The following is a 53820-nucleotide window of genomic DNA, read 5'->3' on the forward strand; positions in this document are numbered from 1 at the left end:
CCGATGTCTATCAGCACATGAATGAATTAACAAAATGTGGTATATCCATACAACGAAATATTATTCAGCCATGCAAAGGAACGAAGTTCTGATCCATGCTACAATGTGGATGAAACTTAAAAACATTATACCAACTAAAATAAGCTCAACACAAAAAGACAAATATTGTGTGGTTCCATTTATATGAAATACCTATAATAGGAAAGTTTATAGACACAGAAAGTGTAATATAGATTATCAGGGGCTGGGGAAAGGGGAGAATGGGGAGTTATTGCTTAATGCTTACAGAGTTTCTGTTTTGGGTAGTGAAAAACTTTTAGAAATAGTGTTGATAGTTGTACAACATTGTGAATGTACTTAGTAGCACTTAATTGTATGCTTTGGTTAAAATGGAAATTTTTATTGTATATATGCATTTTACTACAATAAAAAAATTCCAAAAGAGAAAATAAAAGGAGAGTTGACAGATACGAGGAAGAGATGACTGCAAGGTGCAACATGGTTATGGTACTCTTTGGAATGGGATACTTATTCAGAAAGTGAATGGTAATGACAAGCCTTTTATTCAGAGGATGTTTTGTGTTAGACATCAAAATATATGTAAATACACAAAAATCAAAGGTGGGAGAGATTCGCTCCAGTGAATACAGGAGTCGCAAGATTCACCCGTGGAATGAGGAAGCTAACCCCGAGGCTCTCTGGGCCACCTCAAGATGCCGAGCTAATGCTCTCCAATGTCACTTTCTATGCCAAAGTTTTAAAATCCTGGTGGCACTTACTTTGCCATGTTGAAGTCTTATATCAAATATGGGAATATAAAGAATGATCTCAGCTGACAAATGTCTGAAGCTTGCTTGGCTAGAAAATTGTCAATCTTCCAGCCTCTCTTCTGCAGAAAAAAAAGGCGGGTAGGGGGAAGACATTATGCCTTGCATAGATAGCCCTTTTAATTTACTTTTCTGGATAAAATATGTCTGTTTCCTAGTTTGTGGCATTATGAATTATGTTATCTTAAGAGAAGGCTCCAGACAGTCATGTTATCTGCACACAGAGATTCAACCTAAAACTCTCCTCCTGGAATGTTCAGGCATTTATAGCTGTACCAGAATCCTGCAGCCTTTGCACCCCCAGGGCACTGGCTCCAGAGTGCTACAGGATTTAGGACCCAGAATGGCATGAGCATTGAGATCCTATGCCTCTTAGTGCTTGGCACATAGTAGATATTCAAACTATGCTTGTTGAACTATAGAAAATCTCACTTCTCTATGAGATGGATAAAGGAGCATAAGCAGGTAACTTAAGGAGGAAAAAAATCACATCCATGGAATACTAATGAAGCTTAAGTTGAAGCTTTAGACAGGTGCATGTTTAAAAGAGACAGCATATGGTCCTTATTTATTTCCAGCCTCTTCAAGTACCTCTGCAACTTTGTTGTTCTTTTTCTTATATTTATTTAGAGAGGGTCTCACTCTGTCGTCCTGGCTGGAGTGCAGTGGCACGATCATGGCTCACTGCAACCTCAGCCTTCCGAGCTTAAGCGATCCTGCCCCTGTGAGCTTCCTGAATAGCTGGGACTACAGGCACGCACCATCACGCCCAGCTGATCCTTTTTATTTTATTTTATTTTATTTATTTATTTTTTGAGACGGAGTCTTGCTCTGTCGCCCAGGCTGGAGTGCAGTGGCGCGATCTCGGCTCACTGCAAGTTCCGCCTCCTGAGCTCACGCCATTCTTCTGCCTCAGCCTCCCGAGTAGCTAGGACTACAGGCGCCCACCACCATGCCTGGCTAATTTTTTTGTATTTTTAGTAGAGATGGGGCTTCACCATATTCAGCAGGATGGTCTCGAACTCCTGACCTTGTGATCTGCCCTCCTCAGCCTCCCAAAGTGCTGAGATTACAGGTGTAAGCCACCGCGCCCGGCCCCCTTTCTATTTTTAGTAGAGATGAGGTCTCACTATGTTGGCCCGGCTGGTCTCAAACTCCTGGGCTCAAGTGATCCTCCCACCTTTGCCTCCCAAAGTGTTGGGATTAGAGGCAAGAGCCACGGTGCCCAGCCTGCAATTTCATTTGGGTGATGTTAAACCTTCAGTTTGATCAGGAATTGATTTTCAGGGATATCCACTATTAAACTGAAGGGTGAGCTGCCTCCAAATCAAATGTGTCCTCAAATCCTTTAGCGTCCTACATGAAATGGGCCTCCTGAGAAGCACAAACCAAAAGGCATAACTAATACATCATACTGGTTAAAATGTGAAAGAAGACCTTAAAATAGATATGTACTGGATGGATTTGATATAACAGCTAGTTTGCTTGGTTTTACTCTGGTTGCTTTATTCTGTTTAAATTGTGTTAATCAAACATACCACAGAGCTGGCCCTAAATACTAATTTTTTAGAGACAGCCCTTGCAGAGAAGTGGGTTCAATTAGCATCACATCTGTAATTACACAGTATATTATATACTTCACATGTATAATTACTTATTTTATGGCTTCATGCCATCTTATAGATAAACAAAGACTTGAGAAAATTTACAAGCTTTTCTGGGAGTGTCCCCATAAGGGTGTAATTTTCATTCTAACCAATAACTAAGATGGGGATAATTCTACAAGTAGATTGCCAACCTGTTGGCATACAATAAGTTCAGAAATTCCCTTCATGAATTTTTTTCTTTTATGTAAAATTGCAGAAACATTCATTATAGCCACACATAAAAGGGATAGTCATAGTGTTGGAAATACAAATATAAAGAATATGGAGATTTTGTATTGAAGGAACTCACAGTGTAGTAAGGGAGACTGATATGTAAAAATGAAAATAGAGTCTAAAACAGGCACAAAAAAAAAATGAGTAGGGGTTTGAGGGTGGAAGACCTCCCCCAGGAAGACTTCATGGAGAAAGCTAAAGTCTAAGGTAGATATTGAAGAATGAATAGACATTTTCAAGGCATACAAAAGTTGGGAAGACATTCGAAGAAGAGTGAACAGCATGTGCAAAGGTACAGCATGGTGGATTTGGGACAACGCCTTATATATCTATATCACTGTGACTGGAGAGTAAGTTAGTAGGAAGTGACACTGAAAATGTAGGAGCTGAACATGGAATAAGGCATGAAATCTCTATATTTATCTTCCTCAGTAAATAATAAAGGAACCAGGAACAGTGGCTCACACCTGTAATCCCAGTGCTTTGGAAGGCTGATATGGGGGGATGGCTTGAGGCTAGGAGTCCGAGACCAGCCTGGACAACATAGCAAGACTCTGTATCTAAAAAATAAAAAATAGCCAAACGTGCTGGCACACACCTGTAGTCCCAGCTACTCAGGAGGCTGAGACAGGAGGATTACTTGAGCCTAGGATGTCGCAGTTGCAGTGAGCTATGATCATGATCCTGCATTCTAGCCTGGGTGACAGAGCAAGACCCTGTCTCTCAAAAAAATTTAATGTTAATAAAGGAAACCATTGCACAGTTCATTAATCTTCACCTTAAAATGCACAACCTAAATTGCGTTATCGAATTATAAAATAGGACTGAGATAGAAGGAGAAGGAGTGGTCCTAGGAACACCAAACCAATAATATTTTTTTTTTTTTTTTTGAGACAGAGTCTCACTCTGTCACCCAGGCTGGAGTGTAGTGGTGCCATCTCAGCTCACTGCAACCTCAACCTTCTGGGCTCAAACTATTCTTCCTCCTCAGCCTCCCAAGTAGCTGGGACTACAGGTGTGCAGCCCAGTTAATTTTTTGGTAATTTTGGTAGAGATAGGGTTTCACCATGTTGCCCAGGCTGGTCTTGAACTCCTGACCTCAAGTGATTCTCCCCATCTCGGCCTCCCAAAGTGCTGGGATTACAGGCATGAGCCACCAGGCCCATCCCTGAACCAAGACTCTTAAAGTTCAACTCTAGACTCCAGAAAATCAGTAGCCCGAGAGTCTCCTTTGCCACCAGCCATCCTCAAATTTTTTTTTTTGAGATGAAGTCTCACTCTATTGCCCAGGCTGGAGTGCAATGGCACGATCTCGGCTCACTGCAACCTCCACCTCCTGGGTTCAAGTGCTTCTCCTGCCTCAGCCTCCTGAGTACCTGGGATTATAGGTGTGTACCACCACACCCAGCTAATTTTGCATTTTTTAAGTAGAGACGGGATTTCAACATGTGGGCAAGGCTAGTCTTGAACTCCTGACCTCGTGATCCGCCTGCCTCGGCCTCCCAAACTGCTGAGATTACAGGAATAAGCCACTGTGCCAGGTTCTCATTTTTTAAAAAATTGTCATTTTGCCAGACACGGTGGCTCGCGCCTGTAATCCCAGCACTTTGGGAGACCAAGGCGACTGGATCACCTGAGGTCAGGAGTCTGAGACCAGCCTGTCCAACATGGTGAAACCCTGTCTCTACTAAAAATACAAAAATTAGATGGGCATGGTAGTGGGCGCTGTAGTCCCAGCTACTCTGGAGGCTGAGGCAGGAGAATCGCTTGAACCCAGGAATGAACCAGGTCGCAGTGAGCCAAGATCACACCACTGCATTCCAGCCTGGGTGACAGAGCAAGACTCTGTCTCAAAGGAAAAAAAAAAAGTAGATACTATAGGGACCATTCCCTGATGGGCTTTGGGTGTCACCAGGGCCTTGCTGTTGGTGTCCTGGGTCCAGACTGAAAAGCGCAGAGGCAGAGGAAGGGCTACAGCGGTTGGATATGATGCACAAGGAAGAAGTTGTCTGGAGAGCTGACAGTTTTTGAGGCCATAGAGTCAAGCCCCCTGCAGAGGGGAGAGTTCGCCTCTTCTCTAAGGATGGCTGCTGCCGGCAATTCTCATTCCACACCTGTGGCCCATGGATCGTTCTCTTCTAACGTCTTCCAGCATCGTGTTTCTGCTACTCAAGCCCTCAAGTGACGATTCCACACAAAGCTGCCTGGTGTTTATCATGGGCCGCATGGGGAGCTCAGCCTCTCATTTCTTACTCCCCCTTCCCACCTCCCCCAAAAAGATTAGAAACTCCCTTGGATCAAAACATGACAAAGTTCATTTGCACATTTGACAAATTATGTCTTTGTGTAAAGTAAATGCAATTTTAGTACGTAGTCTAAATTGTATTTAGCATCTAATTGCTAATTAGATGTATTGTAATTAGATGTATTAGCATCTAATTGAGGAAGGAGACGAGGAGGAAAGATAATATTGACAAACTCACCGAGTGCTAGACTCTGGGGTGAGTGCTCTGAATATATCATCTCACCTCATTCCCTCAACAGGCCTGTGACGTAGGTACTGTTAACCCATTTTACAGATGCGGATATCATCACCAAGTCCATGGCACTGAGATCTCCAGCAGACATCCTTGCCCTGCCCAATTTGAGCACAATCGTCTGGGCAAACATGTAGCACTGCAGGTATTTGATAAATGATGAATGGGGTTGGCTGGATCCTTGTCCTAATCAATTTGATAATGGTTTACCTAGTTTTTTCTGACCTCCCGCCCTCAGCCAGTTATTCCTTTTTAGCACTCAAAACATATTTTATGGAGAACAGGAAGTTCCGTGCACAACATTAGGCTCTTGAAAGGGAAAGTCAAGCCTTAAAAGTTTTTATTTACACCCCACTTTCTCCTGCAAGGGATTTGGAGTGATTTATCACAAAGACACCTATAACATGACTAGGCTCCGCGTAGTGGCTCACGCCTGTAATACCTGCACTTTGGGAGGCTGACACAAGTGGATCACTTGAGGTCAAGAGTCCAAGACCAGCCTGGCCAACGTGGTGAAACCCTGTCTCTACTAAAAGTAAAAACGAATACAAAAATTAGCTGGGCATGGTGGCGTGTGCCTGTAGTCCCAGCTATACAGGAGGCTGAGGCAAAAGAAGTGCTTGAACTCAGGAGGTGGAGGTTGCAGTGAGCAAAGGTAGCACCACTGCACTCCAGCCTGGGCAACAAAGTGAGACTCCATTAAAAAAAAAGAAAAAAAAAAGATTAAATATAAAAAAGAATAAAACAGGCCAGGTGCGGTGGCTCACGCCTGTAATCCCAGCACTTTGGGAGGCCAAGGCAGGCGGATCACCTGAGGTCAGGAGTTCGAAACCAGCCTGGTCCAACATGGTGAAACCCCATCTCTATTAAAAATACAAAAATGAGCCAGGTGTGGTGGTGTGTGCCTGTAATTCCAAGACAGAAGAATCGCTTGAACCCAGGAGCCAGAGGTTGCAGTGAGCCAAGATCATACCTCTGCACTCCAGCCTGGGCAACAGAGTGAGACTCTGTCTCAAAAAAAAAGAGAATAATAGCACCATGGATGCCATAAACATAAGCAGTTAAAGTAAAATAAAAGCTAATAATAGAAGAGGGGAAAAATACAATAAACGTGTAAGCTATAAGAATTTATATAGGCCAGGCACAGTGGCTTATCCCTGTAGTCTCAGTGCTTTGGGAGGCTGAGGCAGGCAGATCACTTGAGATCAGGAGTTCAAGACCAGCCTGGTCAACATGGTAAAACCCCACCTCTACTAAAAATACAAAAATTAGTCAAGCATGGTGGCACATGCCTGTAGTCCCAACTACTCGGGAGGCTGAGGCAGGAGAATCGCTTGAACCTGGGAGGCAGAGGTTGCAGTGAGCTGAGCTCATGCCATTGCACTTGTCATGCCATTGTCAGCCCAGGCGACAGAGTCAGACTTGGTCTCCAAAAATAAAAATAAAAGATAGAAATCCCCCCAGGTAATTCTTATGTACTGCCAAATTAAGAAGCGTTGCTGTAGTGTATAATCTTAAGCCACAACTCAGTGAAGGCAATTCTTCCCAGATGAGGTAAAGTTAAAAAGGACTCTAAGAAATACGAGACCCAAATTCACCGAAATAGTCTCGAAAAAGAACAAAGTTGAAGGACTCATACTTCCTGATTTCAAAATTTACTACAGTTATTACAGTAAGCAAGACAGTGTGGTACAGCATAAGGAAGATACAAAGATCAATGGAACAGAACTGAAGTTCCAGAAATAAGCCCTTACGTTTATAGTCAATTGATTTTCACAAGAGTGCCAAGATCATTCAGTGGGGAAAGAATAGGCTTTTCAACAAATGGGATAACTGGGTATCCGTATGCAAAGGAATGATTTTAGACCGCTTCTTTACATAATATACAAAAGATAACTCAAAATCAATCATAGATCTAAATGTAAGAGCTATTATAAAGCTATATAACTCTGAGAAAAAAGCATAGGATTATGCACCATGACTGAGTGGGACTCACGCCAGGAATGCAAGATTGGTTTAACAGTTAATATTTGATTAATGTAATTATACTCTATAGTTACCATAAAAGACAAAAACCACGTGGTCATCTCAATAGCTGCTGAAAAACCATTTCTCGAAATCCCATTTACATTCAGGATATAATCTCTCAATAAACTAGGAATAAAAGAAAAGTTCCTCAATTTGATGAAAGACATTTACGAAAACCCCACAGCTAACATTATACTTAAAAGAATAAATATATAATGAAATATCATTCAGCCTTAAGAAGAAAGAAAATTCCAAGACGTGCTACAACATGAATGAACCTTGAAGACACTGTGCTAAGTGAAACCAGACAGACACAAAAGGATAAATATTGTCATTCCACTAATATGAGGTACCTGGGATAATGGAATCCATAGAGACAGAAAGTAGAATGGTGTTTGCGGGGAGCTGGGGGAATGGGGAGTTCGTGTTTAATAGGTACGGAGTTTCAGTTTGGGGAGATGAAAAAGTTCTAGAAATGGATGCTGATGATGATTACACAATGTAAATGGGCACAATGCCGAGAACTGTACACTTCAAAATAGTTGAAAGAGTACATTTTGTTATGTATATTTTACTACAATTTTTTAAATAATAAGATAGCAAAAGATCAAATGGTTTTCCTCTAAGATTAGGAACGAGGCAAGGGAATCTGCTCTCAGCCCTTTTATTCAACATTGTACGGTAAGTCCTCATGTAATGCCAACAGGTTTTTGAAAACTGTGACTTTAAGCAAAATGACTTACAAGGTAACCATTTTTTTTTCTCGTCAATGTTATAAATAAATTACATTGAGGCCGGGCACAGTGGCTCATGCCTGTAATCCAGGCACTTTGAGAAGTAGTGGGCGGGAGGATCACTTGAGCCTAGAAGTTCAAGACCAGACTGGGCAACACAGCAAGACCCTGTCACTACAAAAAATAAAAATAGCCAGTCATGGTGGCATGCACATATAGTCCCAGCTACAAAAAAAAAAAAAAAAAGACTTTGATTGAACAAAATGTCTTTTTGCTTAAAGTCACAGTTTCTAAGAACCTATCAATGGTCTTAAGGGAGGACTTATTGTTCTTAGGGCTCTGGCCAATGAAATAATGCAAGAAAAACAAATAAAATATATATAGATTGGGAAGGAGGTATAAAGGTTGGTGTATTTATTCAAAGGCAACATGATTCTGTATGTAGACAACCCCAAGGAATCTACAAAAATAAAATTACTGGCATTAATCAATGAGATCAGCAAGGTCACAGGACTCAAGCTCAGTACACGCAAATTAATTGTATTTCAATATAGTAAGATGAAATTAAAAAATAATTTTATTCACAACAGTATCAAAGAGAATAAATACTTGAGAATAAATTTAGCAAAGAAAGTACAATAGTTATACACTAAAAAACACAAAACATTGCTAAGATATTTATCTGAAGAGCTGAGTAAATGGAGAGACATACCATGTACATTGATCAGAAGACTCAATATTATAGAGGGCAATTTTTCCTAAATTGATCTATAGCTTCTATGTATCCCTATCAAATCTCATCAGGCTTTAAAAATAGAATTTGAGTTATATAGAAATGCAAAAAAACTTAAGTCAAACAATTTTGAAAAATAATGTTGGCCTTAAACTACCTGATTTTAAAACTTACTATATGAGTAAAGCTACTGTAATCAAGACAATTTTGTATTGGCCTAAGCATAGACTTATGGACCAGTGGAATAGAATAGAACATCCAGAAATAAGCCCTTCCACTGATGATCAATCGATACTCAACAAAGACACCATGCCAAAAAAAAAAAAAAGTGTGGTCCTTACCTTACACTTTACACAAAAGGGTATGTACAATAATGCTAAAAATCTTTTTTTTTTAATCCTGAATAATTAGCTCTTTGCTTTAACTCCTAAAAGTGGGTCAAATACCTTGAATGACCTTGTCTGCTCTTTTGGACAACTTTACCAATGTTTTTCTCACTGTGACCGGATTTGTCAAGCTCTGAGTCGCTTGGAAGAAACTCCACTATATTACCCTGATAGACACCTGCAGTCGGACTTTTTTTTTTTTTGAGTTGAAGTCATGCTCTGTTGCCCACGCTGGAGTGTAGTGGCACGATCTCAGCTCACCGCAACCTGCATCTCCCGGGTTCAAGCAATTCTCCTGCCTCAGCCTCCCTAGAAACTGGGATTACAGGCACGCACCACTGCGTCTGGCTAATTTTTTGTATTTTTCAGCAGAGACAGGGTTTGCCATAGCTGGTCAAGGCCTATTGGCCAGGCTGGTCTTGAACTCCTGGCCTCAGGTGATCTGCCCGCCTTGTCCCCCAAAGTGCTGGGATTACAGGCATGAGCCACCGCGCCTGGCCTGCCCTGGGATTTTTAAATTGACTCCAAAAGGTACTGAAAAATCTCAGATGGGCTCTCAACTCAGATTTTATTTTATAAAAGAAAAATGTGTCTCCCGCCCTGCCTCGTGGGAGGTTGAGGGAGCGGAACGGATGGGCAGCGGCCTTGTCCTCTAGAGTGGGGAATTCCATCCGATGGAAGCTTAATCGCTAAGGAGAACTGTTATGACCCACACAAAACCCCTGCCTCCCCAGTTGTCCACATCAGGGGCCTAATTGGCGGGTGTAGTGGAAGCTGACCTTGTGGAGGCCTTGCAGGAATTTGGACCCATCAGCTATGTGATGGTAATGCCTAAAAAGAGACAAGCACTGGTGGAATTTGAAGATGTGCTAGGGGCTTGCAACACAGGGAACTACACAGCCGACAACCAAATATACATTGCCGGTCACCCAGCTTTTGTCAACTACTCTACCCGCCAGAAGATCTCCCCCCGCCCCGAACTCGGTAACTCCCGGAGCGTGAACCGTGTGCTTCTTTCTCTTTACCATCCTGAACCCCAGATCACCACGGATGTTCTTTACACTATCTCTAATCCTTGTGGCCCTGTCCAGAGAAATGTCATTTTCCGGAAGAATGGAGTTCAGGCCATGGTGGAATCTGACTGTGTTCAAAGTGCCCGGTGGGCCAAGGCCTCGCTCCATGTGGCTGAAATCTATTCTGACAGCTGCACTCTGAAGATCGAATACGCGAAGCCTACACGCTTGAATGTGTTCAAGAATGATCAGGATACTTGGGACTACACAAACCGCAATCTCAGTGGCATGGTGACCCTGGCAGCAACTCAAACAAACGCCAGAGGCAGCCCCCTCTCCTGGGAGATCACCCCACAGAATATGGAGGTCCCTACGGTGAGTATCACAGTCATTACCATGATGAGGGCTACGGCCCCCCAGCCCCCCACCTCACTAAGAAGGGAGAGGGATGGGTCCACCAGTGGGGGGAGTCACCGTCGGGGCCCAAGTCGCTACGGCCCCCAGTATGGGCACCCCCACCCTTCCCCCACCACCCGAGCATGGCCCTCACGCCGACAGCCCTGTGCTCATGGCCTATGGCTTGGATCAATCTAAGATGAACTGTGACCAAGTGTTCAGTGTTTTCTGCTTGTATAGCAATGCGGAGAAGCTGAAATTCATGAAAAGCAAGCCCGGGGCCGCCGTCGTGGAGATGGCTACGCTGTGGACCGGGCCACTACCTACCTCAACAACAATTTCATGTTTGGACAGAAGCTGAATGTCTGTCTCCAAGCAGCCAGGCATCATGCCCGGTCAGTCATGCGGGTTGGAAGTCAGGTCTTGCAGTTACAGAGACTTCAGTGAATCCCGAACAATCGGTTCCCCACCCCGGAGCGGGCACAAGAACCGCATCCAGCACCCCAGCAACGTGCTGCAGTTCTTCAACGCCCCGCGGGAGGTGGCTGAGATGTGCGATGTGCTGGGCGTGAAGCGGCCATCCTCTGGGAAAGTATTCTCAGGCGAAAGTGAGCGCAGCGGCTCTGGGCTGCCGGAACGGGAATCCCAGAGCGATGCCCTGGCGACTCCGGGCACCACTGCCAGATGAAAAACCCAGATGGTCCATACCCTCACACTCTGAAGCTGTGTTTCTCCACCGCTCAGCATGCCTCCTAATTAGGTGCCTAGGAAGAGTCCCATCTGAGCGGAAAGACATTTCTCTTTCCTTTATGCCTTTTTTTTTTTTTTTTTTTTTTTTGGGAATGCTAGGTTTGTAGAGGCTTAACCTTAATGGAAACACTGGAACACTGGAAGTCTGCAAGGGGAGCCAGAGGGGACCTGATATCTCCCAAGATTAACCTTCACTTCTTCACTTTTAAAAAATTATTGTGCAAGGCCAGGAGCGGTGGCTCACGCCTGTAAGCCCAGCATTTTGGGAGGCCAAGGTGGGCGGATCACCTGAGGCCAGGAGTTCGAGACCAGCCATGGCGAAACCCCGTCTCTACTAAAAGTACAAAAATTAGCCGGACGTGGTGGCGGGCGCCTGTAATCCCAGCTACTTGGGAGGCTGAGACAGGAGAATCACTTGAACCCGGGAGACAGAGGTTGCAGTGAGCCGAGATCGTGCCACTGCACTCCAGCCTGGGCGACAGAGCAAGACTCTGTCCCAAAAAAAAAAAAAAAAAATTATTGTATATGTGATTCTTTTTTTCCTGTTCATACATTTGTGCTGCCCATGTACTCTTGGCACATTTCAATAAAATTGTATGGAAAATAAACACAGCAAAAAGAAAGAAAGAAAGAAAGAAAAATGTGTTTCTATTTGGAGGATTTAATTGACGGCTGTGCCAATAATTTCTCAAATTTAGCTGTGCTCATTCTCCCTAATTTATTTGAAAGACATGACAAGGAAAACAAGACCTTCCTTGGGCTTTTCACTGCTGGGGCTCTCTGGCCCTAAAGAGGGGAGAGGGTCTACAAAATCCTGGGTCAGCAGCTGTGGTTTTGGGATTTCACACACAGAGCGCCTAAGTGTGCGTCTGTCCTGACAGCCTAGAACATTGCTGATCAGGACACAGCCTGCCCAGGTGAAATGCCTCCGAGGCAGGCAAACCCTCAATTAATCTTCTCAAGGCTTCAGTAGACCTAAGAAATGAGTGGACACGCCTTTCTATCAAGGAAGAAGCTGTGGGTTTGCTCATGTTTTCTGGATTCCTTCCAGCTTCTAGGTAAGTTTCCTTTCTCACAATTCAGGAATGGGTGTGGAAAGCTGCAAGCTTGTCTTCCCTACCAGCGGCAGCAGATTCCCTGACCTGCCTGCACTAGCAGCAACTTGCAGGACGGACACTTTACTCTTTTGTCTAGAGATTTAATACAAGGGAAAGCAGGCCCCCTTCCCATGAGGTTAATAAAAGGGAATCGTATTGAAAACGAGAATACATTCCCAAAACACATTTCCATCTATCTCCCTTCCCGCAAATACTCATTATAATTGAATTTAAGAATAGTCAGCCATATCTTTTAGAGATTACTTCCCTCCTACCAAACAAATTAAACTTTAAAAACTCTTTTTCAGTTAGTAATGAGTCTTTATTTTAGAATATATCACTCTCTTATCAGAGGCATCAAATCATTTTCTTTTCATCAATAAAAATGTCACAATTAAGAATTGTAACTTGGCTGGGCACAGTGGCTCAGGCCTGTAATCCCGGCACTTTGGGAGGCCAAGGCTGGCGAATCACCTGAGGTCGGGAGTTCGAGACCAGCCTGGCCAACATGGTGAAACACTGTCTCTATTAAAAATACAAAATTAGCTGGGCAGAGTGGCGGGTGCCTGTAGTCCCAGCAACTTGGGAGGCTGAGGCAGGAGACTCGCTTGAACCTGGGAGGTGGAGGTTCCAGTGAGCTGAGGTCGCATCACTGCACTTCAGCCAACCTGGGCAAAAAGAGTGAAACTTTGTCTCAAAAAAGAAAAAAGAAGAAGAATTATAACTTAATTTTTTGGAGCTCCAACAGCCATAACTCAATATTCATTTGTTCTCATAGTGCACTTTCTACCTCATAATTTCAAGACTTTCAAGATAAAATTAATATCACATGATCAGAAAAATGTAGATAATAACTGTACAAACCTGGACAAGTCATCTTCCTCTTCTAGAGGCAATGTGTGCAGGGCTGACACACAATCACACCATTTCTTTCAGATCGATTATTTCTAGATTTTATATATTAACAAATACATTAAAGAAAATGCCTAGGACCACCCCTAGTTTGTGACAAGGTTAATCATGGCATGTGGTTTTTAGGTCTTCAGGGTCATTTCTGAATATTGCTCCTACCAATGCAATCTTCTACATTTTTTGTTTTTGATGAAGAGATGTTATCATTCAGTATCTTTTTTTGTTTCTTTGTTTTCATTTTGGTCACTGCACTGGAACACAAACCTGCCTCTCTCTCTCTTTCTCTCTTTTTCAGTCGTCTGTTGCCCAGGCTGGAGTGCAATGACTCAAACACAGCTCCCTATAACCTCAAACTCCTGGGCTCAAGTGATCTTCCCACCTCAGCCTCCCGAGTAGCTGGGACCACGGGTGCATGCCACCATGCCCAGCTACTTTTTTTTGCATTTTGTAGAGACAAGATCTTGCTATGTTGCCCAGGCTGGTCTGTAACTCCTAGGCTCAGGCACTCCTCCTGCCTTGTCCTCCCAAAGTTCTGGGATTACAGGCATGAGCCACCACTCCCGGTATTGTGCCCCTTTTTGATATTTTCTTTTGCATTCGAAAAATAGCATCTTTTCTCAGATTATAAAATTAATATTATTCATCACAAATATTTAAAATATGAAAAGTTATGAGGAAAGTGAAATCACTCCTAATCACTCCACCAAAAGGTAATCACTGTTAACACTTATGGTTTATTTCCTTCTAGTATTTTCTTTTTTTTTTTTTGTTTTGAGACAGAGTCTCGCTCTGTCACCAGGCTGATGGCGCAGTGGCATGATCTCGGCGCTCTGCACCCTCTGCCTACTGGGTTCAAGTGATTCTCCTCCCTCAGCGACCAGAGTAGCTGGGACTACAGGAGCGCGCCATCACGCCCAGCTAATTTTTGTATTTTAAGTACAGACTGGCTTTCACCATGTTGGCCAGAATGGTCTCCATCTCTTGACCTCATTATCTGACCGCCTTGGCCTCCCAAAGTGCTGGGATTACAGGCATCCACGCCCGGCCCTTTTAGTATTTTCATGTAGAATCACTTTTTTCTCCAAAAGGTATACAACAAATAAACCAAAAGCTGTTTTCCCATTTGTAATCCATATCCATCTGGCATAAGACCATGTAAACTTGATCTCGAGCTTGTCCCAACAGCCCTACCAGCCCGAGTTTCCCATCCCTGCCTCGTGGTCTATTTCTCCATCCACCCTGATCCAAATCCCACTCTCACGGAACTCTAGATTTGAGTTCACCTTCATTTCCGTTTGACCCCTCAGACCTTGGGAATGTGAATTGTAGAGGCAAAACTTCATGAGATTCGTTTTTCTCTGAACCCAATATAACAAAACACAAGTGAGATTTTATTAAAATCTACATTCCTTACTGTTTTTTATGCTTTGGAAATCAATCCAGTTTTACTCTGCCTTTTTCAATGCAGGTATTTCAAAGGATATGAGATACTCAAGAGTAGGCACCTATTTATATATGTAACTCCAGCACATGGCCCATAGTAAGTGCTCAATAATTCCTGTTCACCGGTCACTTAAATAACACTTAGAGAACTCTTGCTTCCTGTCTGGGTGAATATAATCAATGCTTAAGATTAATAAGGGCAACAGAAATGAATGCGCTGGGTGGTTCAGGATCCTTTACCAGCCAGAAGCACTCGTCTTTAACCCCTAAACATTTCTGTTCCCCTCACTGGGAACCTTTTTAACTACTAGCATTCTCCTCCTGCAGCCATGGACTCAGTCTGTCTTTCCATTGACCCACCCCTGGTTGGCTTCGACACTTCTCTACCATCAAGGATGGCTTTGGCCTCCTCATTTCATTGACTTGAAGTCTTTTCTCTACCTCCCATGGCTGCACCTACTGCAGTTGGCCCACTCCCACCCTCATCTCTCTGCCGAAACTATCCTTGCCAAACTCTGTGGCCACTTCTCAATCCTTATCTCGCCGAACCTCTCCAAGGCATTTGACACACTTGACCTTACCCTCTTCTTTGGAGATCTTTAGAGTGCATGATTTCTTGCTCTGAGTCTTCCTCGTACCTCTAACTGCCCCTTCCCAGCCTCTTTTACAGAGTCCTCTTCCTCTGCCTGAACCTTAAATGTTGGAATTCCCTGAGTTTCTGTCCACAGATCTCTTCTCACCCTGCAAACTCGCTTACCCGATCGCATCCACTCGCATGATTTCTGCACTGTGTAGGTCCCACACACCAATAACTCTATTCCATCTCCAGGTGGAATATATATGCAAGCGCCTACTGAATAGCTCCACTTGAATGTCCCTCAAAATCAACAAGTCCAAAATAAAATTTAGATTTTCCTTCCCAACCTCCCTTCCTCTTGTTTTATGGTACCCAAGTCAGGCACCTGGGAGTCTTCGTGCCCTTCTGTAACCCCAAATCTAGCTAATGGTTCACCAAGTCCTTTCTAGTCTGTTTTGTTACTATTGATCCAGACTGTGATCTTCTCAAGATGCCCATCTGATCCTTTCTCTTATATGACCCCATGCCTCTTATAAGGTCCAGCCTCCTTCATGTCATTTAGAGGCCCTTTCGGGATCAGGTCCCTGCTTCCCTCATTAGCCTCATACCTTCCTAATCCCTGTGGTCGTCATACTGAGATTATTTTCATTCCTTCAGATGCTCTGATGTCTCTCATCTCTGGAAAGCTGCCTCTACTATTCCAACTACCTAGAACCCCCGCTATCTCTCCTTCACCCAGCCATCTCCTGCTCCTCCTTCAGGTCTTAGCTGAGACATCATTTTAGGGAAGGGTTTTAGAAAGTCTTTCTGATGCTACAAATCTCTTGGAATACGCTCCTGGTATATATGCTCCAAAAATACTCTGTATCCTGTTAGCTCATACATACTGTCATTGCCTTCACACTTGCCCGGTGCTCTGGTTTTGATGTTTGTCCCCACCAAAGCTTATGTTGAAATTTAATTGCCATTACAACAGTATTAACAGGTGAAACCTTTAAGAGATGTTTAGGGCTGGATGAGGTGGCTCACACCTGTAACCTTATCCCAGCACTTTGGGAAGCTAAAGTGGGAAGATCACTTTAGCCCAGGAGTTTCAGACCAGCCTGGGTAATACAGAGAGACCCCGTCTCTACAAAAAATAAAAAAAATTAGACAGGTGTGGCGGCATACACCTGTAGTCCCTGCTACTCAGGAGGCTGAGATAGAGGGTCACTTGACCCCAGAAGGCTGAGGCTGCACTGATCTGTATTTGTATTACTGAACTCCAGCCCGGACAACAGAGTGAGACCTTGTCTATGTTGCGAGTGATCTGCTCTCATGAATGGATTAATGCCATTATTGAGACAGTGGGTTCACTTATTCCTGTTCTCTTTCTCTCTCTCTTTGCCCTGCCACTGTTCACTATGGGATGACACAGCTAGAAGATCCCTGGCCGGGCACAATGGTTCACACCTGTACTCCTAGCACTTTGGGAGGTGGAGGCGGGTGGATCGCTTGAGCCCAGGAGTTTAAGACCAACTTTAGCAACCTGGTGAAACTTCATCTCTACCAAAAATACAAAAATTAGCCAGTCTCATAACTCAGTCTCTAAATAGATAGATAGATAGCTGATTGATAGATAGATAGATATTTTTTATTTTTTTTAATTTTATTTCATTTTATTTGAGATGGAGTCTCCCTCTATTGCCCAGGCTGGAGTGCAGTGGCATGATCTTGGCTCACTGCAACCTCTGCCTCCTAGATTCAAGTGATTCTTCTGCCTCAGCCTCCTGAGTAGCTGGGATTAGAGGCATGTGCCACCAAGCCTGGCTAATTTTTTTTTTTTTTTTTTTTTCAGTACAGATGGGGTTTTGCCATGTTGGCCAGGCTGGTATCGAATTCCTGACCTCAGGTGATCTGCCCGCCTCGGCCTCCCAAAGTGCTAGGATTACAGGTATAGGTCACCACACCTGGCCTAAGAGATAGATTTTTTTTTTTTTTTAAAGAAGAAGATCTTGAAAGATGCCAGCCCCTCAATCTTGGACTTCCAAGCCTCCAGAACTCTGAGGAGAGAAATTTCTGTTCCATATAAATTACCCAGTCTGTGGTATTTTGTTATAGTGGCACAGAACAGACTAAGAAAACCAGAACTGCCAAGTAAGTGTCTGCCCTGGGAAGGCAGGGACCTTGTTTCTCTTTTTTACCTTTATATTCCTAGCACCCAGCACAGCACAATGCTAGCACATAGCAGATGCTCAGGCAAAAACATGAAGCAAATGTCAAATAAGTGAATGAATAAAGGAATGAGCAAATGCATGTTCTCCCTTTTGCCCTTTTTGTCTCTTGCCAGGATAAAACAGATTCCTAACAGACCTCCCCATTCCCCTGTCCAATTTATTTTCCACATTTGGGTTAGAATGATCATTCTGAGAAAAAAAAAAAATGTAATCATGACATGCCCTGGTATAAAACCGATGTCTGTGCATTTCTAACAAGATAAATTACAGACTTGGCATAGGTTCAAGGCCCTCCATGAATGAGCTCCTGTCCACCTCTTCTCTTATCCTCCCACCCCACTCTAACACTCAACTCCAGCACTACTGAGTGATTCTTGGTTCTTCCCACAAATTGGCTCCCTCGGCACTGAGACGTTGCACATGCTCCTCCTCCCTTTCTCCTCCGCCGGGCCCACTCACTGATCTTCAGGACTCAGTTTAGGAGTCATGTCTCGCGAGGAGCCACCTCTGAGCTCTCAGTTCCCTGGCGAACAGAAGTAGGTCCCTCTCTATGGCTCCTATTGCCCCACATGCCTTCAATGGGCCTCCAGTCGTAGCACTCATCAGCCTGTAGATGCCCAGCCTGAGATTCAGTTCCATTGCTTTTGAGAATTCAAAGGCAAAGTCTTTCTTCTTCTTCTTCTTTTTTTTTTTTTTTTACATTTTCTTTTGCTTTTGCTTCTTTATTTCTTTTCACATTCGAAAAAGCTGGGTAGCCCTCGCAATACCTTCAGTCTCTCTCACTTCCCCTAACCCTACTGGGAAAGTTTCTCAGGCCTTCAGGCAGGCAGGAACTGCAGCATTTATCTGGTTATCTTTTACTGACTAATAATCTTTGTTTATTTTCCTGGTGAATTTTGTTCATTTATGGACATACCTGTATACATTTCTACCATTGTATTTTGCCCCACCTTTCAGGGGTTTTTTTGTTTGTTTGTTTTTTGTTTTTTTTGAGACGGAGTCTCCCTCTGTCACCCACACGGAATGCAGTGGCACCATCTCAGCTCACTGCAACCTCTGCCTCCCAGGTTCAAGCGATTCTCCTGTCTCAGCCTCCTGAGTAGCTGGGACTACAGGCATGCACCACCATACCCGGCTGATTTTTGTATTTTTAGTAGAGACGGGGTTTCACTATGTTGGCCAGGCTGTTCTCAAACTCCTGACCTCAGGTGATCCAGCTGCCTTGGCCTCCCAAAGTGCTGGGATTACAGGCGTGAGCCATGGCACGTGGCCTTTTGATTGTTTTTCCTCTTTTGAACTGGGGTTTTTTCCCCACCCCACTCTCCCGTTGCAATTCTGGAAATTCTTGGTTACCAGATACTGCCAGGGCAGGTATCAGCTCCTATAGATGCTTATTCCAACGCAGTCCCATTTTCACGTGGCTTCCAGAGCAAAAAATACTACCTTAACTTTCCCATAAGCCATGAAGAGCAAAGTCTTTCAATCCCAGCACAGTGGCTTGAGTGAGAAGAGTAACAGAAGAAGTGACATTGTTAACAAAGAGCTATTTTCCAAGGGTTTTGAGGGCAATTGGGATCGCGGATAGCAGTCCTGTGTTAATATCTCAGCAGCCACATTACACTGAACGTCTGTGGTGAGAGAGAACCGGACAGGCACCGGCAACAGGGAGGAGGGGTGGCGCCCTGCTAGACTCAAGATGAGGCTAACCATGAATGAAGAATAATAATTAACTTCACTTTCTGCACCTTAACCTTCATCCTACCTTTAAAGTGTAACTAGGAAATTATACACATTTTACTATATTGTTTATTCTAGCAGTCAAAATTTGGGGCCTAGATTGTTTTTCATAGAATAATTCTATTTTTAAACATTGGTATTTAAAAGAACCCAGACATGGCCAGGTGTGGTGGCTCACACCTGTAATCCCAGGACTTTGGGAAGCTGGGGCGGGTGGATCACTTGAGGCCAGGAGTTTGAGACCAGCCTGGGTAACATGGCAAAACCCTATCCCTGCCAAAAATACAAAAGTAAACTGGCTGTGATGGAACGCACCCTGGGCCCAGCTACTCGGGAGGCTGAGGCACGAGAATTGCTTGAACCCAGGAGGCAGAGGATGCAGTGAGTCGAGCTTGTGCCATTGCACCTCAGCCTGGGCAACACAGCAAGACGCTGCCTCAAAAAAAAAGAAACAAAGAACCCAGACACTTCTCAATAACATTCATTAGGATGGCTACTAGCAAGATCCAAAACAAAGCAAACAGAAAATAACAAGTTTTGATGAGGATATGAAAAAATTGGAACTAAAACAGTATAGTGATTCCTCAAAAAATTAAAGATAGAATTATCACAAGGTCAGGAGATTGAGACCATCCTGGCCAACATGGTGAAATCCCATCCCTACTAAAACACAAAAAATTAGCCAGGTGTGGTGGTGCATGCCTGTAGTCCCAGCTACTTGGGAAGCTGAACCAGGAGAATCACTTGAATCCAGGAGGCGGAGGTTGCAGTGAGCCGAGATTACACCACTGCACTCCAGCCTGGCAACATAGCGAGACTCCGTCTCAAAAAAAAAAAAAAAAAAAAAGAATTATCAGGCCAGGCATGGTGGCTCATGCCTGTAACCCTGACACTTTGGGAGGTCAAGGCAGGAGGATCAGTTGAGACCAGGAGTTCAAGATCAGCCTGGACAATGTAGCAAGATCCTATTTCTTTAAAACAAAAACAAAAACAAAAGATAGCTGGGTATGGTGGCATGCACCTGTAGTCACAGCCACTTGGGAGGCTGAGACAGAAGGACCCCTTGAGCACAGGTCAAGGCTGCAAGGAGCCAGGATGGTGTTATTGCACAATCGAGCCTGTGTATGAAAGTGTGAGACCCTATCTTAAAAAAAAAATTACTTTTGATTTAGCAATTTCATTTCTGGGTATAAACCCCACACAATTGAAAGCAGGGACTGGAACACACACTTGCAGGGACTGGAACACACACTTGCTATACACCATGTTCATGCAGCATTTTTCATGGTAGCTAAAATGTGGAAGTAACCCAAGGGTCTACCAACAGAAAAATGGATAAACAAAACATGGTACACATGTATCATGGAATATAAAGTCACTGGCCTTACAAAGGAAGGTAATTCTGACACATTATTACATGTATGAACCTTGAGGATATATGATAAGTGAAACAAGCCAACTGCAAAGTACCATAGGATTCCACTTATAGGAGGTATCCTGAGTAGGCAAATTCACAGAAACAGAAAGTAAAAGGGTGGTTACCAAGGGCCGTGGGGAGGGGAATGCAGTTTCAGTTTGGGAAGATGAAGTTATGGAGATGGATGGTGGTGACGGTTGTACCACAAGGTACATGTACTTTGTATTACTGTACTGTACACCTAAAAATGGCTAAGATGGTAAATTTTATGTTATGTGTATATTCTGCAAAAGAACAAGAACCCAGAATTGGTTCCCCTTGTGAAGCAAGTGACGGATGGAAACTCAGGGGATTCCAACATTTAAGGTTCAGGCGGAGGAAGCAGACTCTGTAAAAGAGGCTGGGAAGGGGCAGTTAGAGGTACGAGGAAGACTCAGAGCAAGAAATCATGCACTCTAAAGATCTCCAAAGAAGAGGGCAAGGTCAAGTGTGTCAAATGCCTTGGAGAGGTTCGGCGAGATGAGGATTGAGAAGTGGCCACAGAGTTTGGCAAGGATAGTTTCAGCAGACAGATGAGGGGGGCAGTGGGCTGACTGCAGTAGGAGTGGGTGGAGCCGTGGGAGGTGGGGAAGAGACTTCAAGTCAATGAAGTGAGGAGGCCAAAGCCATCCTTGATGGTAGAGAAGTGTCGAAGCCAGCCAGGGGTGGGTCGATGGAAAGACAGACTGAGTCCATGGCTGCAGGAGGAGAATGCTAGTAGTTAAAAAGGTGAGACCCAGCTAGGGGAACAGAAATGTTTAGGGGTTAAAGACGAGTGCTTCTGGCTGGTAAAGGATCCTGAACCACCAAGCGCATTCATTTCTGTTGCCCTTATTAATCTTAAGCATTGATTATATTCACCCAGACAGGAAGCAAGAGTTCTCTAAGTGTTATTTAAGTGACCGGTGAACAGGAATTATTGAGCACTTACTATGGGCCATGTGCTGGAGTTACAAATGTAAATAGGTGCCTGCTCTTGAGTATCTCATATCCTTTGAAATACCTGCATCGAAAAAGGCAGAGTAGGCCAGGTGCGGTGGATCACACCCATAATCCCAGCACTTTGGGAGGCCGAGGCGGGCAGATCACCTGAGATCGGGAGTTCAAAACCAGTCTGATCAGCATAGAGAAACCCTGTCTCTGCTAAAAATACAAAATTAGCTGGGCATGGTGGTGTATGCCTGTAATCCCAGCTACTCAGGAGGCTGAGGCAGGAGAATCACTTGACTCAGGAGACGGAGGTTATGGTGAGCCAAGATCATACCATTGCACTCCAGCCTGGGCAACAAGAGTGAAACTCCATCTCAAAAAAAAGACAGAGAAAACCTGGATTAATTTCCAAAGCATAAAAAACAGTAAGGAATGAATAATACTAATTTTATAATCTGAGAAAAGATGCTATTTTTCGAATGCAAAAGAAAATATCAAAAAGAGGCACAATACCGGGAATGGTGGCTCATGCCTGTAATCCCAGCACCTTGGGAGGACAAGGCAGGAGGACTGCTTGAGCCCAGGAGTTACAGGCCATCCTGGACAACACAGCAAGACCTTGTCTCTACAAAATATAAAAAAAAATTAGTTGGGCATGATGACATGCACCTGTGGTCCCAGCTACTCGGGAGGCTGAGGTGGGAAGATCACTTGAGCCCAGGAGTTTGAGGTTATAGTGAGCCTGTGATAGGTTTTGCTCTGGGAGCTGCACATTTGCAACCACTTCCTCAATAGTGTCATTCACAGACATTTTATTTTGTGCTTGTGTCTAAAAATTACTTTGAGAGTCATAGTCACCTCCATCGCTACGTGTTGACACATGTGTGACAGCCAATCTGCTGTTTAATAACGTCTTTCTGCAATTACCCCTCCCACAGTGCGGCTGGGGGACGTGGATACGCGGTCCCCCCTCACAGCAGAACAGGGACGTGGGAAACTCGTGCTCTTTTCAGGCATGGGTGGGAGTGCCCGGGCTCTGACTCATCCATGCACCAAGCTGCTTTATCTCGTCCTCCCTCGCCCTACGCCCTCCCCATCCCTTCCTCTGTAGAAGAGAGGAGCTGAGATAAAAGTGGGCACACTGATCCCCAGCTGCGAGGAAGCTGCGGAATTAGGAGCCCGCCTGGAACTCACAGCGCGACCCTGATAAGCTTCGCGCATGCGCCATGACGTTCATCCCAGATTTTCGGAGCCCTTTGGAAGCACTAATTTAGGAATCCTCCTGCAGGCCCTAGGAAGTGATCTGGGCTTGTCAAAGTGGAGAAAACTGTGGCGCAATGGGGCCCAAGGTCATGATGAGTATCTTGCAAGGGGATGCTCCTCCAAGAACTCAGGACTTACGTGTTATTTTTTAACCCTTCCATCCTCATCCTTCTTCCTGTTATTTTCTGGAATTCAGCTCATATTTTCAATGAGTACAGGAAACAGAGTAACAATTCAGTACAAAATATCCATAAACAGCAACCCACTCATTCCAGACAGCCCAGACAATCTATGTTCCAGCGGCTTTTAGCAAAGCTTTTCCTCCTTAACTCTGCTAGGAGTATCTGATCTCTCAGGTTTAATTTCTTACAGTGCCAGCACTCTTTTGGAAGGCCATTGACTCATGTTGTAAGACTCAGTGTTTCCCAAACTTAAATGTGCATAAAAGTCACTTGGGATCTTATTAAGCTGCAGCACCTGATCCAATAGATCTGGGTGGGGCCTGAGGTTCTGGATGTGGAAGAATCTCTCAGAGACTGCTGCTAGTCCACGGACTACAATTTGAGTGGCAAGGAGCTGGATCTAGGAATCCACCTGTAGACCATACCCCTCTTGATAAATGACATCTGGAGCCTCACAGTTCCTCCCTCACTTTCAGCTTTCTGGAAGCTTAATTATTCTGCACCTTAAATTATTCCAAGTTTAATCCTTTGACTCTTTTGAGTCTTGCAAACCACGCTAATGTTAGCATATCACAGCACTGTATAGAGGTAAGAAAATCATGTTTGTTTAAAAGCCTGTACTGGCCGGGCGCAGTGGCTCAAGCCTGTAATCCCAGCACTTTGGGAGGCCGACACGGGCGGATCACGAGGTCAGGAGATCGAGAACATCCTGGCTAACACGGTGAAACCCCATCTCTACTAAAAAATACAAAAAACTAACCGGGCGAGGTGGCGGGCGCCTGTAGTCCCAGCTACTCAGGAGGCTGAGGCAGGAGAATGGCGTAAACCCGGGAGGTGGAGCTTGCAGTGAGCTGAGATCCGGCCACTGCACTCCAGCCTGGGTGACAGAGCAAGACTCCATTTCAAAAAAAAAAAAAAAAACAAAAAGCCTGTACTAACTTGGGAAACAGTATTTAACTTGGGAAATAATATTATCTCTGATTGCACTCCACACAATTAATAGACATGCTCCTTTGAAGAGTAGCACCAGGTATAATTGTTTGCTAAGCAACATTCCAATGCAATAGACTGAAAAAAGAACAAAATTAGGAGGTAATTTGGGAGTGAAGAGAAAAATTATCTTTCAAAACAACCATCCAGTGTATCCAAGTACATAGTCCAGGTATCTAAGAGGTTTTACAATATCGTTACAGTGTCCAACATGACCTTTCACCTCCACTGTGTCGTTTATGGGCCCCGCAGTTGTCATGGCAACACTGATAACCAGCTTCTCAATGCCCAAGGAATGCCAGAGTCATCAAAGCAATCTCATTTTTTTAAGTCTTCCAGCCTGTCACTCTATAAACTAAGAGGCAGTTGAGGCTCGGAGGCACACTTTCTAAATAAGAGGGTAAATGGCAAAACAGGAGCCTCCCCGGACTAAAGACCTCAAGGCCCAGAACAGGAGACCATTACCAAAGGAGGAGCCTCGGTTGTGCCCCTCTGGCTCAGATACCACCTGTGTGGCCTCTAGGATAAGGACAGCGTTTGCATCCGGCAGCATCTTACTGCCCACCAGCACCTCCTGAGATGAGTCTACATGGGGAGGACCACGGAGACCAGGGTTATCAACTCATCCATCATGTTCCACCCCAAGGTAGGTGGAAGAGAAGGAGGAGGCTGAGGGGTGAGTAAGCAGCTCTCTTGGCTCTGGTTTCATCTGTACAGCAGATTTTCATTCTCTGCACAAACTCCTACAGCCCGATAATATAAAACTTCACTTAGTTCTTTAGTATTGGGAAATATTTCACCTGTACAGAAAAGTGCAGCTAATATTGCAAATATGTCTGTGCCAGCTTTATCAAACATGAATTTTGTTTAAAAGAAACAAACCTGTATGGGTATTGTTAATATTCTCTGGGTGTCCCTTCCAATCCTCTTTCTCTTCCTCTTTCCACAGCTAACTACTATCTTGACTTTACTATTTATCATTCCCATGCATATTTTATGCTATTGCTTCATATGTTATATGATAATAAAAACGTGTTATTGTTTTGCATGACTTTATAGAAACAGTATCACACTGTATACATCCACTTGCAAACTTGATTTTTTTCATTCAACATCATGTTAGTGAGATATATCCATGTTAATACATGTAACTAGTTCATTCTTTTTTTTTTTTTTGAGAAGGAGTCTCGCTCTGTCACCCAAGCTGGAGTGAGTGGCACAATCTCAGCTCACTGCAGCCTCTGCCTCCCTGCAACTTCTGCCTCCCGGGTTCAAGGGATTCTCCTGCCCCAGCCTCCCGAGTAGCTGGGATTACGGGCGCCCGCTACCATGCCTGGCTAACTTTTGTATTTTTAGTAGAGGTGGGGTTTCACCATATTTGCCAGGCTGATCTCGAACTCCTGACCTCAAGTGATCCACCCTCCTCAGCTTCCCAAAGTGCTGGGGTTACAGGTGTGACCCACCACGCCCCATAGAGTTCATTCATTTTTATTTGCTGAACAGTAATCCACTATATGAAGGAAAATGATTGACTTATTCATTCTCCTATTCAAGGGCATTTAAATTTCTTATTCTTTGGAGTCTAATTTGCAAACCATGCTAATGTTAGCACATCAAAGCACTGTATAGAGGGAAGAAAGTCATACTTGTTTAAAGCCTATGCAAACTAAGGAGGCAGTATTATCTCTGATTGCACTCCACATAATTAATAGGCATGCTCTAATGGATAAGTTAATGCTTAAATTTTTCACTCTTCCAAATAAAGTGTTCATGAACATACTTGTAAATGTCTCCCTGTGCTCATGTCCCCAAGTTTCTTACCTAGGAGTGGAATTGTTGGGACACAAAATAGGCATATCTTTAACTCAACTAGATGCCATCCTCCCTGGAGTTCTCAGTGTTCCTGAAACTTCTGGACCCTTTAAGGTCCAATTAATTTGCTCTTCCAACATGCACCAACTCACACTTCCGCCAGCAGTAGTGAGAGTAACTATCTCCTATCTCTCCAGATCTTCACCAACACTTAGAATAGTCAGACTTTTTGTTTTCTGGTAGTCTAGTGGAAAGCAAATGCCATCCCTACCCCTTTTATAAATTTATGTATTTTATTTTATTTTGTCTTTCTCTCTTTTTTTTCGAAGCAGGGTCTCACTCTGTTGCCCAGACTGGAGTGCAGTGAAATGAACACGGCTCACTGCAGCCTCAGCCTCCCAGGCTCAAGCAATTGTCTCAAAGTAGCTGGAACTACAGATGCACACCACCACACCCAGCTAATTTTTGTGTTTTTTATAGAGACAGGGTTTCGCCATGTTGCCCAGACTGATCTAGAACTCCTGAGCTCAAGCAATTTGCTTTCCTCAGCCTCTCCAATGTGTTGGGATTGTAAGCATGATGCACTGTGTCCAGCGTATTTATTTCTCTATTTTTAATTTTTGCAGCTTTATACTTTGTCAAGGCATACTTGACAAATAAAAATTGTCTATATTTAAGTTATACAACATGATATATATGGTAAAATGATTACCACTATCAAGCTAATTAACATATCCATCAACTCAAATGGTTATCCTTGTATGTATGGTGAGAACACTTAAGATCTATTCTCACAAATGTCAAGTGTACAATACAGTATTATTAACGATGTCAGCATGCTGTATATATGGTTTCCATCCTCCACTTTTTAAAAACAGCTTTGTTGAGATACAATTTATATACCATACAGTTTACCCATTGAAGGTGTATAATTCAGTGACTTTTAGTATATTCACAGAGTTATGCGTCCATCACCACAATTAATTGTAGAATATTTTCATTACCCCCAAAAGGAATTTCATTCCTCTTAGCTGCCACCTGCAATTCCTCTCCTCTCCTGAAGCCTCCCCTGCCTTAGGCAACCACTGATCCACTTCCTATTGCTATAGATTTGCCTGTTCTGGACTTTTTATATAAGTAGAATTATATTTTCATTTTCTTTACAAATTCCTATAACCTGAAATGTAACACATCACACATCTTTTTTTAAATATTAGGAAATATTTCAGTATTTTATTGGTACTTATATTAATTTGAATTTGCATTTCCCTAATTGCTAGCTAAGTCTAGCAATGTTTTCAAATGTTTATTGGCCATTTGGAATTCCTTTTTTCTTTTTTTTTGGAGACAAGGTCTCACTCTGTCACCCAGGCTGGAGTGCAGTGGCACAATCTTGGTTCACTGCAACCTCTGCCTCCCAGGCTAAAGTGATCCTCTCACCTCAGCCTACTGAGTTGCTGGGACTACAGGCCCACACCACTACACTGGGCTAGTTTTTGTATTTTTAGTAGAAGCGGGATTTCACTATGTTGGCCAAGCTGGTCTCGAACTCCTTACCTCAGGTGATCCACCTGCCTCAGCCTCCCAAAGTGCTGGGATTCCAGGCAGGAGCCACCGCGCCCGGCCTCCTCTTCTACAAAGTGCCAATTTACATTCTTTTATCCAATTTTTGATAGGATTGCTTACCTTCTCCTTATTTGTAGGAATTAGCTAATTAATCATATATTAATCCTTTTTGGTTATATATGTTGCAGTTCTTGTTGGAAGGCCATCCTCCCTGGAGCTCTCAGTGTTCCTGAAACTTCTGGACCTTTCTGAGAAACAGAGAGTGACATGCTAAAAAGATAAAGAATGCCTCCTTTTCTCCAGAACCATTTGCTTGCATTCCAAAGGATTACAAAACCCCAGAGACCTTCCTCTCCTTCCCCAGGATGGATTTGTGTTTGCCTTGGAGATCAAAGGCTTTCTCTCTGCCTCCAGAGTGGGTGAGAGTCCCAGACGCGCCAGCAGCATCTGGCTGTGCTCTGAGATGCATCATTTCCAAGCTCTTGCCTGTGGTATGGAGGCCTGTATGTGCAGGGTACATCTGGGTCACACTGTGCTGCCCTGTGGGAAATTGAGGGATGGGGAATTGGCAATCGGACTGCTAGTCAAGCAAGTAATTGGTTTGTTTTCTGATCCAGAAACCTTGTGTTTCCAGATGGGATAAATCAACGAATATAGATATAAAAACCAAACAGATGTCTTCTCCTAGCCCATAGCTTGTCTTTTCCCATTGTTTGTGTTGTCTTTTTAAAACTGTGGTGGCAAAATGCACACACATAAAATTTACCATCTTAACTTTTTCTTTTTTTCTTTTCTTTTTTTTCTTTTTTTTTTTTTTTTTTTTTTTGAGACTTGCTCTGTCGCCTAGGTTGGACTGTAGTGGTATCATCTTGACTCACTGCAACCTCCACCTCCCATGTTCAAGTGATTCTCGTGCCTCAACCTTCTGAGTAGCTGGGATTACAGGCCCACACCAGCACATCTGGCTAATTTTTGTTTTTTTAGTAGAGACGAGGTTTCACCATGTTGGCCAAGCTGGTCTTGAACTCCTGACTTCAGGTCCTTAGAGTAGTCAAACTCATAGAGAGAGAAAGTAAAATGATGGTTGCCAGGAGACTGGGGGGGAGGAAAGAAAGGGGAGTTAGTGTTTAATGAGGACAGTTTCTATTTGTGAAGAAGAAAAAATTCGGGAGATCCGAATCTCCCGAATTCGCCGCCTCAGCCTCCCAAAGTGCTGGGATTACAGGTGTGAGCCACCGCGCCCAGCCTTAACTATTTTTAACTGCACAGTTCAGTGGCATTATGTACATTCACAATTTTGTGCAACCAACACTACCATCCATCTCCCGAATTTTTTCTTCTTCACAAATAGAAACTGTCCCCATTAAACACTAACTCCCCTTTCTTTCCTCCCCACAGTGCCCTGGCAACCATCATTTTACTTTCTCTCTCTATGAGTTTGACTACTCTAAGGACCTGATTGAAGTGGAATGACAGTATTTGTCCTTTTGTGTCTGGCTTATTTCACTAAGCGCAGCGTCCTCAAGGTTCAACCATGTCGTGGCATGTGTCAGAATGTCCTTGCTTTTTAAAAAATTGTGGTAAAATATACATCACATAAAATTTATGTCTCAATCATTTTGAAGTGTACATTTCAGGGGCATTAAGTCCATTCACACTATGGTGCTACCATCTCCACCAGCTATCCACAGAACTCTTTTTCATGTCGCAAAACTGAAACTGTAACATTAAATGATAACTCCCCATTCTCCCTTCCCCCAGCTCATTTCTTTTTAAGGCTGAATAATTTTATTTTTATTTTTTCAGAAATAGGGTCTCTCTGTTGCCCAAGCTGGAGTGCAGTGGTGCGATCATAGCTCACTGCAGCCTTATCTTCCCCGGTTCAAGCAGTCTTCCTGCCATGTCTCCCAAGTAGCTGGGACTACAGGCATGCACCACCACACCTGGATTTTTTTTTTTTTTTTTTTTTTTTTTAGACAGCGTCTCACTCTATCGCCTGGGCTGGAGTGCAGTGACATGATCTCAGCTCACTACAACCTCTGCCTCCTGGGTTCAAGCGATTCTCTTGTCTCAGCCTCCCGAGTAACTTGGATTACAGGTGCCCGCCACCACTCCCGGCCAGTTTTTGTATTTGCAGTAGAGACGGGGTTTCACTATGTTAGCCAGGCTGGTCTCAAACTTCTCACCTCAAGTGATCCACCTGCCTTGGCCTCCCAAAGTGTTGAGATTACAGGCGTGAGCCACCGCGCCCGGCCTAATTAATTTATTTTTTATTTTTTTTGTAGAGACAGGGGTCTCCCTATATTGCCCAGGCTGGTCTCAAACTCCTGGGCTCAAGCATTCCTCCTGCTCGTCCTTCCAAAGTGCTGGGATTACAGGTGTGGGCCACTGCGCCCAGCCCCAAAGCTGAATATTGTATCTATTGTACGCATCTAGCACATTTGGTTTGTTCGTTTATCTATTAATAGACAGACATGCAGGCAGCTTCCACCTTTTGGCTATTGGGAATAATGCTGCTATAAAAATTGGCACACAGTATCTGTTTGAATTTCTGCTGTCTTGTTGGGGTGTATTGGTGTGATCACAGTTTAGTGCAACCTCTGCTTCCTGGGCTCAAGTGATCCTCCTCAGCCTTGTTTATGCTGTCTTTTGACAAATAATAATAATAATAATATAAAATAATATTAACACATTTCCTTTTTCTACCCTTTCCTTGATGGTCTGTGCTTTTTATGTCCCATAAAACATCATTTTTAAATGTACTACCCTTGCTTGGATGGCCTGCCTGGTCTCTGGTTCCCACTGCCCCATAGTCATAATGCTGAGACTATTTACCCCCAACTCAGGACCTAGACCAATGCTGGCTGAATCACAGCATTGCTCTGACAGCCATGAGCCCATTGGCAAACACAGAGCTCATTAGCCACAGAGTGGCTAGTAACACTCAAACCTCATGTCCTGGGTCCACTAATCAGCCTCTTCTGTCAGCATTCCTTGGGCACAACCCCAGTCAAGTAACTCCGATGTCAGGCCCGGTTCCTCTTAGCTGAGCCGTGTGTTCTCAGGGGTTCTTCTAATGAATGGAGTCTTGTACCTGAACTCAGTCCCAGGATTGAGTGTGGTTGTTTCCTGTGCCTGGACCCCCATAAGCCCTGTTCAGATCATAATTATCTGCATTCTACTCACCTACCAGGACTTTCTCCAACTGCTTGTGCCAGAAATCTTTCCTAATCCTACTTCCTGGGTCAGTGAGGGTTAGGTGACCAGGGTCCTGGGGTCACAGCCTCCTCCCCAGTGCTGTTTAGACTATAATTAGAGGTGCCAACATTCCTCAGGTGCACAAAATAATCATAGTCATGCCACAATTTGTATACCATGTACTATGTGCCAAGCACTGCTTGGATGCAGACAGATAACACCCACACCCTCATGGTGCTTACAGCATGGTTGATGCTAGAATAATTAATTGGGAAGTCATTAGGCTGAGGACGCTCCAGCACCCTGGGTTCCTACCTAGCAAACTGAAACCCAGCTCCCTGGAAATGGTCATATTCTAGGCATCAGAAACTGCCAACTAACCTCTGACAAGATTTTACACAGAAATGATTTCTTTGCCTTGCTTCCATGTTCACCCTGTAAAAGCCTTCCCCTAGTATCTCTTTGGGGGAAGCCCCAAATTACTTGTGGTCTTGGAACTGCCAGATTCATGAATTACTATTTGCCAAATAAACTCCCCTTTTTTTTTTTTTTTTTTTTTTGAGACAGAGTTTGGCTCTGTGCCAGGCTGGAGTGCAGTGGCACAGTCTTGGCTCACTGCAGCCTTTGCCTCCTGGGTTCAAGTGATTCTCCTGCCTCAGCCTCCCAAGCAGCTGGGATTACCAGGCGCCTGCCACTGCACCCAGCTAATTTTTGTATTTTTAGTAGAGATGGGGTTTCACCATGTTGACCAAGATGGCCTTGATCTCTTGATCTCATGATCCACCTGCCTCGGCCTCTCAAAGTGCTGGGATTATATGCATGAGCCACCATGCCCGGCCCAAATGAACTCTTTAATATTTTAGTGTGCTTCAGTTCACCTTTTAACATGGAAGATCAGGAAATAAATAAGTAAACAAGGAAATTGTTCCAATATAGGCTAAGACTCTAATGGTTCTAAACAGGGTGTTAGGCTAGAGAATAACTTAGCCATGGAGATGCTGAGTCTAAGGTGTTTGGGGAATGCCTCTTTGAGGAGAAGATATGAGATCTGAGAGCTAAAGGTGGGGAAGGAGCTGGAGGAGGAGCATGCTAGGCAGAGGCTGACAGCAACTGCAAAGGCTTTCAAAGCCAGCTGGAGAGTCAATGTGCTGCTGCCTGGGCTGAACCGCAGCTCCCAAGCCTATGCCAAGAAGCCCCAGTTCACCAGCAGCGCAGCCAGCTTTGCGATCTCCACGGCACTGCCTCCTTGTTTGAAATCCCCTCCTCTCCACCTGGCCCTCCCAAGATCTCATCTCCAAGGTGGACCTCAGCCAAGCTGCTGTGACCATTGCTGTTTCCAAGATACTAATTTGACAAGATTTTAGGAGTGAACAGAGGATCAGCCTTGAAGATGCAAATGTAAATAAGCAAAAAATTGAAAGCAGGCCCAAGGCAGTGGCTCATGCCTTAACCCTAGCACTTTGGGAGGCCAAGGCAGGAGGATCGCTTGAAACCAAGAGTTGGAAACCAGCCTCGGCAACATAGTGAGACCCCATCCCTACAAAATAAGAAAAACTAGCTGAGCGTGGCAGTGTGCCCCTGTGGTCCCAGCTACTCAGGAGGCTGAGGCGGGAGGATCACTTGAGCCCATGATCACACGACTGCACTCCAGCCTGGGCAACAGAGCAAGATGACCCTGTCTCAAAAAAGAAAAGAAAATTAAAAGGAGAGTCTTGAAGAGATATTTGTCCACTGATGTTCACAGCAGCATTCTTCACAGTAGCCAAAAGATGAAAACAAGCCAAGTGTTACACATGGATAGTTACTATATTCAAAATGTAATATTGAAATGCTTCAGACTATAAAAGGAAGGAAATTCTTTTTTTTTTTTTTTTTTTTTTGAGATGGAGTCTCGCTCTGTTGCCAGGCTGGAGTGCAGTGGCGCAATCTTGGCTCACTGCAACCTCCAACTCCCTGGTTCAAGCGATTCTCCTGCCTCAGCCTCCTACATAGCTGGGATTACAGGCACACGCCACCACACCCAGCTAATTTTTATATTTTTAGTAGAGACGGAGTTTCACCATGTTGGCCAGGATGGTCTCAATCTCCTGACTTCATGATCTGCCCACCTCGGCCTCTCAAAGTGCTGGGATTACAGGCGTGAGCCACCATGCCGGCAGGAAATTCTTACAGTCTACAACATGGATGAATCTTGGAGAACATTATGCTCAGTGAAATAAGTCAATCACAAAAGGACAAATACTGCATGATTCTACTTACATGAAGTTCCTAGAACAGTCAGATTCATAGAGGCAGAAAGTAGAATTGGTGTTTTCAGGGGCCAAGGGGAGGAGGAATGGGGAGCTATTGTTTAATGGGTACACAGTTTCACTTTTGGAAGATGAAAAAGTTCTGGTAATGGAGGGTTTTGATGGTTGTACGGCAGTGTGAACGTACTCAATGCCACTGTCTTGTGAGAACCGCAAAAACTCTCAGCCTGAAAAACTTCATCTAAACCTCTCTCAAGAGCCTTGACCAAACTCTCACATTGCTTCTAGCAGCCTACAGCCTGACCTCTGGGAAAATCCAGCCCCGCTTGAGTTCCTGTCTGGAAAAACTCAAGGCTGACAACTGATCTGACTGTTCCAGGCACCTAATGATAGACCTCTGACCTCTCTTTCTTAGTGCATTTACTTAGAAAAAAAAGAAAAGTTTACAATTGTAAATCTTTCCTCTTTCTCTCTCTCTCTCTTTTTTTTTTTTTTTTTTTTTTTGAGACAGAGTTTCTCTCTTGCCCAGGCTGGAGTGCAATGGCATGATCTCAGCTCACTGCAAACTCTTCCTCCCAGATTCAAGCAATTCTCCTGCCTCAGCCTCCCAAGTAGCTGGGATTAGAGACGCCTGCCACCACACCCAGCCAATTCTGTACTTTTTGTAGAGATGGGGTTTCACCATGTTGGTCAGGCTGATCTTGAACTCCTGACCTCAGGTTATCCACCTGCCTTGGCCTCCCAAAGTGCTGGGATTACAGGCATGAGCCACCATGCCCAGCCTGACAGTACCCTCTTTTAACATTGCCATCTGCAGATGGATGGCGTAGGTGTGAACCAGCTCAGTGGACCCGCTGCCTTTTTGCAAGGACAGAGGGCCAGTGTGACAGCTTTCTGTATCCCAAGCTCTTGTCCAGTGTACTGGAAGAATCAGGTCACACATGGACTTGAAAGATGAATGCAGGGGTTTTATTGAGTGCTGGAGGTGGCTTTCAGTGGGATGGATGGGGAGCTGGAAGGGGGATGGGGTGGGAAGATGATCTTCCCCTGGAATTTGGCCACCCAGCAGCCAGTCTCCTCTCCGACCATCCACAGCCGAACTCCTCTCAGCATTCAGATGCACCTTCTCTTCTCTCTGCCGCACCATTCTGCGTTTGTCTGCTAGTCTCCTTGTCTGCTTCTGGAGCCTGGGGTCTGGGATTATATAGGTACAGGATAGGGGGTGTGGCAGGCCAAAAGAAAGCTTTTGGACACAAAAACAGGAATGCCTGTCCTCATTTAGGGCAGCAGGTATCCAGGCTTCAGGATGGGACTTCCCACCCTGTCCCCCTTCCAGTTCCCCATCCGTCTCACTGAGAGCCACCTCCACCACTCAATAAAACCCCTGCATTCCTCCTTCAAGTCCATGTGTGACCTGATTCTTCTAGTGCACTGGACAAGAGCTTGGGATACAGAAAGCTGTCACACTGACCCTCTGTTCTTGCCAGGGAATCTCCCTCTTCTACCCAGCATGTCTCCTGTCTGTATCACTACTTCTCAATTAGGTAGCATTTCAGAGCTTTGAAATTAGGAGTGGCTGGATGCGGTGGCTCATACCTATAATCCCAGCACTTTGGGAAGCCAAGGAGGGTGGACTCCTTGAGCTCAGGAGTTGGAGACCAGCCTGGGGAACATGACGAAACCTTGTCTCTACAAAAAGTACAAAAATTAGCCAGTTGTGGTGATGCATGCCTGTAGTGCCAGCTACTCGGGAGACTGAGGTGGGAGGATTACTTGAGCCTGGGAGGTTGAGGGAGGCTACACAGTGAGCCTGTCATCCAGCCTGGGTGACAGAGTGAGACCCTGCCACCAAAAAAAAAAAAAACCAATTTTTTTTTTTTTTAGTGCAATGGTGTGATCTTGGCTCACTGCAACCTCTACCTCCTGTTTCAAGCGATTCTCTTGCCTCAGCCTGCTGCGTAGCTGGGATTACAAGCACCCGCCACCACGCCTGGCTAATTTTTGTATTTTTAGTAGAGATGGAGTTTTTCCATGTTGGCCAGGCTAGCCTCGAACTCCTGACTCCTAGTGATCAGCCTGCCTCGGCCTCCCAAAGTGCTGGGATTACAGGCATGAGCCACCAAGCCTGGCCAGCAAGAAAAGAAATTTGGGGTACTGCTATACTCCTGGCACATTTGCACCCAACCATGGGTGATGCCAGAGGCACAAGGGCTTTGGGTGATTGAGATTCATCCCAACTGTAATTTCTACAGAGATTGTGTTGTTCTATTGCTGTATAACAAATTACCCCAAAACCGAACAGTTTGAAACAACAATAAACACTTATTAGCTCACACAATTCCTGTGGATCACGAAGTTGGGAATGGCTTGTCTAAGCAGTTCTCCCTCAGGGTGGTTCGTGAGGTTGCAGTCAAGAATCAACCAGGGCTGCTGTCATCTAAAAGCTTGGCTAGGGCTGGAGGACCTACTTCTGAGATGGCTCAGTGGTATGGCTACAGGCAGGAGGCCTCAGTTCCTCACATGTTAACCTCCTCATAAGGCTGCTTGAGTGTCCTCACAACATGGCTGCTGACTTATCCCAGAGCAAGTGGTTTGAGAAAGCAAGGAAGAAGCTTCAATGCCTTTGTGACCTGGTCTGGGAAGCCACACATCCTCACTTCTGCATACTCTACTCGTTGGCAGTGAGTTACCAAGTCCAAGCCAAACACAAGGGGAATTAAGCTCCACCTATTAAAGAAAAGAGTATCAAAGAATATGCAGACACCACAGGGACCAGTTTCTTTCTCATGCTAAGAAAGAAGAGGGAGGGAAAACAGGGGAGGAGGAGGTGCTAACACTGACAGTGCTGAAGGTGGGAGGACAAATAGAGCCACCAGTGAGACTGGTATCCAAACCACCAGCCCTGCAATTATGCTTTAGTTTGGTGAGATACTTAGATGCTTGATTTCAAGATCAGGAGGGAATCAGAAAAAAATCAGTAGGTGGTAGTCTTCTTTATAGAAGAAAATTGGGAACATATCAGAAGGTCTTATAGGATAAAGCTATTCAATCAAAGACCTAATGAAATGCTCCAAAGAAGACACCCAGAGAACCAGTGTCTGGGGATCATGAACACACAATTATTAAATACTGGTTAGTATTTGAAAAATTTAAAAGCAAGGAATTTTGGTTTTTTTTTTTTTTTTTTTTGAGACAGTCTTGCTCTGTTGCCCAGGCTGGAGTGCAGTGGTGCAATCTCAGCCCATGGCTCACTGCAGCCTCCACCTCCTGGGTTCAAGCAATTCCCATGCCTTAGCCTCTTCAGTAGCTAGGATTACAGGTGTGTGTCACCACACCCAGCTAATTTTTTGTAGAGATAGAGTTTCACTATGTTGCCCAAGCTTGTCTTGAACTTCTGGGCTCAAGTGATCCACCCACAGCAGCCTCCCACAGTGCTGCAATTACAGGTGTGAGCCACTGCACCCAACCAAAATTATTTCTAAGTAAGATTCCTAGAAACCACAGAAGAAAAAAATCAATCAATCCAACCTCTTAAAAAAAAATTTTTTTTTTAAATGCTTGGAAAACTTATCTTCCCAACCCCTGTCACAGACAAAGACATATAGGGGTTCTTGAAAATTAATAAGAAACTGAACAAACTCAATAAAATAATGAGCAAAGATAAGATAGCTCATAGAAAAGGCTCTTCACATCAGAATCTCTGTCAACTTCTCTCATAACAAGAAAATGCCAAATTAATGGCCAGGCATGGTGGCTCATGCCTGTAATCCCAGCACTTTAGGAGGCCAAGGTGGGTGGATCACTTGAGCTCAGGAGTTTGAGACCAGCCTGGCCAACATTGCAAAACCCCATCTCTACAAAAACTACAAAAATTAGCTGGACATGATGGTGTGCACCTGTAGTCCCAGCTACCTGGGAGACTGAGGCAGAGAATCACTAGAATCCGGGAGGTGGAGGTTGCAGTGAGCCAAGATTGCACCACTGCAGTCCAGCCTGGGTGACAGAGTGAGACTCTGTCAAAAAAAGAAAGAAAGAAGAAAGAAAGAGAAAGAAAGAAAGAAAGAAAGAAAGAAAGAAAGAAAGAAAGAAAGAAAGAAAGAAAGAAAGAAAGAAAGAAAGAAAGAAAGAAAGAAAGAAAGAAAGAAAGAAAGAGAGAGAGAGAAAGAAAGAAAGAGAGAGAGAAAGAAGAAAGAAAGAAAGAAAGAAAGAAAGAAAGAAAGAAAGAAAGAAAGAAAGAAAGAAAGAAAGAAAGAAAGAAAGGAAGGAAGGAAGGAAGGAAGGAAGGAAGGAAGGAAGGGAAAGAAAGAGAGAGAGAGAAAGAAGAAAGAAAGAAAGAAAGAAAGAAAGAAAGAAAGAAAGAGAAAGAAAGAAAGAAAGAAAGAAAGAAAGAAAGAAAGAAAGAAAGAAAGAAAGAAAGAAAGAAAGAAAGAAAGAAGGAAGGAAGGAAGGAAGGAAAGAAGGAAGGAAGGAAGGAGAAAGAAAGAGAAAAAGAAAGAAAGGAAGGAAGGAAGGAAAAGAAAGGGAAAAGACCAAGTTAAAACCCAACTGAGACACATTTATTCATCTTAGTTTGGCAGGGTGAAAATGCTAACAACATATTGACAGTATCTAGGGACAGGCACATTCATCCATTGCTGGTGGGAGTGTAAACCCACACTTATATCTGTGAAAGGAGACTGGAAAATATCCACCAAAACTACAAGTGCACATACTTTCTAATCACAATCCCACTTCTAAGAATTTAAGCCTATATATAACCTCCGTATGAGTGAAATCATATATGAAGGACATTATTCACTGAAGTCTGAAAGGATTGGAAAGAACGAAATTTCCATCAAGACTGGGCCAGTTAAGCCGGGCATGGTGGCTCATGCCTGTAATCCCAGCACTTTGGGAGAATGAGGCAGGAGGATCACTTGAACTTGGAAGTTAGAGATCAGGCTGGGCAACAAGGAGACCCCAGTCTCTACAAATAATTTTTTAAAAATTAGCCAGGCATTGTGGCCTGTGCCAGAGGTCCCAGTCACTTGAGAGTCTGAGGTAGGAGGATGACCTGAGCCTGGGAGGCAAATGAGAGAGTTCCCTGGTCCCCCCTCACAGGGCATGTGACAGGGGTGCAGCTCTCTGTTTGACTGCCCACAGCAAGCTCAAACTCCTTGCAGGAGGGGGGAGCATGCAGATGGGCAGGTGCAGGAGCCAGAGCGAGCACTTTGGGCTCCAGCCCTGCAGTAGTGTAGTGTCTAGGGGTAGGTGCCTGCAACCCCAGTGTTGCAATGCTCTTTTAGTTCTGCCATCCACAGACAGCTTAAGTATTAACCAGTTCAGGGCCCCTCTGCCTTTCTGCAAGGGCAGAGGGCCAGTGTGACAGCTTTCTGTATCCCAGGTTCTTGTTTAGCATCCCAGGAGAATTGAGTCACACATGGACTTGAAGGATAAATGTAGGACTTTTACTGAGTGGTGGAAGTGGCTCTCAGTGGGATGGATGGGGAGCTGGAGAGGGGATGGAGTGGGAAGATGATCTTCCCCTGGAGTTTGGCAGTCTGGCAGCCAAACTCCTCTCAACATTCAGACGTTCCTTCTCTTCTCTCTTTATCTGCTGCATTGTTTTGCTGTTCATCTGCTTGTCTCCTCATTGCTTTGTCTCTCTCTGGAGCCTGGAGTTTGGGGTTTATATGGGTACAGGATAGGGAGTGTGATGAGCCAAAAGGCAACTTTTGGGGTGCAAAAACAGAAATGCCTGTTTCCCATTTAGGGCCATGGGTATCCAGTCTTGAGGGTGGGGCCTCTGCTGGGGAACTATCCTCTTCTACCCAGTATTTCCCTGTCTCCTGTCCATAGTAGGAGGTTGAGGTCACAGTGAGCCGTGATGATCACACCACTACACTCCAGCCTAGCCGACAGAGAGAGACCCTGTCTCAAAAAAAAAAAAAAAAAAAAAGAAGAAGAAGAAGAAGAAGAAAAAGAAGAAGAGTGGGTCAGTTAAACAAATGACACATGTAATCCAAAGGCATATGTTGGACAAATGGCAGAGATCTACATACACTGATATGAGCAAGGTTTCAACCAAATGTGTTAGCTAGTGAAATAAGCAAGGTACAGAATCATGTGAATGTCACTATTTATTTAAAAAAGAGCAAGGGAAGAATATTTGTGTGTGCTTATTTGCTTGTGTACACAAAATCTGTGAAAGTCACACAAGAAACTGGTAATATTGCTTACTTTTTGAGTAGCTTGGGAATGACGAGGATGGGAGAAAGAATTTTCACTTTATATCCTTTTGTATCTCTTGAATTTTGAATCAAGTGACTGTAATACTATTTCTAGGAAGAAAAAAAAAATTAAATACAAACAAAATGAGTAGGGCCAAAGTTGAAAAGTATAGTCACACAAACACAAAATTTTTTTAAAGTTGAGATAGTAGTCACATACCATAAAATTCACCCTTTTAAAGTGTACAGTTCAGTGGCTTTTAGTGTACAGACACAGGTGTATACAACCATCATCACTGTGTAATTTGAGAACATTTCCATCACCCCAAAGGGAAACCCTAAACCCCTTAGCGGTCACTTGCCATTCCCTCTTCCCTCTAGTCCCTGCCAACCACCAGTTTGTCCTCTGTATCTATGGATTTGCCCATTCTGGACATTTCATAAAACGAGAATCATACAATATGTCATCTTTCGTGGCTGACTTCTTTCACTCAGCATAATGTTTTCAAGATTCAGCTATGTTGTTGCATGTTGCAAAAGAACTTACTCATTTTTAAGGCTGAATAATCATCTGTTGTTTGAATACTCACATCCATTTATTAGCTGATGGACATCGGAGTTGTTTCTACTTTTCAGCTATCAAGAATAATGTTTCATCCGGGCACGGTGGCTCATGCCTGTATTCATGGCACTTTGGGAGACTGAGGCAGATCATTTAAGGTCAGGAGTTTGAGACCAGCCTGGCCAACTGGTGAAACCTGTCTCTACTAAATATACAAAAATTAGCCGGGCATGGTGGTGCATGCCTGTAATTCCACCTACTCAGGAGGCTGAGGCAGGAGAATTGCGTGAACCCAGGAGGTGGAGGTTGCAGTGAGCCGAGACTGCGCCACTGCACTCCAGCCTGGGTGACAAAGCAAGACTCCGTCTCAAAAAAAAAAAAAAAAAAAGAAAGAAAGAAAGAAAGAAAGCAAAGAGTCAAAGTTTCGCTTAAGGCAAATCTTTTCTTTCCTGTTCAAACACCTCTCACCCACCCTCCTCGGGTCCTCCCGTCTTTTCCTTTCTCCTTCTGCTGCTGCTGCTGCTGTCCTCAGATGCCCCTTCTCTCTCCCAGTCCTTCTCTCCTCTCCCTCCTACAGAACACCTTTCTTTCTTCCTTTACCATGCATTTTTTCATTCTCTCCTCTGTTTGCCAAGATGCACGATCATCATTGCCAAATTAAGTCATCCTGGAAAAAATTTAAAAACTGGCCCACCCAAGCTTTATTTAAACCATCATTTTTGCCATGAGCTCTTTGCCTGCAGGCCAAGAGGTTTGTTGAAACCCGTCCTGCCCCTAGTCTTGGGGAAGTGTGAAGCTGTGGTATTTTTCAAGCCCTGGCTTACTGAGCAGCAAGAAACTCAATCTCGCTCTTTTTTTTTTTTTTTTTAAGACTAGTTGAAGCTGGTCAAGTGAAGCACTGGGAGTGGAGAACCAAGACTCTCTTAACAGAGATTAGGGTCAGCAGCAACTAGACAATGTTTACCTCCAGATAAGTTCTGGAGAAGGTGCTGGGCGCAGTGGCTCATGCCTGTAATCCCAGCACCTTGAGAGACTGAGGCAGGTGGATCACAAGGTCAGGAGTTCGAGACCAGCCTGACCAACATGGTGAAACCCCATCTCTACTAAAAATACAAAAATTAGCCGGGTGTGGTGGTGCATACCTGTAATCCCAGCTACTCAGGAGACTGACCGCAGGAGAATCATTTGAACCTGGGAGGCAGAGGTTGCAATGAGCGGGTATCGCACCACTACACTCCAGCCTGGCCAACAGAGGGAGACTGCATCTCAAAAAAAAAAAAAAAAAAAAAAAAATCTGGAGGAGCAGATCTAGGAAAAGTCACACACATGTGCAGACACACAACACACACATACACCTGTACACACATGCGCCCTCCCGAGGAATCTCTGCTGGGAGTCTCTCCTGGGAGTCAGAGTAAACAAAACCAAATCATTAACACAAAAGATAAGGGCTCCCAGTCTTTCATTGCCATCTGATTTCCAGGGAGAATTCCACTCACAGGGGGAGAGAAGGCCGAATTTATAAGAAAGGCATCCTTAGGAGTGAAAGGTCAGTTTCAGATCAGTTCCTGTTCAGAATATGAGGCCATTCTACTATGGCCTGAATGAAACTCATGTGGGTTTTAAAATTATAGGCGGTAGCTGGGCGTGGTGGCTCATACTTGTAATTCCAACACTTTGGGAGGCCATGGCAGGAGGATTGCTTGAGACCAGAAGTTGGAGACCAGCCTGGCCAACGTAGTGAAACCTTATCTCTATAAATAATTAAAAAGTTAGCTGAGCATGGTGATGCGCACTTGTGATCCCATCTACTTAGCAGGCTAAGGTAGGAGGATCACACAGTTGAGGCTGCAGTAAGCCGTGGTTGTGCCACTGCACTTCAGCCTGGGCAACAGAGCAAGATCCTGTCTCAAAAGAAAAAAAAACTAACAAAAAAATAAATTATACATGTCATTGACCTATCAGTGGCTAAAACATTCTTTTTTCATTTTTTGTTTGATTTATTTTCATTTTATATATATATTTTGAGATAGAGTATTGCTCTTGTCACCCAGGCTGGAGCGCAATGGCACAATATGGGCTCACAGAAACCTCCGCCTTGAGAGTTCAAGCAATTCTCCTGCCTCAGCCTCCCGACTAGCTGGAATTACAGGTGCCCACCACCACGCCCAGCTAATTTTTGTATTTTTAGTAGAGACGGGGTTTCGCCATGTTGGCCAGGCTGGTCTCAAACTCCTGACCTCAAGTGATCCACCCGCCTTGGCCTCCCAAAGTGCTGGGATTACAGGTGTGTGTCACTGTGCCCAGTCAGTGGCTAAAATATTCTTTAATGGAAGATAGACACATTTTTTTAAACTGCATCTTTTGCTTTGGGAGTGGCAGTGTCATCTCCCCTGCATTATTGGGACAGTCCTAATTGGCCTCTGCTCCTCTCATCTAACCCAGTCCAGTCCACTCTACACAGCGGTGCAAGCTGACCTTCCCCCCACATTGCCCTGTCAATCCCCTGCTCCAGAACGCTCTGTGACTCTCTGGTACTAACAGGACAAAGTCCCAATTCTCAGCCTGGTGTGTGGACAGACAGGACCCCGGCTGTCTTTTCACTCTCCTCCCACACACACCTGACTCCAACTCAACAGGCGGACTCACTTTCAGCTGGACACTGCAAGCGCATGCTAGCCCCACACTCTACTCTGTCTAGAAGGCTCTTCATTTCCTCATTCAACAAACATTTATAAAGTCCTCACTATGCACCAGGAGGCAGACTTCACAATGAGACAGCTCATGAGGGCGGCCGACGAGGAATCAGGCAGCTGTGACCCCCATGAGAAGCGGTAAGGGGCTGGGGCCTGGAGAGCAGAGTTGAGGATTGGACAGAGAAAGGTAACTTCAGCTACACTTGCCAAGCACTTTCTGATAACTTTGTTAGTTAGGAATAGATATTGGCAGTCTGAAAAGTAGACAGAGAGCCAGCGAGTGATCAAGGTCTGAGGCAGGAAAACAGGGTCTGGAGGCGGGGAACCTAAGGCCGACTCACACTTCAGCTGTGACAGGGAATATCCTCTCCGTAGTAAATGACTTTGTAACATTACTTCAACCTCTTCATTTACATAGAGCATGCCCCAAGTCCTCTAGAGGGTATTTAAACTCCCAAAAATTCTGTAACGGGGCCTTTGAGCCCCTATGCTCGGGCCACTCCCACACTGTGGAGTGTACTTTCATTTTCAATAAACCTCCTTCATTCCTTCCTTGCTTTGTTTGTGCGTTTTGTCCAATTCTTTGTTCAAGATGCCAAGAACCTGGACACCCTCCACCGGTGACAGGTCTATATGCCACAGCGCACCTCACGAGGCCACCTCCACGCAGAACCTTCCCGGATCACAGCAACCCTAAGTAACCACTTCTGGGGAACAGTGGCTCTTCGTTCTGTTTCCTTTGGCCAGGAACGGCAGGTAGCCTTGCTTGCAGTGTTTCTAAACCTTTGCATGCGTGTTCCATCTTGCTCCCCAGCTGGACATGTTCCTGTGGGCAGGGCATAGTTTCATCCACACTAATTTGTACAGAGTAGACAGTCAATAAAAATATCTGCTGAATGAATAGTCAATGAATGTACTCACAGCACCTGGCTATCCATCCAAAGCCATCCATCCAAGAAATAACTACAACCCAGGGTAATTAGTCTTTCTCACTTCCCAGGACTGCTGGTTAGATCACTTCATTTGTGTCCATAATAAGAATTGAGTTCTTCAGATGAAAAACACTAAATCTTAATGGCTGAAGAAGGAAAGGCTTCAGCAGGGGTCCGCAGCCCCCGGACATGGACCAGTATCTGTGTGGCCTATTAGGAACTGGGCTGCACAGCAGGAGGTGAGCAAGCATTACCGCCGGGTGCTCCACTTCCTGTCAGAACAGCGGTGGCATTAGTCTTATAGGAGCACAAGCCCTATTGTGAACTGCGCGTGTGAGGGATCTAGGTTGCGTGCTCCTTATGAGAGTCTAACTAATGCCTGATGATCTGAGGTGGTACAGTGTCATCCTGAAACCATCCCCACCCTCCCATCCATGGAAAAACTGCCTTCCACCAAACCGCTCCCTGGTGCCCACAAAGGCTGGAGACGGCTGGCTTACAGAATGTATTTTACCCAGTAATAGGGGCCTCCATAAATCTTTTTAATGTGTGTATAATGTCTTCTTTAAACTCAAAATATAAGCAGCGGAGAGCCCAGAATGAGGGAGAAAAACTCATTTTTCCTCTCAAGGTATCTTTGTCTTCTTGCAGTGTCTAAAATGATCTCTGAGCACTGCATATGCTTCAAAAACTCAGAAGAAAAATCAGAAGAAACGTACAAAGTAATGCACAGCTCTGAGTTGGCCCCTTCCTGCAGGGTGGGGCGGGCGGCTCCCCCAACTCGTTCTCCAGGACACCAGAGGATGGAGGAGTGTCTCACTCAGCAATTAGGGCTCCCAGAGCCACACCCAGGCCCCCAGCACCCTCCCGCCTTTGTTTCTGGGAGAAAATGCTGCTGAGCACTGACGAAATCTGCAAAGAGATTAAAAATAATTGAGGGAGATCCTCAGTTTTGCTCCCCTCGCCTTTCCCTCGGGGCTGCAGCTGCCTGCTCCCAGGAGGTGCTGTGCAGGGTGGGAGGTGGCTTTCAGGAAGGGCAGTGGGCCTGGGTGACCACACCCTTCTGCTTTAAGGCTGTCCTCCTCCCCAGTCTGGGGACACCGTGTTGTCCTTTTCCTCCCAACTCTCCTCCTGGCCAGTTTTCTGACCCTACCACTTTCTCCCACCCACTCCCACGCTCACGGTCCTACCTACCTTGAAGGTTGACAATGTCGTTCTCTTCCTTCTGACTCCTCACCCTCTGTCTGGGTGACTCACTTATTCCTGTGATGTCCAGTAGCATCCCTGTAAGGGTGACCCCAAATCTTCACATCCATTCCCACATTTGCCCGCTGATAGCTAGACTCATTGTTCCCCAAAGGATCTCATTCTGTCTCCAGTTCTGACCCTCTGCTGATTTCCCATCTTGATCACTGCCTACCCAGTTACTGTCCCAGTCGAAACCTGGGCGCCATGTGACCGCTCTGCTCCCCTCTCTACAGCTACACAACTGCCGTGTGCTGTCGGGTCTTATTCTTTCCACCCAGCTCCCACGGCCGTGGCTCCTGTCCCCACTTTCTCACAAGCTTCCCGTGGGGCTTCCCTGCCTCCAATCTCTCTGTCAGTCCAATTTCCACATTTTGGTTAAAGGGATATTTCTAAAATGCCAGTCTGATTATGTTCTCCCTACTCAAATTCCTTCAGTGGAATCGTACTGCCCAGAGCAGTGATTTCTAAGTCTGATTTATACATCTGGGAGCTTTAAAAAAAAAAGAGAGACATTCCAAGGGCCCAAGAAGGGCTGAGTCAGGATCTCCAGGGAGTCTTAGGAGGTTATTCCTGCTGTGGAGTGGATTTTGAAAATCCCTTGCCTGAAGAATCATCTTCAGATTCCTTCAAAGGCCCCTTTCCCACCACGCATCCTACTGTTCAGCCACACTGAGTGATTTCATCTCCCCACTGTCTGCAGGAGCTGTTGTGCTATCTGATGTCCCCTCCAACCGAAGGCTTCCCTGATGCCCTCAGGCAAGATCAATTCCATCCTCCTTTGGGCTTCTTTTGTAGCTCAAGTCAAGAAAACTTCTGCTGTACCTCTCCTCACGCTGGCCCTGTATTGCAGTATTTAAAAAGACGTCTCTCGGCCGGACATGGTGGCTCACGCCTGTAATCCCAGCACTGTGGGAGGGCAAGGTGGGTGGATCACTTGAGGTCAGGAAGGAGTTCGAGACCTGCCTGGCCAACATGGAGAAACCCTGTCTCTACTAAAAATACAAAAATTAGCAGGACATGGTGACACGCGCCTGTGATCCCAGATACTGGGGAGGCTGAGGCAGGAGAATTGCTTGCACCTGGGAGGCGGAGGTTGCAGTGAGCCCGGATGGTGCCATTGCACTCCAGCCTGGGCAACAGAGTGAGACTCCCTCTCAAAAAATAAATAAATAAATAAATAAATAAAGTAAATAAAAAGATATTTCTCTAGCTAGATTACAGACACTCCCCAAGGGAAGTCTTTTTTTTTTTTTTTTTTTTTGAGACAGAGTCTTGCTCTGTCACCCAGGTTGGAGTGTAGGGGCGTGATCTTGGCTCACTACAAGCTCCGCCTCCCGGGTTCACGCCATTCTCCTGCCTCAGCCTCCATAAGAGCTGGGACTACAGGCGCCCACCATCACGCCCAGCTCATTTTCTTGTTTTTTGTATTTTTAGTAGACATGGGGCTTCACCGTGTTAGCCAGGATGGTCTCGATCTCCCGACCTCGTGATCTGCCCGCCTCAGCCTCCCAAAGTGCTGGGATTACAGGCGTGAGCCACCGCACCTGGCTTTTTTTTTTTTTTTTTTTTTTTTTGACAGTGTTTCACTCTTGTTGCCCAGGCTGGAGTGCAATGGCACAATCTCGGCTCACTGCAACCTCTGCCTCCCAGATTCAAGAGATTCTCCTGCCTCAGCCTTCCAGGTAGCTGGGATTACAGGCATGTGCCACCACACCTGGCTAATTTTTTGTATTTAGTAGAGATGGGGTTTCACCATGTTGGTCAGGCTGGTCTTGAACTCCTGACCTCAAGTGATCCACCCGCCTTGGCCTCCCAAAGTCTGGGATTACAGGCGTGCACCACTGCGCCCGGCCGGGAAGTCCTAAATACCTTTGTGGCCTTCCCCTGTTCAGCAACATTGGCACATAATTGGTCCTCAATGAATATGTATTAAACGCATGACTGGATGGAGTTAAATATGAGAACGTGCATTATTTCCACACATGGAATTTTATAAAGATGGAATAATATAAAGAGTTAGAAACAATTTCTGAAGTTTGAAAATTTCTGAAGTCCCAGAAATTTTCCATTTTCTGCTGAAAATCTAAAATCTCCCTATCATTGCTATAAGCCTGTTTGTCCCAAGATTCTCAACTAAAACCACCAGACAGATGCAAACAAGGAAGATTTTAAAGACAATAATAAACTGAGCCAGGTGCAGTGACTCATGCCTGTAATCCCATCACTGTGGGATACCAAGACAGGAGGATTACTTGAGCCCAGGTGTTCCAGACCAGCCTGGGTAACATAGGGAGACCCCGTCTCTAAAAAACATTAAAAGAAATTATCCAGGCATAGTAGCACATGTTTATAGTCTCAGCTACTCGGGAGGCTGAGGTGGGAGGATCGGTTGAGTCTGGGAGGCTGAGGCTACAGTGAGTCGAGATCTCACCACTGCACTCTAGTCTGGGTGACAGAGTGAGAACCTGTCTCAAAATCAATCAATCGATTGATCAAAAGTCTCTCTGCTTTTTATTATCATCATGGGCTGGAAATTCTAAACAATGTCAGAGATAAAATGTTTCCAATCCTTCTGCTCACCAGGTAAACCTGTCCTCTTGTGATTCCTTTTATCATTGTCATGAAGTGAGGACCTGTACGATCTTTAAACTTTATCAATGAGAGAGAGAGAGATTGATTAGAAAAAGCTATCGATGACTGAATATACTTTCTCCTTTACCTTCCTTGGCCTGCCTGACAAGATTATTTCGAGAATATAGAGATAAAAGAATGAGGCATTTATTTAAATATAATTTTTTTAATTTCCTTTTTTCTTAAGAGCACACACCAATGAAATAAGATTTCTAGTCATTTTTTCAGTGTCCGTATATCCTTAACAACAATAAACAATTCCGTTACTTTATAGTTCAGGGGAAAGATAGGTAACGAACAGACACACATCTGTAGTTCAGGGGAAAGATAGGTGACGAACGCACACACACACCTAATTTTCTCTCCTGAATTGCTAAAAACAAAACAAACAAAAGCCCACAGGGACAGGGAGAACTGGAGAGGAGATAACACTGCGGAAAAAGATGGACCAGTGGCAGGGGACATAGCTGACCTGAGAAAAGCTGAATGCCAAACACAAGGGGAAAGCTGAGACTTACACCCCAGAATGCTCAAAGCCTCTGGGAAAGTGGTAGCACCAGGTATCCCTGGAACTAGGTGGGGAGGAAGTGTGACTGGGTTCCTGAGGAGGAGCTGTTAAAGATGCTTTTAAATCCCAGGATCCCTTCCCGACTCCCCCACCGGCCCTTTCCCACTGCAGCACAAGCCTGGGGACGGATGTATTCTCAGGGGAGGGGAAAAGAGAAGGTCTCTGCATTGGCGACCAGGGGCGCAGCTGCGGGGAAGGAGCCGAGACTCAGTGGGGAGGGTGGTGTGAACGTTTACACCCTAAACAATGGAGCGGTAAAACCCCTGCTCGCAGCAGCCAGGTTCTCATCTCCAAGCTCTACACCATGAATACCCAGCCTGTCTTGCCCAAAAGAAAGACCTAGAAAGGTGGACTTTGAGGGTTCCCCATCAGAGGGCTCATCCCAATCACCCTACAGTGGAGCCCTCGGTCAACACGCCGGGCTGTGCTCTGAGAGCTCTTAGTCCCAATTCTTAATCATGACTAATCACTTAGTCCCAATTCTTAATCATGACTGTGCCACCAAGGATTAAGAGACATTCCACCGAAGTCTCTAATATCAAGGAGACCCAAAGAAGGGGGAAAAGAAACTTGGGGAAACGGGACCCTGCAGGGAAAAGATAACTTCCAGAACCCCGGTGAGTATCAATAAGGGAAACTGACCTGTCTCTAGCTGGAGACTCAAAACCGAGTCAGGACAGCATGTTTTTAAAGCCATATGACAGCAATATAGAGAAAAGAGAGTGTATTCATCAAAGAAGAATGCAGTGTGGTTTTTTGTTTTGGTTTGGTTTTTGTTTTGTTTTGTGTTGAGACAGATTCTCTCCCTGTCCCTAGGCTGGAGTGCTGTGGCCCAATCTTGGCTCACTGCAACCTCCGCCTCCCGGGTACAAGCGATTCTCCTGCCTCAGCCTCCCAAGTAGCTGGGATTACAGGCACGCGCCCCCACGCCCAACTAATTTTTGTAATTTTAGTAGAAACAGGGATTCACCATGTTAACCAGGATGGTCTCGATCTCCTGACCTCGTGATCTCCCCGCCTCAGCCTCCCAAAGTGCCCGGATGACAGGTGTGCGCCACTGCGCCCCGGCCCACAATGAGTTTTTTAAAAGTAGCATTCAAGAGAACAAAGAAAGATCTATTGGACATTAAAAATTTTCAGAAATGGAAAGTTCAAGGTAAAATTGGAAATCTCCCAGAGTAAAATGACAAGGAGATGAAAAATAAGTCAAGGGACTGGAGACTTGATGGAGATGAAGAGAATCCCCGTGTGACGGGGAAGGGAGCCTCCCAGTGATTGCTGGACACTGGCGTGGGAGCAACAAGCCCAGAGGGTCTGCATGGAGACCAAACTGGGAGGATATATGATGAAAATGAACCTATTGGGACAGGACCCAGACAATGAGCAGAGAGTTTGGAATTAAATTAGCCACAGTCACACAGAAAAGTAAGCAATTATTTTTTTAAAAAGGACAGTTGTTAATTTGGGGAAAAACTAATAGCTAAGCACAAAAGAAAAAAAGTAGTTGCAATATTACAAGATTGGCTCTGAACACAGATAGTCACACTGACACAAATATTGGAAACTGATGTGAAAACTCCAAGCTACCAGGGAGACTGAGGCAGAAGGATGGCTTGAACTCCGGAGTCCAAATCCACTCTGGGCAACATAGTGAGACTCCATCTCTAACAAAAAGTAATAAAAATTAAAACATAACTGTTTGGGGATGACAGGCAAGAGGACAGAAGTGAAAATACGTGGAGAATGAAGAACTAAATCTTCAACTTTCATAGAAGAAAATAACTAATGTTTTAAACTGAAAAATAAAGCAATACAAGCTTGTTAATTAAAGTTATCCAGGTAAATACCAAAAGAATCAGTCAAAAGAACATAACTGACACTAACGAAGGAGAAATTGGGGAAGTGGGTATAGGGGAAGTGGTCTTCCACTTGGGAAAAAATGACTTTTTTTTTTTTTTTTTTTTACTTAATAATTTGATTGACTTTGAAAACTAAGGGCTTGGCATGGTGGCTCACGTCTGTAATCCCAGCACTTGGGAGGCCAAGGCAGGCAGATGACTTGAGCCCAGAAGTTTGAGACCAGCCTGAGCAACACAGTGAGACCCCATCTCTACAAAAGATACAAAAATTAAGTGGATGTGGTGGTGGGAACCTGTAGTCCCAGCTACCTGGGAGGCTGATGTGGGAAGACTGAGCCCAGGAGGCAGAGATTGCAGTGAGCTGAGATCGAGCCACTGTACTCCAGTCTGGGTGACAGAGTGAGATCCTGTCTCAAACTTTTTAAAAACGAAAAATAAGTACATACGTATACATTTGACAAAAAGTGAAACAAAGCAATATTGGATGTTTTTGCAAGTGGAAAAAATGTTTATTCTAAACTAAAGTAACTTACTAATATAAAGTTTAGACCTTTTTTTAACAATAAAGGAATAGAATCCCCTGGCTATCATTATAGTAGGCTAACACTAAAATGAATGAAATTTCTCATCCAAAACAGGTAGAATTCTTTAATTTCCGTAAGAAATTCACAATTCATCTTTGAAGCAATATTAATTACATGAAACATAGGAAGTTTAAATCATGCAAGTATACATCCTTTCTACCCATGCTTTCTATAGAAGTGAAAAACAAGACCAGGCATGGTGGCTCATGCCTGTAATCTTAGCACTTTGGGACGCCGAGGTGGGTGGATCATGAGGTCAGGAGTTCAAGACCAGCCTAGCCAACATGGTGAAACCCTGTCTCTACTAAAAATACAAAAAAAAAAAAAAAAAAAAAAATTAGCCAGGCATGGTGGCACACCCCTCTAATCCCAGCTACTCTGGAGGCTGAGGCAGGAGAATTGCTTAAACCTAGGAGGTGGAGGTTGCGGTGAGCCAAGATCATGCCACTGCACTCCAGCCTGAGTGACAGAGCAAGACTCTGTCTTGGAAAAAAAAAAAAAAAAGAAGTGAAAAACGTCTTTACAAAGGCCAGTTTCCCATATTTCAATATAGATACAAAATTCAAATGGCTTTTAGAAGTTTTCAAATTTGTAGGAAAACTCTCCCCACCCAAAAAATCTTCTTGTCCAAATCAAGGTAAAAACTAATTTTCAGAATCTGAGAGTCAGAAGGGCCAGGCCCTCTGACTTGTGAAAGTTTCTCATCTAGGATTTGGGGCATGCTGAGTCCTTGGCCAGGCCTTTATTGTGGAAACCCATAGCACATTCACCAGCCAGGCCACAACACATATGGAACTAAAGCCTACTCCCTCCCCTTTTCTCTTTTCTTTAAATGAGCAGATTGTTCTCAAGACTTCCATCTTTCTTTTTTTCTTTTCTTTTTTTTTTTTTTTTTAAAGACAGAGTTTTGCTCTTGTTGTCCAGGCTGGAGTACAATGGTGCAATCTCAGCTCACTGCAGCTTCCGCCTCCCAGGTTCAAGTGATTCTTCTGCCTCAGTCTCCCAAGTAGCTGGGATTGCAGGCATGCACCACCATGCCCGGCTAATTTTGTATTTTCAGTAGAGATAGGGTTTCTCCATGTTAGTCAGGCTGGTCTCGAACTCCTGACTTCAGGTTATCCATGCACCTCAACCTCCCAAAATGCTGGGATTATAGGCGTGAGCCACTGCGCCCAGTCAGACTTCCATCTTAAACTGGGTTTGGAGTTTATTGTCTCCTCTCCTCACGGTTTTTCCTAGCTCAGACATCTGGTCAAACTATACCCTCTCTCAGTCATATTGTGGCTGCCTGTCCTTTTCTTTTCTTTTCTTTCTTTTTTCTTTTCTTTTCTTTTTTCCTTCCTTTCTGTCTCAGCCACCCAAGTAGCTGGGATTACAGACACCTGCCACCATGCCTGGCTAATTTTTGTATTTTCATAGAGACAGGGTTTCACCATGCTGGCCAGGCTGGTCCTGAACTCCTGACCACAGGTGATCTGCCCACCTTGGCCTCCCAAAGTGCTAGGATTACAGCATGAGCCACTGTGCCCGGCCTCTTTATTGCTTTTTATTCTATTTTCTCCTCCAATTGTGTGTTTTCAAATAGCCTGTCTTTAGCTCACTGATTCTTTGCTCAACTTGATCCAGTCTGCTGTTGAGAGCCTCTAATGAATTTTTTAATTCAGCAAATGTATTTCTTAGTTCCAATATTTCTGTTTGATTTTGTCTGTTGTTATTTCAATCTCTTTGTTAAACTTCTCTGATGAATTTCTGAATTGCTTTTCTGTATTATCTTGGAGATCACTGAGTTTCCTTAAAACTACTATTTGACTTATTGGTCAGAGAGCTCACATGTGACCATCCTGTTGGGGTCAATTACCAGTTCTTTGGTTTGTCCATTTGGGAGGATCATTGTTCCCTGTTTGCCATTGTTTCTTCTGGGTGTATGTCTGTCTTTGCATTGAAAGATTATGTATTCCAGTCTTCTCTAGCTTGTTTGGGTTTTTATTGAATATATTTGCTTAGAAGTTCTTCACTGCTAGGCCACTGCCTGCTTTTCGGCCCTGGGTAGCACCTTAAAGCCCAGGTTCACTTTGACTCTAGTAACCGATCGGTATGCTGCCCTTCCTAGCTAGGAGTTTGTGCCCAGGGGACCTATAAGCTGAACCCCTTACAGTGTGGTGCTGCTAAACAGTCACTCTGATTTGGTGCCTCCTTTCGTTGAGTTACAGAACAGAATTTCCAGGGTGAGGATGGTAGTCCTGCCTCTTCCCTTTGTCTCTGCCTGTTCTCAGAGCTATTTCTCCCTTTAGGTACTTGCTATGCTTCCTGTGGGTTAAGGAAGGAACGGATCTCCTGCCAGGGAACCCAAGATGGTAGGGGAGCTGTTTGTTGACCTTGATCTTCCTTACTCCAGTGTAGAAACAGTGAGTTGGGGGGAAATTTTCCACACACTTGCTGCCAGGTAGAATGAGGGGAGGGGTGTCACAGATGTGGAAATCTGATTATCTTACTATCCTCTCAGGTTTTTTTTTTTAACCTCTTTGTGGCCCTGATAACTGTCTTATCTTCATATTTCAGTTCTGGGATATTTCTGGTGATAATCTCGGTGCAAGTCAGGGTTTACTGTCACTTGCAACCAGAAGCACACCAATTGATGCACTCTTCCATCCATGCAGAGCAGGTTCTCTATGATCCACCTCTGGCATGTAGCTCAGTTTTTCAGTTTTTCCCACTCCCCACCCAAACCTATCCATCCCTCAGTCTGGCTCTGGTCCTACCAGTTCCACCCAACCACTCCAATCCAGGCAATTTGCTCCTTTCTCTGTACATCTATGGCATGTACCTCTGGGTCACACAATTTAGCACTTACACCTCACATTCTTTCCAAATCATTTGTGTATGAGTGTGAACATGTGAGTGTGTGTGTGTATATGTGTGTGCACATGTGTGTTATTGCATAAGAAACAGCAACATTAAGGATAGGAGATAACCTATAACCCTTGTATATTCCCCAATAGCATTCTGTTGATAGGCTTAGAATAATATTCAATTTAGATAAATAATACAGTGAATGAACTATATGGTTACTTTTGATTTTCATCAACTTTCTATTTGCTAGGGAAGAAGTTTTATTTTATTTTGATAGGAAGATGGATGTTGGGAAAAGAATCTAAGCCACATAAGTCTATGTTTAACGTAAACATTTACTCCTACCTTTCAAACCTCTGTTGCAACCTTCAACCAGCCTCCATGTGGTAAAAGTCTCCTTATGAATGCAGCACGAGGCCAGGCGCAGTGGCTCGCGCCTGTAATCCCAGCACTTTGGAAGGCTGAGGTGGGCAAATCGCTTGAGCTCTGGAGTCTGAGACCAGCCTGGGCAATGTGGCAAAACCCCATCTCTACCAAAAAAAAAAAAATTAGCCAGGTGTGGTGGTGTGCACCTGTAGTCCTGCTACTTAGAGGGCTGAAGTCAGAAGATCCCTTGTGCCTGGGAAGTTGAGGCTGCAGTAAGCCATGTTTGCACTACTGTGTTCCAGCTTGGGTGACAAAGTAAGACTGTCTCAAAAAAAAAAAAAAATGCGATTCTGTTTAAAAAAAAAAAAAAATGCAGCATAGAAGCTACATAAAAAGAGCCCAA

At 44.5% G+C, this 53820-nt stretch overlaps 2 long non-coding RNA genes and 1 pseudogene across 2 annotated transcripts; 2 read left to right on the plus strand and 1 right to left on the minus strand.

Annotated features, from left to right (window-relative positions):
- Positions 1-9867: 9867 nt before the first annotated feature.
- On the plus strand, positions 9868-11313 carry LOC105487387 (heterogeneous nuclear ribonucleoprotein L pseudogene; annotated as a pseudogene).
- A 13038-nt stretch (positions 11314-24351) lies between these two features.
- Positions 24352-28152, plus strand: LOC105487386 (uncharacterized). Its single transcript, XR_011623169.1, has 2 exons — positions 24352-24733; positions 27654-28152. It is a non-coding gene; the product is annotated as an uncharacterized lncRNA (long non-coding RNA).
- Positions 28153-37311: 9159 nt separating this feature from the next.
- Positions 37312-39956, minus strand: LOC139363214 (uncharacterized). Its single transcript, XR_011623170.1, has 3 exons — positions 39712-39956; positions 39132-39232; positions 37312-38822 (listed from the first exon to the last, which is right to left on the minus strand). It is a non-coding gene; the product is annotated as an uncharacterized lncRNA (long non-coding RNA).
- Between the last annotated feature and the right edge of the window lie 13864 nt (positions 39957-53820).

Source organism: Macaca nemestrina, chromosome 5, assembly GCF_043159975.1.
Source record: "Macaca nemestrina isolate mMacNem1 chromosome 5, mMacNem.hap1, whole genome shotgun sequence".
Lineage (NCBI taxonomy): Eukaryota > Metazoa > Chordata > Mammalia > Primates > Cercopithecidae > Macaca > Macaca nemestrina.